General features: G+C 35.9%; 2 protein-coding genes across 2 annotated transcripts in view; both read left to right on the top strand.

Moving 5' to 3' along the window:
- Nucleotides 1-8,627: 8,627 nt before the first annotated feature.
- On the top strand, nt 8,628-35,148 carry eftud2 (elongation factor Tu GTP binding domain containing 2). The gene is made up of 28 exons (XM_056453229.1): nt 8,628-8,751; nt 10,091-10,203; nt 12,268-12,439; nt 12,527-12,605; nt 12,689-12,764; nt 12,917-12,982; nt 14,558-14,593; nt 14,677-14,767; nt 14,872-14,954; nt 15,170-15,336; nt 15,489-15,613; nt 17,052-17,115; nt 17,194-17,284; nt 18,027-18,162; nt 18,243-18,370; nt 19,921-20,114; nt 21,964-22,075; nt 22,163-22,303; nt 23,002-23,103; nt 23,208-23,290; nt 25,111-25,197; nt 26,348-26,474; nt 27,106-27,193; nt 29,142-29,260; nt 32,526-32,620; nt 32,782-32,935; nt 34,557-34,664; nt 34,759-35,148. Exons 2-28 carry the CDS (start codon nt 10,102-10,104, stop codon nt 34,852-34,854), a joined length of 2,922 nt encoding a protein of 973 aa, XP_056309204.1. The 5' UTR covers nt 8,628-8,751; nt 10,091-10,101; the 3' UTR covers nt 34,855-35,148.
- An 18,181-nt stretch (nt 35,149-53,329) lies between these two features.
- The window catches only part of gjc1 (gap junction protein gamma 1), a 66,498-nt gene continuing 52,826 nt past the window's right edge, over nt 53,330-67,001 (top strand). Inside the window, exon 1 of the mRNA XM_056450385.1 lies at nt 53,330-53,633. The gene's annotated coding sequence lies outside the window, so the exon portion shown is untranslated. The remainder of the gene's footprint in view (nt 53,634-67,001) is intronic.

Here is a 67,001-nt window from a genome sequence, read left to right as displayed (position 1 = left end):
TCCAGGGACGTTTCTGGAGTCCGCGAAATACATCCCGCCGGCACGTTTTTCTGCAGTTTTTGTTTTCGCGAATCCGCCAGAGGTCGCCATGTATGCTTTTCGAGATCTCAAATTTCCCTCGCGAGTGCTATTCGCACCTGCTGTTCTCGCGTAAACCCACCAGAGGCCGCTGTTGACTCACTTTTTGACAGACTTTCTGATTGATTGAGCAAACGATCGGCTGACCCTACCTTCCCCCTCCCCTAAGCCCAACCAATTTTATCGATTGACCCGCCCACCCACTTCCCTAAACCCAACCAACACTTTTCAAAAGCAATCCAAAAAAATAAAAGCCGTTGTCTGACTTTTTTTTTTTTTACCACATCTTCACCCTGCTACTCACTTATATTGATATTATATCTCTTATATTTTGGATTCTGTTTTTGTCTTACCTGCTTTCTGGAACAGCTCTTCACTGGACGCGAACCCCAATCTTCATGGTCAACTCCTCTCTGCATCTCAAATCCGCCGACGAACGTGGCGCGCTAACGGGACAAACTGGTTGCAGCCGGAATGCCGTCCATACGAAGGTTAGCGGTCAGCTGGTAAGCGCGAAAAGGAACAGCATCACACCGCCCCGTAGCGTTCGTTTAAAGAAATTAAATGCAGTCTTACGTACCTCCGCCTACGTAATTTGCTGTCTCCAGAAACGTCCGCAGGGCTACGTTTTCACAATGAGGATTCGTGTAAGGTGATTGGCTGGCCCATTCTACAGCTTGATTTTATTTCTCTGAAAGCATTTGAGAGTGTCCTTGGCTGTGTTTTGGATCGTTGTCTTGCTGAAAAGTCCACCCTGGTTTCACTTCATCATCCTCATAGTGTAGATGTTGGACTTGGGACAGGGTTGCTGAATAACTACTGAAAGATTTCAGCTGCTGTCTGGGCTTTCACTGTCTTTTTACATCTCCCTTTTTTCATGTGTTCAGTACTTTTTTCCTGTATCGTTTCATTTTATTATACTTAACTTCATTTGTAAACTAATTTGTTTTCTTTTCTTTCATATATGTGGTATTTCTTTTTACTACTTTATTACTACTTTTTTTTTTTTACTACTACTACTATTTTCTACAATAAAAATATATGTTCATCGGCACCAGTAGCCTAGTGGTTAAGTGCACCGACATGAGAAGCGTTTTGAAGGGGGCGGGGCATGCCAGATATTAGAGAACATTTGATTGGTCAGAAGATTTAATTAGAAACTGAAGTATGAGGTGTTAATATGTTCTAAATGCAATTTTAGGTTTTGTTTTGGAGCACACTAGCTTATAGACATCCTTAAGATTAACATACTGGCCACAGCCATATCACCCTGCAACCCAAGACCGGTTACTCTCTGTAGCTAAGCAGGGCTGACATAAAAAAACCACATAAAAACCTAGGTTGCTGTTGGAAGTGGTGTTAATGAGGCCAGCGGGGGGTGCTCAGCCTGCAGTCTCTTTGAGTCCTAATGCCCCAGTATAGTGAAGGGGACACTACTATACATTTGATGTGCTTGAACTCTTTTGATAAAAACTAAAGGCTATTGGCTGTTTTTTAAAAAGAAGAGGAGCTACTTTATGTCTTGCCCTGACTACATGTTTTAGTTCAAAATATGTCACTCATTGAACAAAAATGCACATTTCAAAGCCCTTCATAAGACCTTTTACGTTATACAGAGTTTCACTTAAAATTGTTAGTCAGTTTGATTGCAGTAAGTTAAGATGTAGAAAAGTTCATTTAATTCAACTTAAATGTTTAAAGGGATAGTTTGCATTAATTGCATTAATTATGGGGACACAACTATCTGAATGTACATTATCCCATTTATTAAATGGCATAATTAAATAATTGATTGGGAAATATTAATTTATGTTGAAAGAAACATTTCATTAGCGCACTCGATGCTTCCATGAAGAAAAACATTTCCTAATAAATAATAATCCTGCTTATTTCACAACTTGTTATAAAGTGATGTACAAAAATACTGATTTAAAACCAGAACAATATTTTTGTTATAATAATATATAACAAAATATATTTATATAATAATAATATATAATAATATATATAACGGTAATAATATATACCTTCGTATTACCCAGCCCTTATAATAACTCATTTCTTTTGTCTTTGCTATGAGTACATAATATTTACTAGTTATTTGCAAGAAACTAACATTCAGCTTAAAGTGCCATTTTAAAGGCTTAACTATGTTAATGAAATAAGACTTTTTCCTGGAGAAAAATATAATAGGAAATACTGTGAGAAGGGTGACATGGTGGCTCAGTGGTTAGCACTGTCGCCTCACAGCAAGAAGGATTCTGGTTTGATACCTGGCTGGGTCAGTTGGCATTTCTGTGTGGAGTTTGCATGTTCTCACGTGTTGGCGTGGGTTTCCTCCGGGTGCTCTGGTTTCCCCCACAGTCCAAAGACATGCGCTATAGGTGAATTAAAACTAAATTGGCCATGGTTTATATGTGTGAATGAGTGTGTATGAATGTTTCCCAGTACTGGGTTGCAGCTGGAAGGGCACCCGCTGTGTAAAACATATGCTGGATAAGTTGGCGGTTCAGTTGGCGGAACTAAACCGAAGGAAAATACATGAGAAATTTCCTTTTAAACATCACTAAAATTTCACAGGAGCTAATAATTCTTCAACTCTTCAAACAATACGAGCAATAAAAATATCTCTTCTACGTACACTTTTAAAATGTGACAAAATTTAATCAGGTTTCAACTATTTTTTTAAAGTCCTCATGAAATCAGAATAATGTTTTTAGGATGTTATAATATCAGTATGTTAATTTTAAGGATTTCCATAAGCTAGTGTGCTCCAAAACAAAAACTAAAACCTTGCAGTTTGTCATTTATGCCCTAATCTAATGGATCAACAATTTTTCAACTGTTCAAACAGAATTACATGTTATAAACAGCAAAATCTTACTACCCTGATGACGGCAAGAGTTGATGAAATGTGTAGGTGCTGTTTTATAGAATTGTAATAAAGCCTTTTAAATTTTTTCATTTACTTTTCGAGTGTCTTGGACTTCATTGTTTGGCTTTATGAATCCCTTACCCAAAAAGCACCAACACATTAACTACCTCTGAAGGTTTGATTTTAAAAACATGTTTCTTAAGGATTGAACCCATGAGCTTGATGTCACTCTGCATGTTGATCTACACCCTGTTGGTCCATACAGTATTTTTACTCCACTCTAAATTTCTCCTTTATGCCAGTGTATTTGTGCTCATGTATGCATTTTGGCAGTGTCTTGTTTGCGTTTGTGGCATTTGGCATCGAGCCCCTTTGGAAAACCGATCTCTTGCACCCAAGAGCTTGCCGAAGTCTCCTCGGCATTTTCCTCAGATAGATTTTAAATGGCACACATGAGCCCTGCAGCAAACAAGTATGGGGTCCCGTTCCAAAACATCTGCAGCAACAGATCGGGCTGGTGGAAAACGGCATCTGTTATTCCACCCGTGCACTTAGGATGATTTATTTCATCCACTGATCTATTTGTGATGATATGAGGCTTCGCATGCTATCACGTAGACACAATATGATATCGCGTGGATGATGTCATCGCATAACAATAGCATAATTAACATGCACGTTTAATTTGTAAGTGCTTATAATACATACTAAATTAGTGACCAAGGTAAAGCTTTTTTAGAACAAGTCATAGCAACATTTGTTTGATGTTCATTGAACTTATTGTTTTTTAAATACAAGCTGTTTTAAGTCAATTCCGTGAAATAACAAATTTAAAGCACTGCAAAAAATGCTGGGTTCAACACAATCTATTTATGTCATCCTAATGCTAATCGATTAAGTTATCTTAATGGTTTTTACAATTTTAAGTTGGTTGAACATGAAACTAATAGGTTGTTGCAAAAAAAATCAAGAGTTGCATTGTTTCAGTTCATTTTACATAACTAGTTTAAAAATATTTTTGAGTGACGGATAGTTAACCCAAAATAAAAAATGGTAAATAAATATATAAATGTATGTGTGTGTGTATGTGTGTGTGCGTGCGTGCGTGCGTGCGTATGTATGTATATATATATATATATGTGTGTGTGTGTATATGTATGTATATGTGTATATGTATGTATGTATGTATGTATGTATGTATGTATGTATGTATAAATGTATGTATGTATACAAGCAGTAAAAATGTGAGGGATAATTCACCCAAAAATTACATTTTAGTCATTAAACAATAATAATAAGATTCTTTCCCAAGTAGTCTTAAAATTTCATGCGTTTCTTTCTTCTGTTGAACACAAAAGAAGATATTTTGAAGAATGTTGGTTGTTGGCAACCAAATAGAAATACTTTAGGGTTAAATGGGTGCCAGCTATACCAGAATTCTTCTAAATATGTCTTCTAAAAATGTCCAACAGAAGAAAAAAACTGAAATAGGCCCTGAACAAGTCTAGAGTAAGTAAATGATGACAGAATTTAAATTTTTGGGTGAACTATTGCTTTAAAGCAGTCACAATCTTTTACAACTAAACCATTGATGCTCATTTTAAATAAATAGTTTGGACAGGCAGCAAAACACACACACACACACACACACACACACACACACACAAATATATATATATATATATATATATATATATATATATATATATATATATATATATATATATATATATATATATATATATATATATATATATATATATATATATATATATATATATAGTGAGGGATAGTTCACCCAAAAATGACATTTTAGAAATTAAAAGAAATGACAAATAATAATATTCTCCCCCATGTGGTCTTAAACTTGTATGTGTTTCTTTCAAGAGAAGATATTTTAAAGAATCTTGGCATCCAAATAAAATACTTTGGGAGTCAATAGATGCCAGCTATAACAGCATTATTCAAAATATCTTCTTTTAGTGTTCAACAGAAAAAAGAAACTGAAATAGGCTTTAAAAAAGTCAAGAGTGACCAAATGATGACAGATTTTAATTTTTTGCTGAACTATTCCTTTAAAGCAGTCACATTTTTTACAAATAAACCATTTATGCATGCTTTTAATGGCTCACAGTGTTGATGACTACATGATCACAAGTCACATTGAAGTGGGTAGGGTTAATTTCTTTCTTCTGCTTTTTGGAGACTGATGCAGCATGGTCAGTAAAACACTTTATGCTTCCCTGAGACAGACTGCTATCATTAGAAACACTTTGGGCCTCATTCATGAAACACGATCAGAACAGATTTCTGTTTAGGCTAGTCTCTCTCTCTCAACCCTGGCTGTAGAAGAAATACTGTTAAAACCGGCTACTACAGTATGCAAGATATTTACACATTTTGGTGCCTGTATATTTTACAGTGCATAGCTGTGTGTTTTATTATCTGCATTAATGTTAATATTTCAACCTCAAACATATGCTTTGTATATCCACCGAAATACAGGAGGACCCACTCTTCTCTCCCCACCACATTTCAACCCCAAAACAATATTAATTCTGAGTGTGCGTCACACAGGTGAGTGGGCTTGACAAACCACCTGTAGAAAACACACTTTAACTGACATTTGCACCAGTTTTTGCACCAGACACTTTCTTACAAAACTCGAGCACTTAATTCTCTGAGCACTAACAATTCCTTTGTATAATTAGCACCTCTTGTGTGTATTGCCTCTTCTTCTTGAATCGCTGAATGCCTTATAAGTCACTTTGGACAAAAGCGTCTGCTAAATGACTAAATGTGAAAGCAAAATATAAAATAATGTCATAATTTACGCTTAACAAGGCGAGATAGGTAAATGCACTGTTTTCATGCATGTCAATGTTGATATATTTTAGATTTTCATGCAGAGATTTTTCAGATTATTGTAAAGGACACATCCAAAATGTTTATTTTTTAGCACTTTATAAATTTGTGTTTGTACATTTCAATTAAAGTAAAAACGGCTGTGTTAGTTTTTCTTCATGTTTTGAGCCATAAATCTTCAATTCAGCAGCTCTTACAGACGCCAGAACTTCAGTTCTATTCATATCTGCTGTTCTTAAGATTGTTACAGAGAGATTTGTTCTTAAGTAATTTGCCTGATTAAATACAACATTTTATTATACAAAAATGTATGATTTTTTTCTTCTTTTCAATATCGTTTGCAATATTTATCTCCATTCTTGAACATTGAATGTCTCTGCTGTCTAAAGAGGATCAGAGAGCTCCAGGATTCCATCTAAAATATATTAGTTTGTGTTCTGAAAATGAATTAAGGTCTCTGATGATTGATACAAAATGAGGGTGAGTGATAACTGACAGAATTTTTATTTCTGGGTGAACGAATCCTTTAATGACTTTCCCAATAACTTAGTCACTTTCTGCCACCGTCAGTTCATTATTTTAAATCAGTGGTTCCCAAAGTAGGGGTCAGGAACCCTAGTGGGGGTCACAGGACAATGAGGAGGGGTCGCTTGGCTATTTCCAAAAATCCAATTCATTTTATTAACCGATTAGAATTACCATATTTTATCCATAACCTACTGGAGAACAAAATACTTATTAGTAACATTGTTAACATGTTAATAATAAACATTATAAAACAACATGCAAATAAAAGGCCATCAGCCTTTCAAAAAAAATTAATTTTGCAACCCCTGGGGTATCTGTGTTATATAAAAGACACAGTATTAGTATCATATACAGCACATTGATTTTATGACACCAGGTTAAACTTTCTGACACCTTTACAGCACTTGAGTACATTAAAATTAAATACAACTGAACATGGAGGATGGTCTCCGAGTGGCATTCTCCAAAATTAAAGGATATATCGACATTGGCCTATTGGTATGTGTGCACCAGTGTGTTTATAGATTGTTTATAGTGTTTATGTTTATAAACACTATATGTTTATAGATTTATAACCACCTCAGAGGATATTGGGGGCCACGAGTCACTGGCATTGTTTCTTGGGGGTCGCTGGCTGAAAAGTTTGGGAACCCCTGTTTTAAATGATTGTATTTTCCTCTAACTTTTTTACATTGTATTATGTGTATTTGTGTATGTAAGTTATGAAATTTCCTCTTTGCAATGTAAAGCATTCATGCTTCAATAAACTGACTGTGTAAACTAATTTTCAGTGCATCCATTTAAGATGCTCTTGTTGTCAATTTGTTTACTACTGACATCTTATTAAATAAACTGTATTACAATTTTTGGATGGTTTCGTCCAGGTGCTCCGGTTTCTCCCATAGTCCAAAGACGTGCGCTATAGATGAATTGAAACTAAATTGGCCATGGTATATGTGTGTGAATGAGTGTGTATGGATTCCCAGTACTGGTTTGCAGCTGGAAGGGCATCCTCTGTGTAAAACATATGCTGGATAAGTTGGTGGTTCATTCAGCTGTGGTGACCTCTGATAAATAAGGAACTAGGTTCCTTATTAACTAAGCTGAAGGAAAATGAATGAATGAAGAATTAATCTCCTGCATCATTAAAATAATAAAATGTTTTTCTTAGCAGTTTACTTTGCAGCAAAATGTTTTACCTCCATATTTACTTTTACACATAAAAGATGACACAGAATTTTCTCTTTAGGCTAAAGTGTGCTTTTAGTGATAATATGTTTGGACTGACAAACAAAATCATCTTTTAAAAAGCACCTTCAAAGCAACCACAGGCAATTGTGTGCGTCATAGTCGCTAAGTGTGTGTCTGTTTGCATATTGTACATAGGCCAATATACGTTTCCTCATTATCTTGTCAGTATTTTTCATACAACGTGTTGGCAGTGTGATTACAATAATTATTTTTCCATTCGGAAAGTCATAGTCAGTGTTGACCTATCCAGCCCTGCCAATGTTCAAGTGCCATATGAGATCCCGGCATCAACAAATGGAGCCTGAGTCACACATGGACATTGTAAACTATGTGGTACTGAAAATACTAGAGATGCTCATGAGTAAACCCAAAGAGGACTATAGGAACGTCTGTTTAGAAGCACATACACAGGTGTTATGGTGCCATCTTCTGTCAGTTCACTTCATTTCATGACCTGTTGTATAGGCCTAGTAGGCTACAGATAGAATGCGTCTGTTGTGGAAAGAAATTGTCTGTAAAAACGGTAATTTAAGCCTGTTTGACGAGTTTGACTCGATCTTTTTTCAGAGCTTCGGCTATATTAGGTAGCCTATAACAGAGTACGGTTTTCTAGTAGGCTAGTACATTTGCAAATGTTTTATTTAGTTAGCCTTTCAGTCACCCTAGTGTACATACTTGAAAATTGTATGATCGTATGTAGCCTATGTCAAGATAAGTTCAGATTTAGACACTTTTTTATTAAATGTGTACTGAAAAACGTCACTGGCACGGTTATTTTTAAAGATTTTTATTTATGGTAATTAAAGTTGTTAATCGTTTTGCTTAATATTTAGTTTTTGAAGCCAGTATCTTTATGAGCTACCGGATGTTTATTCACGTTTTTGTTTTTACTCCAAAATTCTAAAATTTATGAAAATTTCGAGCTTAAATTTTTTTAGTAAATACTGATTGACTGCAACATCTTTTGTGACCTGTTCAGTTTTTTTTTTTTTTCAAACAGGCAACATGTTTGGCGATTGATGATGACGTCACCAACGTACGACCTACGTTGAGCTGTGCGAGGACCTCGCGGTGCATGGTTTGGAAACAGTACGAGGAATCACTTTGAAGCAACAATAAAATCACCCCGGATTAAAATCAAGACTCACACACAGGTATAACACTGTTATAATACGCACTGCATTTAAATGCGGCAGACTGAAATAAATAAAGCGCTTATTTACATGAACCATTCATTCATACTGTGTCGTACGTTTGCTGCGCGTTCAGTTGCATTAACGACGCTAATAGAGGCAGTTCTACATCCTAAAATTTTCTATTTATTGCGATTTTCAGTATGTTATGAAGTCATTTAGTTAACTTTAATGTTTGCAGTGTTAATTGGGCTCTTAAAGATACATTTTCGACACTACAGCATTTTATTGAGGTAAAGTTTTTGTTCGTTGACAACTTGTGACACGTTCCCTATGCTGTTTACTACACTACTTTGAATATTCGGTCTGAAATTGCTTGCAAGTGTGACTTCAAAGCAATGTTGTACTATGATAGTCGTTTGAATATTTTGAATTTCCATGGAATACATTTCTGAAATTATATAATTAAGGAGAAAGCCTGAATGTGCGAATATTAAACCTACTTTACCTGAATCAGTAAACGTGTGCAGTGATACTAAAAGCTATAAAATAACACAAATAGAATAATAATGAAGATGTCGGTAGCCATTGCTGGATTTTTAAACGAGTTAATCTGAGTTCCGAATTGTTGGCATGCACAAATGTACGTTATAGAGGTAAAGTTGCTTTTAAATTCAGATATTCACACATTCTGCTTAATAATATAATTTTAGTAAAGTTTTCTTTGTAAATTCTAAATAGGGAAATCAAATTAGAAGTCAATGATTATCAAAGTACAACATTGTTCACAGTGAATTAGATAGTGTTAATGTTGTTTTGAAGTCATCCATGCATGCTAATTCCAATCGAATATTCAAAGTAACATAGTAAACAATATAATACTTCTAAATGAATGAATGTGCAAATATAAAACCAACTTTACCTCTATCAGAAACTGCTCGACGGTTTTAGTTTGCATGTTTGACTTCATCTGCATTTGTTGACAGTAAAACTCTCTTAAGTCTCTCCTCATGATGCTCATGTCATGTGGTGCATTTGTACTACTTTAACATAGAAGTAAAGTTTGTTTTATGTTCGCACATTGGTTCATTTAAAAGTCCCTATATTGTTTACCATGTTACTTTGAATATTCGATCGGAATAATCATGTATCACTACTAAACAACATTAATACTATCTAATTCACTGTGAACAATGTTGTACTTTGATAGTCATTTGCTGCTATTATGATTTCCCTGTTTAGAATTTGCAAAGAATTCTTTTCTGAAATTATATTATTAAGGACAATGGCTGAATATCCGAATAGAAAACCAACTTTACCTCTTTATGTATGTCAATGTCATTCTGTTTTGTCCCATCAGAGCTCGTCGTCATGGAGACAGATCTTTATGACGAATTTGGAAATTATATTGGACCAGAGCTGGACTCTGATGAAGATGACGAGCTAGATGCAGAGGACCGGGAGGCTGATGAGGTGATTGTATAACCTGTAATCACATTCAAACTGCCAGAGATGTTGGTTGTTGTAGTATTTGTGTCATATAAGTGCAGTTTCGTTACATAAATATACCATTATATGTATTCATTTAAATGAGGACAGAAGTAGCAGGTCAAATCCCCAGGGCTCTGATTTATCAAATTTGCATAGTGACCATACACCAGAATACGTTGTAATTTATTAATTAATGATTATCTCTTATATATATATATATATATATATATATATATATATATATATATATATATATAATTTCATTTATAAATGGCACCTTTCTGCACACCCAAAGTCGCCTTACAACAAGCATCAACAGACATACCAAAGCAAATTAATAAATCAATTAATAAAAATGAAACCATGCCAGTCAAAATTTTAAATGCATGAGAGGGGTTGAAGTACAAACACATCGAGGTGTAAAATAACATGGTAAAGGATAGTCATAGGAAAGCCTGCTTAAAAGATGGGTCTTAAGATGAGATTTAAAAGTGTGAGGACTATCGCTGCTCCTTGGGTCCAGGGGGAGCGAGTTCCATAGGCGAGGAGACATAGAGCTGAAGGTCTGGCTCCCATTGTGCTTAATTGAATGCGAGGTGGCACCAGAGAAAAAGAGTTGGCTGATCTAGAGTGCGAGAAGGGGTTTAAATATGGAGATTGTGAAGTGCCTTGAAAGTGAGAAGTAATATTTTAAAGTCAATACATTACTTTACCGGATGCCAGTTTAGCTGATAAAGAAGGGGTGTGACATGCTCATGTGATGAAGTCCTAGAGATGACATGAGCTGCATGGTTCTGAACCTGTTGAAGGTTATGGAAAAGCTTAGAAGGAAGCCCAGGGTTGTTGTTGTTTGTTTTTACATTTTGTTTTTGTTTTACAGTTTCTCCAGCAGAATAGATATCCAAAGACGCCATTTTAAATTGCAATGAAATCTGTGTTTTTGAAACTAATGAAGACAGCAGAAGTCAATAATTCATTTGAATTATTTCGCCTGACCTTTTTACAGCTCCAAAATACTTGAAAAGTTTCTCAAAATAAAATATATTGTGTTCAAAGGGGAAAAACTTTTGTTTTTTTACTTAGACATTTAATAAAAACATATTTTAGAGCAGTAATCACAATACCATGAAACCGTGTGATTTTTATCCAAGGTTATCATACCATCATTAACTTTTTCCGGCCCATGCCTAGTCAAAGCATAAGGACGAAAAGAACTAGAGGGTATGGTGAACAGGTAGAGTTGAGTGTCATCAGCATAGCAGTGAAATTGTATATTGTATTTTCTAAAAATATGACCAAGAGGGGAAAAGTATATGATAAACTATAGTGGGCCCAGTATGGAGACTTGAGGGACATCAGTAGTGACAATCTGCGATCATGACTTAAAAATCCTTATTTATTCTTATGATGGCTCATGTGCTTGTTTATACTGGTCAAATTAAGTCAATATCTAAATTAAACATGTTTACTTGGAGTTAGCCTACAGCTGCGCACACTCTCCTCTCAAGTTTATACTTTATAATCACAACTTTTGAGTGGCAAGTAGCTTACGCATATTTCTGCCTGTTTTGTGCATATGCCTGGTTTATAAATGAGACCCCAGAAAAGCAATTCAATAGACTTCAGCATTCATTTAGTTGTTGAAGCGTAAACCGCAATGTAAAGCCGTTTACATGCCCATCAGGATCAGCAGGTGAGCGCAGAAATGCCATTGGAAATACTGAAGTAAAATAAATGTTCATATTTTAAAGACATTTTCAAAAAACATAATTTAATGCAGTGCTTCTTGTACATTCTGAGACCCACTTTATAGCGTATATCATTTAGGCTGTGAAGATCGTTGATTTTTAAAGAAAACAGACCTTAAGCGTGTCAATTTTGTAACAGCATACAGTTCACCGGAAGCGTTTGACCCAGGTTACTGACAAATTAAAAGTCTTTCTGCATACACCCTATTGGTTCTTTTTCAATTGTTCAGGTGAAGGGGTGCAGAGTCAGTGTTGTTTTGTAGGCACAAATCAGCTCCTTCAATTTTTCCTAAAACAGGCGGATGAGGAGGATGACGATGATGACCAGGCTGAGGCTGATGAGGATGGAGGAGGCGGTGGTATGGAGGTGGTTCTGCATGAGGATAAAAAGTATTATCCCACTGCTGAAGAAGTGTATGGTCCTGAGGTGGAGACTATTGTTCAAGAGGAAGATACACAGCCGCTAACAGGTAACAGACATGCTGGTGGAATAGCAGTTTATTTATTGCTTACACACTCCATGGAAAATCAGTGCATCTGATTTATTTGTTCCTCAGAGCCCATCATAAAACCTGTGAGGATGAAGCAGTTTACTCTGATGGAGCAGGAGCTTCCAGCAACCGTCTATGACATGGAGTGAGTTTATGATTGTGTTTTTTTCCCTCTCTTTTCCTGTTTGTTTGAATTGCATAATCTTACATGCATATATCTGTTCACAGATTCCTTGCTGATCTTATGGACAGCTCAGAACTGATCAGAAATGTCACGCTGTGTGGACACTTACACCACGGCAAGGTAAAAGACTTCATCATGCTGATTCAGTTTTTTTAGATGTTGTCTAATAAATTAAGGTGCATCATTTGATGGTTTTCAGTTGTAAAGTTGTATGTATTGAGTTCGGTAGTTATTTTGAAAGCAAATTAAAATGCTTTAGTGTGTCCCCACAGACATGTTTTGTGGACTGTCTCATTGAACAAACTCATCCTGAAATCCGCAAACGAGATGATGAAGATGTAAGTAAATAGATATCACTATTTGCACTTTGTTTCAGTATATGTTCACTTTTCTGTGTAAAGAAAAAATATATCCAGACTTTATATATATATATATATATATATATATATATATATATATATATATAGATAGATAGATAGATAGATAGATAGATAGATAGATAGATAGATAGATAGATAGATAGATAGATAGATAGATAGATAGATAGATAGATAGATAGATAGAGATAGATAGATAGATAGAGATAGATAGATAGATAGATAGATAGATAGATAGATAGATAGATAGATAGATAGATAGATAGATAGATAGATATATATATATATATATATATATATATATATATATATATATATATATATAGATATATATATATATAGATAGATAGATAGATAGATAGATAGTTAAAGTCAGAATTATTAGCCCCTCTGAATTATTAGCCCCCTGTTTATTTTTTTTTTTTCCCCAATTTCTGTTTAACGGAGAGAAGATTATTTCAACACATTTAACGTATTATAATACAATATTAACGTAATCGTTTTAATAACTCATTTCTAATAACTGATTTGTTTTATCTTTGCCATGATGACAGTAAATAATATTTGACTAGATATTTTTCAAGACACTTCTATACAGCTTAAAGTGACATTTAAAGGCTTAACTAGTTTAATTAGCTTAGGGTAGGCAGGTTAGGGTAATTATTAATTATTACTTAAGTTATTGTATAATGATGGTTTGTTCTGTAGACTATCGAAGAAAATTTAGCTTAAAGGGGCTAATAATTGGGGCTAAAAAATAAGAATTGCTTTTATTCTAGTCAAAATAAAACAAATAAGACTTTCTCCAGTAGAAAAAATATTATCAGACATACTGTGAAAATTTCCTTGCTCTGTTTAACATAATTTAGAAAATATTTAAAACAAAAAAAAACAAAGGGTGGCTGATAATTCTGACTTCTGACTTTAACTATATATATATATATAAATGATATATATATATATATATATATATATATAAATGGTTGTCTGTGTGTCTGTGTAAAATGCAGATTTTTATTTTGCGTATTTTTGCATTTATAAAATGTGTACATGTATTTACATTGTTTAACAGTTCAATATATTTTCAATGCAGCAAAAAAAAACACATTTTCTTGATTTTGCAACTAAACATTAAGCATGATGTTTACTTTGAACAATGATGGAGGTATACTTGACTCCACTTCTGAAGTCAAGTATATAAAACAAAAACAACTCCTAATAACAGTAATATCGTAGTAGTTTATGTATAGTGGTGTGAAAAAATGTTTGCCCCTTGCTGATTTTTTATAATTTTGCTTGTTTGTCACACTTTATTATTTCACATCATTAAACAAATGTAAATATTAGAGAAACACGAGTAAACACTTCATGTGCATTCTTGCAAGTGTAGTTTCATATGAATACAAAAAAATAAACCAACAAATTAAAAAAAAAAAAGATATTACACATTTATGGCAACATTTTACACTGTGCTTGTTCAGCTTTACAGTCATATAGTGATGTATTTAAATATTGGTTTTTAATTTTTCCCCGCAGTTACGATACACGGATATCCTTTTCACGGAGCAAGAGGTAAGATTTAAGCTGAAATATGTTATAAATCAAATGTGTCTATTTCAGTGATGTTATTTATAGTTTTTTTTGCTTCCTAATAGAGAGGGGTTGGCATCAAGAGTACTCCTGTAACCATGGTTCTTCCGGACTCAAGGGGCAAATCCTACCTTTTCAATATCATGGACACGCCAGGTACCTTCCTGCCCTATGAAATCACTTACAGATGCACACTAAATACATTTGCGCGCCGCCATGGAAAAACAGGTGATTTATCTCTCATTCTTCTCATTCTTCAGGTCATGTGAATTTCTCCGATGAAGTGACATCTGCAGTTAGACTATCTGACGGGATTGTGCTTTTCATCGATGCTGCTGAGGGGGTGAGTTCACACACGCATAAATATTGCTTATGTGCTCTTTCGTACACATACATATTGCTTTTTGCTTCAAGACTGTATTTACTATGTTGTTGTCATTAAAATATACTGTTGAAGAAATCTTTCACTTAGAAACATTTTGTATATTAAACTATCTGTGGTATGCCAGCATAATCTTTCTTTAGCATGCCTTTAACAGTTTGTTTTGATGTGTTTAGGTGATGCTGAACACTGAGCGACTGATCAAGCATGCAGTGCAGGAGAGATTGGCCATCACTATCTGTATTAATAAAATAGATCGTCTGATCGTGGAGCTCAAACTGCCCCCTACTGATGCCTACTACAAACTGCGCCACATTGTGGATGAGGTCAACGGCTTGCTGAGGTACCTCACAGTACTTGAAATTATTCGTTTTGGTTGATCGAGCATGCTGGTGGTACTATTTGTGTTTCACCTGCTTACGTTGAAGCATTTGCTGTTGTTTTTAGCAAGCAGTTTTGTCTGAGACTTAATGTGTTTGTTTTTCTTTTTGGCAGCACATATTCTACAGATGAGTCTCTGATTGTGTCGCCTCTGTTAGGGAACGTCTGTTTCGCTTCTTCGCAGTATTGCATCTGCTTTACTCTCGGCTCCTTCGCCAAAATCTACTCAGACACCTACGGTGAGATTTATTTATTTTTTTAGATGTAATGATCACAAATTTATCATTTCACCGCCTTCTGAGTGACCCGAAGGTCCGTTCTGAATGAATGGTGAAAATATAAAGGGATATCAGAGCTCATTTTCAGCTAAGTTAAGGGAAACGGCACTAGTTAGCTAACGTTTTCTTTCCAAAACACACGTTTTAGATGCCATTTATCAAACTCAAGTTAATGAACTGATTCTTTCACTATATTAGACTTGTCACGTTACTGAATTAAAAGAAAATTTGTCAATTTCCCGCTAACATTTAAAGCACTGTTGATGGCTTTCTTAAAAAAGCGCTGATTGGCCATTGTGTTCACGTGCTCAACAGATATGCTTGTGATTGGCCGAGAAGGTCATCAGTTCACCCTCCGCTGTTTACTGAGCACAAACACAGCCGAGCCATCTGCTTGATGACTCTACTGATCCTTACTGATGTTTCGCTTTCGCTCCAGTCTCCGTGTATCTGTGTTTGCACTGGGTGAAGAGCGGTAAACTGAGTGCAAACACAAGATACATGGAGACTGGATCGCGAAGCAGCCGTGAAGATCAGTCGAGTCATCCGCGCTCAGCGGCGCTTCAATTTTAACTTAGCGGGAATTAGACTGTTTTAAAACTTCAGTACCGGGACAACACGAGGGTGTGCTACAGAGGACTGCAGTGTTTATCGCTCGCCAAGTTACATAGGCTGAAGCAGGGAAGCGTCCCCTCTGTTTACCTGCTGCCATGAACTGAAGCCTAGGAGGACACTTGAACATATTACTCTTACAGAGCTTGTGATGTTGTTTGATGCTAAATTGCTTTTAATTGTTTAAATTAAACGTACTGACTGATATTAAAGTGATGTTTACACCATATCTGTATTTTGAAATCTCGGCAACAGCTGGAGGTTTGTAGTCCACAGCATGTCACTGCAATGTTTACAGTGCTGGTCCTATACTTCCGCGTTTCTTCCCACCACAGCCTCGCTTTGGTTCTTTAAAATGGCGGCCGCGTGAAATAAGCGTATGGTGTTTTACAGTACGTTGCTGTCCATATTCAGTATGCTTTACCCTGTGCAGTGACTATGGCTGAAAAAAGAGTGAAACCAGCATAGCCTATTTGTTGTTGTTTTTTACCCCAGCTTAAATGTTTCGACATTTTGTCAGTTGAAAGTGCCATTTTCTTCAGTGGCCAAAAATTCAGTGCATCCCTAATAAGTAATAAATCCCTATTAAGTAATATTCATGACACATTTATTTCATTTCAGTTAAGAGATTATTAACATATTGAGTAAAATATAGTACATGTATTGTCTTACCATGCAGTGGTTAAAACAACACAATAATTGTAGTGCCAATTTTCAATATAAATATATGTGGTGTTGCTCTTCTAGTTTAGCTACATCCTTAATGAACCTTGTTTTATGTTTTCAGGTGACATTAGCTACATGGAGTTTGCAAAAAGACTGTGGGGAGACATTTACTTCAATCCCAAAACGTGAGAATTTCAAGCTGAATCTATTTCTCAGACAGTGTGAATTTATTTATGTAACTGGTTGCATTCTGTGTCTGCCAGGAGAAAGTTCACAAAGAAAGCCCCCAACAGCAACTCCCAGCGCAGCTTTGTTGAGTTTGTGCTGGAGCCACTGTACAAGATCCTTTCACAGGTCAGATTTACTCTCTGGCTACTTGTACATGACATTAGCGTACTCAAAATGAAAGAGATTGTGTTTGTTTCAGGGATCTTTGTCAAAACAATTCCTGTTTATTCAGATAAAAAAACAAAAATGCAGTATTATGCATGCCAGGCCTGTAGACATTATTGTGTAGCTTGTTGTTGTTTTGTTATCAAGTACATTCACATACCTATAGACTGAATACCTAAAGGGATAGATCACCCAACAAGGTTTGAGTTTCTTTTTTTGTTGAACACAAAAGAAAATATTTTGAAGAATGCTGGTAGCTGGCACCCATCGACTTCCATAGTATTTATTTTCTCCCTTCAATGGAAGTCCATGGTGCCAGAAACCAGCATTCTTCAAAATATCTTCTTTTGTGTTCAACAGAAGAACAAAACTCCACAAAAAAACCCACATGAGTCAGAATACATTAGGTAATTTTCATCCAGTTGTTTGTTAACTATCCCTTTTAATTCACATTCACGTGACATTTCTGTTTTCATAAAATCACATTCTTGTAGTTTACACAGACACAAAAGCAGTAACATTTTTAAAAACTTGCACATTGAAACCTTTAAACATTAAAATCTTCAAATATTTGAGACAAAAAAAAATACTTTTTCAATTGAAAGCCCTTGTTTAATTTATGCATTCTGCTTATATTTAAATGAGACATATATAGTCACCCACGCATGTTCAGGTTGTGTAACTGGTGTGTGTATGTCTGTAGGTGGTGGGTGATGTGGATACATCTCTGCCGCGAGTCCTTGATGAACTTGGCATTCATCTGACCAAAGAGGAGTTAAAGCTTAACATCAAACCTCTGCTGCGCCTCGTCTGTAACCGCTTTTTTGGGGAGTTTACAGGTGAGTGAGCTGTTCTTTTATAAATATTGCAGATATTTAGGGTATGTTTAGTTTAATAATATTTCCTGCTGATTCCACAGGCTTAGTGGACATGTGTGTGCAACACATACCATCTCCTCAGGGGGGCGCCAGAGCTAAAATAGAGCACACCTACACGGGTGGACTGGACTCAGACCTCGGAGAGACCATGTCTGAGTGTGACCCTGATGTAAGTGCGGCATTCAGAGATTTTCTGTTCTTCTTTCAGCTAATTTCTTTACAAAAAAAAGATAAGATTTTTTTAAAAATGGCTATATTGACACCCCTAACTCAGGGTGTCCGTGGGGTCTTAAAAAGTCTTAAATTTCAAATATTGTCTTGTAGGTCTTAACTCATTTTAAACGGGTCTTTATTTTCCAATGTACACTTAAAGCCACCCAATCGGGCCAACCCCCATCCAATCACCAGCAATCCATCTCAATAAACCTATTAACAAAACTCTATAACTAATATTATAATAGCTAATGCAATAGCTTTATAACCAATATGGTTTAATAATCTTCCTAATCATAATTCCTTACAATTTGTTTTAAAGTTGTTAGTGTATTTATAGGTCATATAGTGTGAGAACGCTGACTTGGACAGACTGTTGTGCATACATTTAGTTTATCATAGTTTTTAAAAGTAATTTTGAAAGAAATGCATGTAAACAACTAGGGTTAGCTTTGTTTGCCTTTTTTAAAGTTTGTGGCTCAGGAATTATTAATTAGAATTTTTATGATTGGGGAAAAAAATAGAAAAATTATGAAAATTAATTATAAAAATTATAGAGAAATTATGGACTGGATTTGTCTATTTTTAAATTGTGCTTTGAATTTACTGATAGGATTTGTGTATTTTTTTTATTGTTTTTTAATTTGTGAATTGGATTTGTGTATTTTTGAATCGTGTTTTGAATTTATGAATTGGATTTGTGTATTTTTGAATCATGTTTTGAATTTCTGAATTCGATTTGTGTATTTTTGAATCGTGTTTTGAATTTATGAATTGGATTTGTGTATTTTTGAATCGTGTTTTGAATTTATGAATTGGATTTGTGTATTTTTGAATCGTGTTTTGAATTTATGAATTGGATTTGCATATTTTTAATCGTGTTTTAAATTTACATATTGGATTTGTGAATTTTTGAAGCGTGTTTTGAACTTGCGAATTGAATTTGCACAATTTTGAATCGTGTTTTGAATTCACTAATTGAATTTGTGCGTTTTTGAATCGTGTTTTGAATTTACGAATTGGATTTGCGTATTTTTGGATCATGTTTTGAACTTGAATTGTATTTTGTAAATGTGAATTGTGTTGTGGATGTGTGAATTGTATTTTGTAAATGTATTATTTTTGAGACTGGCTCCATAATTGGATACACCTCTGCAATTTCTTTAGGTTAATTATAAATAAATAACTGTTTGCAAATGATTATTTGAATTATCAAATAAATAACTGATTATGCATCCGCTGCTTAAAGCACATGCCAGAGTAGTCAATGGTGGTTCATTCCACTGTGACGACCCCTGGATAAATAAAGGACTAAGCCAATGGAAAATGATGAATGAATAATCGATTCTTTGAATGCTGTTCAAATGCTTTGTGTTTGGGAGCAATAGTGTGTGAAACTGTCGTGGAAATTCAGAAAGACTTGTGTTAAATGATTTTATTTTCTCTCTGGGTGAATTAGCCAATCACTGAATTTTGCCATGTAAAATGTTTACTTTCTTGTCGTAGGGTCCACTGATGTGCCACACCACTAAGATGTACAGCACAGATGACGGCGTTCAGTTCCACGCATTTGGCCGGGTCCTGAGTGGTACTCTGCAGGCGGGTCAGCCCGTAAAGGTTCTGGGAGAAAACTACAGTCTGGAGGATGAGGAGGATTCACAGATCTGCACTGTGGGACGCCTGTGGATTTCTGTCGCTAGGTGAAACTCACACTTGTTCAGTCTGTTTTCTTGCAGCATATTTGATTCCATTTACTGAATGAAGGAAGTAGTCATAATTCTACATTTCTAGCTAATATATTATTTTATAGCTTGGCATATGTAGATTTAAAGCCATTTTTAAAGTATGCAATGAAGTACATAATATTAAGTACATAGACATTTGAGTCTAGAAATGGCTTCCATGACTTTCGAGAGAATTGAATAAGGAGCATTAAACTGAGAACAGTTTTTCATTGTTTTTATTGTTTTACTTATTATCTTAGTAATTTTGGCAAATTTAAAATGAACACGTGCAAGTATCCATCAAAAAACTATTTTGCACTAATGAATTTGCACAAAATTGCCTATTCAAAGTACTGTGAACTATTTTGTGATTAAAAAAAAAAAAGTTGTCAGTACACATTAGTGGTGTAACGGATCACAAATCTCACGGTTCGGATCACATTATGGTTTTTGGTCACGGATCGGACCATTTTTTGGATCAGCCAAAAAGGGAGGAGACAAATGCTATTTGCTTTCCATTTATTACAAAAACAGTACTGCAAGACAGTTTTGGTTCACACAGAACTAAGAACCTGTAATTTTATTACGAAATGATCAGTAAAAAATTATTGTTTAAATTATTAAAGAGTAAATAGTAAAATATTCAGTACTGTGAATAATTCACGGTTACTACTACTGTTGCTGAGAACGTTTCGTTGCTAGATGGTTCATTTTTGAAGAATAATTCAGTGGAATATTTTTGATGGCAGGTTTTCGCCACCTATAATGTAATTGCTGCCTGCAACTTTCAATTTTGAGCGTCAAGTTAAATGCATATAATGGTGATTTTAATCTTTACCATAAACATCAGTGGTTATATCCAAACTATAAACTGTGATCCTAGTACTTCTGTGTTATTTGACTGTTTGTAAGTTCATAAAGAACTCAAAAGACTAAATCTCTTTCTAGATTTTTGTGTTTTTCAAACACAGATTGTAGAGATTTGAAGGATTAATAAACGTGCAAATCACCATCAGTTATAATTTATATTGCGTGGGTGTTGAGAACCCGATCTTTTAATGAATAATCGTGCAGCGTACACTGAATGCAGGCTAAACAAGTAGTGAGAAAAACATCTTTAATGAAACCCACAAAGTCTATCGTGCATAAAAAGGAAAATCATTTTAAACCACATTAACATATAGCAATACAAATAGGAAAGCAGTTGTTTTCAATCATCAAGCCCTTCAATTCCACTCAAGAGGTCTCCATGAACTCTGACCTGGTTTGGTGTCTTTTGAAAATAGAGTTACAAAGAGACCGGCAAATGCTCTGAACATTCTTATATTAAGCAATTTGTTAACTTTATTCATTAGTCAGAATCATTTTAGGATTAAATACTGATTTAAATAATCATATTAATAAAGTAATGAGAAAAATGCTAAACGTTGATCTTTGCTTGAGACGGATTGGAAGACAGAAATCTGAATCCATCAGTAGAGTATACTGTGATAAATGATCCAGCATTTAAATCCAGCCATTAAAACTTGTATATTCATATTTAAGTTATTAAATATTCATCCTTGATACCTAAATTTAGACCATTTGAACTAAAACTCTTATATACATCAACTTTTTATATGCAGTATAAAAATACATTTTCAAAATGCAATGAATCTGATTAGTGCTGTCTGTTTTCACTATAAATGCTGTCTGACTGATTTCTAAAACTTTGTGTTTCTTGCTATTTCTATGTGATTGTTTGTGAAATTTACTCAATTTCTAAGTCCTTCATACCAATTTTCTTGTAGTTTTTGTAAATGTTACGTTTGCTGTGTTGTTCAAGGTATCAGATTGAAGTGAATCGTGTCCCTGCTGGTAACTGGGTGTTAATTGAGGGGTGTGACCAGCCGATCGTTAAAACGGCCACAATCACCGAGCCCCGTGGAAATGAAGAGGTGGGAAACAGAAACATGAATCGAAACATGCCAGTCTTCATTAAGGAATCTTTTAAAACTCACTGTGCTTTGTGTTGTTGCGAGCAGGCACAGATCTTCAGGCCACTCAAGTTTAACACAGCATCAGTAATAAAAATCGCTGTTGAGCCGGTTAATCCTTCAGAATTGCCCAAGATGTTGGATGGACTCCGAAAAGTCAACAAAAGCTATCCTTCACTTACAACAAAGGTAACACGCTCTTTTGCTGCCAGTATTGCTTAAAAGCTGTCTTTCTGTTATTGCCAAACCAAATGCTGTGTATGTTTGTATTAGCTGTTACTTTAAACAACAAAATGTTTATGTATATGTACGTCTATAGTGGTCCCTTGTTAATTGCGGTTACGTTCTAAAAATATCCTGCAGTATTTTTTTGTGCAATGGTTGGCATCTTCTTCTGCCTTTTGGGTGCTACCGCAGGTGCCTTTGACGGTGCAGAACGTTTCTGGGACATTATGGGGTGTAAGAAAACTTGTAAACAGACACAGTACAGCACTTCAGAGTCGCACTGCTAGTAATCGAAGATTTATGTCAATTTGGCAAGCTGAATGCATTCTGTATTGTACTGGAGACACGGCACTTAGGAGATTAATTGACAGTGATCTACAGCCAATCAGAACGCAGTACACCATGCACTGTAAAAAAAAAAAAAAGCATGTCAAATTGCTTGAAAAATATTCGCGAGGCCGCGAAAGGTGAACCGCAATACAGCGATGGACCACTGTATTAGTATTTGCCCATTTTTAGGGAGTATTTAAAATGCTCTTATGCAGGAAATTTCAGATGTAAGTCTGACAATAAAGTATTGTATTAGTACTTTGTTGATGTATTTAAATGCATAATTCAATGCAGTCTTTTTTTCTTTTTGTTTGTTATGAATGTGTGTTTAGGTGGAAGAGTCAGGGGAACATGTCATTCTTGGCACAGGTGAGCTGTATCTGGACTGTGTGATGCACGACCTGCGAAAAATGTACTCTGAGATTGATATCAAGGTGCTTTTTTTGCTTTAATACAGTTTAAAGGTCATCTTTCTTGCATGTATTTCTTTTTCCTTTTGTGAATTTGTTTTTTCTCTCTCTTTGTTTTCTCACTGTAGGTTGCTGATCCTGTGGTGACCTTTTGTGAGACTGTTGTGGAAACTTCCTCTTTAAAGTGCTTTGCCGAAACGCCCAATAAAAAGTGAGAAAAAAGCTTCCTTTATCTCAGCACTCCAATTTAGTATTGACTGGAAAGAAAACTTTAAAAAAAAAAAAAAAGGTCATTTGTGTAAATTCTTTTGAATTGATATTTTTACGTCACCTGAAAGCTGTATTAACAATTGTTAGGATAGAGCACAGGTGTCAAAGCCTGTTCCTCGAGGGCCGCAGCTGTGCACAGTTTAGTTTCAACCCTGCTTCAACACACTTGCATGTAGATTTCAAACAAGCCTGAAGGACTCAATTAGTTTGATCAGGTGTGTTTAATTAGGGTTGGAACTAAACTGTGCAGAGCTGCGGCCCTCCAGGAACTGAGTTTGACACCTGTGGGATAGAGCAATATTTGTCTGGAATGCAATGGTTTAAAAATAAATCTAATACTGAGAGGTTTGCAGATAACTTTGTGTATATTGTTTCGAATTAAATTAAAATTCCTTTATCAAAAAGAGATTTAACCAAAACGTAACAAGATGACAGGGATTAAAAATATAATCCCTTGTGCCACCGCGCTCTCTCTCCCTAAAATATAAACCAAAAACACAACCACTGAGAATTAACAAGAAAATATTATTTATTTACAGAAAATGAGCAAAAATAACATCGGGAGAGGTTCAGCCAAAATAAATGATAATAAACCAAGCTAACTAAATTAAAGTAAACTTCCCTGGAAAGAAGATAATAAAATAAAATACAGAAAACTTACCTCCCTACTAACAACACAGGAGAAAACGAAAATAATAAATAGAAGGCACCAAACCTCCCTACCATGCTCCAAGCCAGACAGGGAGACAGAAAACCACGTTTCTCCGGTTAGAATATACAACTTCACATCGGCATCTCACAAAATGCCATATAAGAGACATCAGCAACAAACACTCAATTATCACTTGAGCAATAATATCTCCACAGAGAATTAACAAGCGGGGAATCGAGAGAGAGCTGGGAGCTGCTGAATCCATGCTTTCTGAGGTTTTAAATACAACCGCCACCAATCCAACCACCAATCACGATCCGGCGTAATCCGCTGCACCTGCGAATAATTCGAAATGAGAGAGCGAGAGCAAGAGAGAAAAAGAGAAAACACACACTACACTAAAACAACTACTCGTAACAATATAAATATTTAGCAATCTCAATTTGAGTTTTGATTTGTTTACAGTTGGAAATTTACAAAATATCTTCTTGGAACTGGATTTTTATTTAATATTGAAATGATTTTTGGCATAAAAGACAATTGTAAGAAACAAATTGACCCATACATTGAATATTTGCCTATTGCCAAAAATAAACATAATACTGGTTGTCATCTAGGGTCACATTTCAAGCTTTAAATCAACTGAACCAATTGCTTTACAAAATTATTCACTGTTTCAAAGCACTAAAAACACCACACGCTTTTACAAGTTACATACTTTGAAAGTAGAATATGTCAAATAGAATTAATTAATCATAAAAATAAGATCAATACGAAGTCTCTTTATAATAATCTTTATAGTTTTATGGCTTGTTTTTTTTGTTTAATGGCGATATTCTGCAAACAGCACAAGTGACTATAATTATTGTAAGTCCCTGTAACTCCAAATATCTCAATATAAATCTATAAAACTAATCCAAAAACAAGTTTTCCACAGCCCTTGGTTCAAATAATTGGCGCCACTCAATTGAAAGCCATTTAAATTTGGAACAGTCCTCGTTTGCTGAAATCATGTAACAGTTTAATGTGTGTCATAAATTACTTTTTTAAACAAACAGTTAGCAGAAGTTTCAGAGCTTCATAAAGCAGTGTTTGTGTGTGTTTGGCAGAAATAAAATCACCATGATTGCCGAGCCGTTGGAGAAGGGTCTCGCTGAAGACATTGAGAACGAGGTGGTGCAGATCACATGGAACAGGTAAAACAACAGAGCTGCAGAGAAACCTATAGCAGGGTTCATACGGTCATAGAAGACCTAAATGTCATGGAAATTTGAGATGGCATTTTCCAGGCCTTGGAAAAACAGAAAAACCCAAAACGTTTTGGAAAAGGATGGAAATTAGTTTAACAAATATCTTGATACCTGAATATAGGTTAGTTCTCTTCACTTTTTTCTGTTCTTGGCCAACCACTCTCATTATAAGTGCTGCAAAAGCATTATCTAAATCAATTTTACATAGATATAAAAATAAATTTAAACAAAAAAGATTGTTGAATGTACATTGTTTTTCTTATTATTTACCACATATACATAGACATTGCATGAAACATTAGGTCATGAAAACTTGAAAGTCCTGGAAAAGTCATCGAATTTTATTAGTGAAAATGTGATTGAACCCTGGCATAGGTTATTTTGTATAACATCTCTGTCTTATCTGAGTAAATAAAAGAGAGTTGGAAATATATTTTAATTATCTATCAGCTTTTTGTGTGTTTGTCTTGTTTTCCATAGGGGTTTTTAAGGTATAGTTTACCCAGAAATGAAAATTCTGCCATTATTTACTCACCCTTAACTTATTTGAGTTTCTTTCTTCTGTTGAACACAAAAGAAGATATTTTGAAAAGTGCTGGCACCCGTAGTCTTCCATAGTAATGTTTTATTTCCTAATATCTATGTAAATAGGTCCCAGCAACCGGCATTCTTCAAAATATCTTCTTTTGTGTTCAACAGAAAGAAAGGAAGAAACTCATTAAGGTTTAAAACCACATGAGGGAGAGTGATGAGATTATTTTCATTTTTGGGTGACCTATAAGGGTCAGAAAGACCAACACTCAACTGTTTAACTGTTGGGGTTATTAATGATACATTTTAAATATTTTTAAATAGACATCACTATACCATAGTAGGCAAAACAAATACTATGGAAGTCAATGGTTACCGGTTTTCAGCTTTCTTCAGAATATCATCTTTAGTGTTCATCAGAAGAAAGTCGAACCAGTTTAGTACAAGTAAAGCATAAGTAAATTGGGTGAACTATCCCGATAACGAACCTGACCTACTATTTTAACCATCATCTGCTAATTAACCTGAAACCATTTGAAAAATACCACCCTATCTGTGTCTGTAGGAAAAAGTTGGGAGAGTTTTTCCAGACTAAGTATGATTGGGATTTGCTGGCGGCTCGTTCCATTTGGGCTTTTGGACCAGACACGACTGGACCCAACATCTTAGTAGATGACACTTTGCCATCTGAGGTACACAACTGAACACTAATCATTGTAAATAATTAATTGCAATCATTGTTTAAATATAGTTCAGGAATTAATATGAAATGCGTTATACAGTTGAAGTCAAAATTATTCACCCTCTCGTGAGTTTTTTCTTTCAAATATTTCTCAAATGATGTTTAACAGAGCAAGGAAATTTTCACAGTATTTCCTATAGTATTTTTACCTCTGGAGAAAGTCTTGTTTGTTTTATTTTGGCTAGAATAAAACCATTTTGACTGTAAGGTCAATATTATTATCCCCCTTAAGCATTTTTATTTGATTGTCTACAGAACATCATGACTTCAACTGTATAAATAAACCTGAACTGTAATTGTTTAGGAAACTAATATAATTCAGAATAGAACTGACTTGATCTCTCCTCTAACTGTATTGACACGAATATGAAAATAGCGCCTTTAGCCTTATTTGTTTTGGCATAGATCTGTTGCTGTGTTAATTATTGTGTGGGTGGGGTATTGACATGTTGTATGTGACAGTTTGCGTGGTTTTGAGAGAGGTCAAGCATTGGACAACTAGACTTGTCAACCGTTAAATGACTCAGTAAATTATCTGTTTTCTTTCTTTGTGTGTGTGTGTGTGTGTGTGTGTTTTGTAGGTGGATAAAGCTCTCCTCGGCTCAGTGAAGGATAGTATTGTACAGGGTTTCCAGTGGGGAACACGCGAGGGTCCTCTGTGTGACGAACGTAAGTATTATATGAGAGATGTCTGTGGTTATGTGGCAACAGTCTAAAATTTGACCATTGGCTATTTATATGCACATGGCATGTTTGCATTGGTGTTAAAGGATCATGAATCCCCCCACTTTCAGTTCAAGTCTACCTCAGAATTTAAAAAAAAAAAAAAATTGCTCCGAGATGGGCGTGGAGCTCTACAAGCAGAGGGAGGAGTGGGCGTGGCCAGCAGAGCAGGGGAAAAGAGGGGAGCGAACAACTGTTGTCAGTTGGCTCACAAAATGAGACACAAACCATGAGGAGAGCCATGATTTTATAGCTTGCAAAGTTAAATTGCAAAGAAATAAATTGCAAGTTATTTAATTTCCTGCTACATTTGTTATTCGTAATTTCATATACACATAACTGCAATTTGTTACAGCATTATAAAGATAATTGTGTTTATATTAACACTATAAATGAGGAGGACTTCTCTCTTTCTTAATCCCCGGGTCTGAATACAGGCAGTGTGGACTGCAGACACTGTGCAGCAGGTCTCTTGCCCTATCTATTCCAACCATTAACCCTGCTGGTAAGCTGGAGCATTTTAAACATAGGCGAACACAGCAGCACAGATAAAGGCGATGTATCTGAATGGTGACAAACTCAACTGATAAAAGACAAAGTCTGCCATTCTCCAATTCTCATACAGCTCTTTTGACAAAAATGCTTGCTTCAAACCAACAGCTTTGCTGTATCGGGCCTGACAGAATCGTGGGGAAAAACATGCAACAAACCCGGTGGATCATGGAAACAAACACATACGGCCCTTCATGAACTGCTAAATTCTGTGTGCTGTGTGAGGTCTCACCCAGTCATTGGTTTTCACAGCTTGGCAGGTCTGCCTTGCCTTCAGAAAGCACGTGCTGTCAAGAATAATTAAGAAGCAGGGTCTTCTCAAAGGATAAGAAAACTCCACTATGAATAATAATGAAAAACCGACTTGCATCACTCCACTAGCAGCTACGCCACCAATTTTGATCCTGCCCCAATAATGATTTTAAACCCGGAAGATGAAATTAGTTGACAAAAGCTCAAAGTATCCAGTTTTCCCCACAATTATAGCTGACAGGTGCTAACGTTGTCTTAACTAATACACAAATCGGTTTAAAGCCACACTTTATCATTTGTTTAAAAATAAAGTAAGTTTAAATTTACTGATGTATACCAAAATAAGTCTAAAGGTAATGTGATCATAAATTAATAACCACAGTGTGTCATTATTGAGTCTTTAAAATGTAAAAAAAAAAAAAAGTTTTAGCAACCATTTTGTGGTTCATCAGGTGTTTTTTTTTTTTTTTTTTGTGTGTATTTTACATTTCAGACCCCAAAATACTCGCAGCAAAGGTTTTGTTTTAAGTATTTGATTATCTGTCAAAATTAAAAGTTAAAAAATGTAAATAAAAATAAAAAATACTATTGCAACCATATACGTATAACCCAAAAAAGACATGAATTAGCCATCTGATCATAACACCGTGTACTAATGTTTGCACTCGCCACTCCACTAACATTTATTTAACTAAAATGTAAGTAATTTTGCCTATTTAAACTTGAAAATACTGTCAGTTTTCCTTAGTTACAACCACACACTCAATTTCTACTGTAATTCAGCTGTCTGGTGTTTGTTTTTACTGATGGATGTCTGACCTCTACAGACTGAACAGAAGTAAAGGCTGACCAGTGGCAGTTTGTAGATTGTTTTTTAAGTTCATTTTATAACAGAAAGCTCACTTTGGTTTCAAACTCCTGAGTTTAACTCCTAAGCATACTTCGATTCCTGCTTTTTTGTAAAATGACATCACAGCAGTTTAATATTCAATTTCGTTGAAAATTATGGCATTTATGTCGGCTACAGTTTAATTTTTAATTTCTTACTGTGTAATATCTAATCTTCCTGTTTGTCATTCTCTGCATGCAGCAATCCGCAATGTGAAGTTCAAGATCTTGGATGCTGTGATTGCGCAGGAGCCGCTGCACAGAGGAGGAGGACAGGTCATCCCTACAGCTCGCAGAGTCGTCTACTCCGCTTTCCTCATGGTGATCTGTTTTGACACCTCTCTTTCTTGACTACTCATAGCGGTGTTTCCATCCACTTATTTTCATCTGCATTTTAGAAATTTGCACCAAAGCTATAGTTCACCCAAAAAATTAAATTGCTTAATTTATTCTCCCTCATGTAGTTTTAAACCTTTAAGAGATTCTGTCTTCAGTTGAACACAAAAGAAGATATTTTAAAGAATGCTGGTTGCTGAAACCCATCCACTTCAATAGTATCAAAACAAAATTACCATAGGAGTCAATTGATGCCAGCTATACCAGCGTTTTTGAAAGATATTTTCTTTTGTGTTCATCAAAAAAAAGAAACCCAAATGGGCTTTGAACATGTGAAGGGTGAGTGAACGATTGCAGAATCTTCATTTTTGGGTGAACTATCCCTTTGGAAACTGCTAAATGGATGCATACGTTTGAAAAATACACAAATAAACTGCATTACTGTGCAGGAAAAACATATTATCTTATTAGAAAACTATGAACACAATTACAGAACAAATGTTTTGATTCGAATCAAAAGTCATGTTTTTTGCCGTAATATATGATTAATTATATTATAATTAATAAATCTGTGCCAAAGGTCCATCCTCAGTGTGATTTTAGAAGTTACATCTTACATCTGTTTTACACAATAATTTTCACAAACATCAGGCACTGCCTGCAAACGCAAGATAACATGACAGAGATCTGAAGCACAATGTATTTGCTTTGGAGGAAAAATACATAAAGAAGTTTCTCAGCTTGCAGAAATTAATATTTTTTTCTTGCATACAGTACTGAGCAAAAGTCTTAAGCACGATAAAAGCTTTGTTGGCCTAAGACTTTGGCACAATATATAATCAATCTAGTCTGTTAATAAAAACAAACTGAAATTATTGGAAATATTTACAAAAGAAAAGCTAAAGTCTATGTTTAACATGGCTTTTCTTGCCACCAAGCATAGTTTGAACTATTTTGTTCTAATTGTCATGACATTTTCTGAAATAATGTGCTGTGCAATATCAGGCATCTTTTAGCACTTTCCAGTGTTCTTCTTTAGGTTTAGAGTGTCATATCTTCTTTTTCTGCCTGGGTGATTTCATACAGCCTCTATAATATTCAGGTCTGGACCCTGTGGAGGCCATTTCATGACTTTGTGTTTCATTAGCTGTTTTTTTTTTCTCCAAATAGAGTTTCACTGCAATTAGCGGATCATTTTCATGCTAAAAATGAAAACTATTCACACTGAAGTTCTTTCCAGAAGGAATGGCAAGATGGATTAAAACGTGTCTGACAATTTTGACAATATTGCTATTAACAATGGTTGAAATCCAGCACAAACCAGGACAAACAGCCTCTCTCCAACATTGTCTTAAATAGGGTTGTCACCATACTGGAATTCGGTACCAATCGATACTGAAATTTTAAAAGCGTCCTGCTGCCATTTGAATGCTGTTGAGCATGTTCTTAAACACCGCTGATTTGCCATTGTGTTCACATGCTCAACAGAATTGACTGTGATTGTCCGTGAAGGTCATCAGTTCACCAAACTCAAAGCTGTTTACTGAGTGTAACCACAGATACAGGGACACTGGAGCATTTTAAAGCTGTGATTCATCAGTGGATTACTCGCATGTCAGCTTATAGACAAACCAGCTGATCACGTCTTTGAAACGCTCCAGTGTCCCTGTATCTGTGGTTACACTCAGTAAACAGCAGTGAGTTCGGTGAACTGCTGACCTTCATGGCCAGTCACTCTGATTTCTGTTGAGCATGTGAACACAATGGCAAATCAGCGCTGTTTACGAATATGCTCAACAGTGGACAAATGTTCATGGGAAATGAATGTTTTTAAAAATTCAGCACCCATTGGGATTGAATTCAAGTATCGTGACAACCCTAGTCTTAAACAATTAAACCAAAATGATTTAAACTCTAACCTAACTCTTATCTAGGGCTGTGCGATTTTGGGGAAAATATTTAATTGCAAATTTTTTATTTTATTTTTTGACAGATATTGCGATTTTATTTATTTACTATTATTTATTTATTTATCTTATTATTTTTTTTTTTTTGCGATTTTTAATTTTGTAGTCAAGCTTTAGCTCAATAATCTGTATCATAGTTTCTTACTGCTGAAATGCAGTGAGTGTTAGTAAAAAAAAAAAAGAACCGAAACGATATTATCTTATATGTTTATTCAAATTAGTTTTTCATTCATTTAAGTCTAGAGCAAACCGTAAACTCAAATAAAATGACCTTACCTTTCTGTAAACAAGTTGAACTCAAATTAGGGAGATAGTGTCGCTTATTATACAAACAAAAAATAATAATAAAAATACAGAACACTCAGCAAACTAACATGGCTTTCTGTAGCTTATATTGTCTAAAACAAAATAATGATCGAACGAAATAGTTTGAACGAAAGTGTGCGTGCTCAATTAGCTAGTAAGATTGTCACACACACACACCAGGCACGCATTTATTCTGGGTGGGGGAAATTAAATAATACATATTTCATATCGCAGCCTCTTGCGATTAGCTAATCACAATGTTTAAAATAGCGATTGTGATTCGATTTCGATTAATCGCACAACCCTATTCCTATCCTAACAAATACCATACATCAACTGAAAATTTTTCATCCTGTATAAATCTTTAAAATAAAAAAATAAATAAAAAACCACTTGACTAGTTTTGTGGGAGAGGGTCACATATATATACTTTCCTTCCTAATCTTAGCTGCCTCTCTGGCTATACCACTAACTGTACTCTCTCTCACAAAAAAAAAAAAAAAAAATTACTAATGCTTAGCTTCTTAGACTTTACACACCTGAAACTTGTCTATAGCACTTGTTAACTGCTTCCTTGTCCTCATTTGTAAGTCGCTTTGGATAAAAGCATCTGCTAAATGACTAAATGTAAATGTAAATATATTCATTATATCATCAGTAAAACAACAGATTTAATGAAAGCCTAAAACTTTTGCACAGTACTGCATATTGCAGTTTTCCAGGAAGTGACCATTTTATTCTCTTGAACGCATGGAAACTGTGTTTTAATCTCAAATGTTTTAAACCTATTTCAAGTTTTACACATGAGTTCACGACTGGATAGAAAAGTAGCTGTTTCCATTAGTCTTATTGCAGTTTTTCATTCAATGACGTGATCCATTAAGTCGCTTCAGTAGATGAAGTTGATTATCGTAATTGGTTTCTCACTCACTCATCCTCTGCATCTTCTCACTCTCTGATTGGTTGGTTTCCTGTAGGCCACGCCCAGGCTAATGGAGCCCTATTACTTTGTGGAGGTTCAAGCACCTGCTGACTGTGTTTCTGCAGTATACACAGTGTTGGCACGCAGAAGGTAAAACACACACACTGAATAAGGACATTGCTGACTCCTCGTCTATGAACAAACACACACTCGCATTAAGCAGATTGTTGCTCAAGGCAGCAAATGTCAGCAAGTGTCTAATAAAGTGAAGAAGGGGCCTGTGACTGATCCCTCGTCTCTGTGTCCCGTAGAGGTCATGTGACGCAGGACGCTCCAATCCCTGGCTCTCCTCTCTACACCATCAAGGCTTTCATTCCTGCTATTGACTCGTTCGGCTTTGAAACAGATCTGCGCACACACACACAGGGCCAGGCCTTCGCGCTCAGTGTGTTTCACCACTGGCAGGTACAAACGCATTCAGTTCTGTTTTTTTACCACCTCTTTCCCGTGTGTGTGTGTGAGTGTGATTGTGAGAGGGATTGTGTGAAAGTGTACCTCCAGAACATGTCAGCAAATGGAAAGGATATTTTATTTAAAATAGGCTTCTTTAATGAAACTGAAGCAAGATATTTTGTATAAAAGCATTTTATGGCAAATAAGCACAACAATGTGTGGAAAATGATTTATATTTTACTGTAAAATATTATTAATGTAATAATTATTTTCTATTATTAAGTTTTATAAATACGTTTTTTAATGAAAATTTTTAAAATACAATAATTTTTTAAATACTGTAGTAAAAAAAATAATTAAATTAAGTTCAATAGTATAAATAAATGTAATCATTTTAATAATAAATTTTATAATACATATAGATACAGTGGTCTCTCGTCATAATGCGATTCACCTTTCGCGGTCTTGCAGTTTCACTGATTTGTTTTTTGTGGAATTTGACGCGGTGTTCGTGCCGTGTCGTTTCTTCAGTACAGTACAAAATGTGTTCAGCTTGCCAAATTAAAATAAATCTTTGATCGCTAGCAGTGGGACTCTGAAGAAACCCCATAATGTCTACGAAATTTCTGCACCGTCAAAGAAAACCCAAAAGGCAGAGGGAGATGCTAACCATCGCACAAAAAGTTGGACTTCTAGATATGATAAAGGATGTTAGAAAGTGTTTAAACGAGACAAAGTGTGAAAATGTTAATGCCTGTCTGAGAAAATAGTGTAGTGAGGGGTTTAAAACATCTATAATAATTGTAAAAAATAAAGCTGGCTACTTCGCTGGCTATTTTTAGAATGTAACTCCCGTGATTAATAAGGGACCACTGTATTGTTGAATTGAAAAGAAATAGACTACAGCATGTTTTACTCTGACAAAATTAGATTCACGTTTATCGAGTCTCCATTAAATATTTAAAATATTTAAGCTTTTTTTATAGTTATTTTTAATATAGCAATACTTTGAGAAATATGTAATCAAATTTTATTCGTTAACATTTTTTTAAGTAAATACGGGGAGAACAAGCAAACTCCACACAGAAATGCCAACTGATTCAGCCTGTACTCGAACTAGTGACCTTCTTGCTGTGAGCCAACAATGCTAACCACTGAGCCACCATGCTGCCGTAGTTAACTCGGTGTTAAAAATCAACTATTGAACCTCAATAAAAGTCAACTAATAGTTCTCAAAAATAATTGTAACATTTACAATTTTATGCTTTATTAAAAATCAAACGTCTATCAATGCACTGTGAACTAATCTGAATATAAAGGTTTGTGTCAATCAAAAGGTTAAACACTAAAATTATAATTAATTCATGCTAGAAAATGCATTAAATTAAAACAAAACAAATAATTGAATGCAAATCACTTTTATAAATAATGTGATTAATAAATATACAAAAGAATGAAATGGGACGTGTGTGTGTATTTGTGTGAGTGCATGTTTGATGTTGAGTTGCAGAGGATTGAGTCAGCAGCAGCAGCTTTTCTTGGATACCCTTGCCTTTAACTGTGTGTGTTTGTCACATGGCATTATATTGTCGCTCCTGTCCTGAGTAATTCTCGCCTCTGCCCCTCACTCCAGATTGTCCCCGGTGATCCTCTGGATAAGAGCATTGTGATTCGTCCTCTAGAGCCCCAACCGGCCCCTCATCTGGCCAGAGAGTTTATGATCAAGACCCGCAGGCGCAAAGTAAGACCCGTTTGACATCTCTCCGCTGTCAATCAGCGTGTTTAGCTGGAATATGCATCGTACATAATCATCATCTTTCCATCTCGTCCTCCAGGGCCTGAGCGAGGATGTCAGTATCAGCAAGTTCTTCGATGACCCCATGTTGTTGGAGCTCGCCAAACAGGACGTGATGCTCAACTACCCAATGTGAAGAGACAAATGAACTTAACTCATCCCATCATTCCCTTTCAGCTCCATCAGGCTCGCCGCTACTACCAGTCAGTCCAGTTCTGTAAGGTGGAAAATGCTTTTTTTATATATGGAAAGTGTTTGACGTTCAATCAAGTCTCTCTTTACAGTCTCATTCTGTGTTTATTTTTATATTTGACAGCATTTTTGTAGTATACTAAGAGGTGAAGAACGGGCAAGTCTTTTTTTTGGAAATCTCCTTACAGTCTAGTGTCATTTGTGTAAGTGTGATTAAAAAGAAAGGATTTGGCCTGTGGATCTGCGTTTGAGTTCATTTTGGATGTATTTTTTATGATGAGCATGAAAGTGATGGCCATTGTACTTCTCAGACTCTTTGATGTGACGGGAAAGGTGGTTTTGATAGGCAGGATGAAAGTTTTTTACAACTTTCCAAGAGAATATTCAACAGCGGGGAAACTTTGGAGAACGTTCGCTGAATACTGAATAAGACTGAAGCACATACAAAGGGCAGGAGGTGTACATGTGCATGGAAAAATGGATCTATTTGTGTCTGGATTGGATGCGGAATTAAGGTAGGTTGACATCATGAGTGAAGGCCATTTAACAAACAGATGTCTGACATTTACTTAAATGTCACAGATGTCTTGTTGAGATTTCACATGTGAGTGCTTAGGAAAGATGGTATTTCATGCTGAATGAATATCGGTTTGCTTCTGCCTTTAAAATCTCAGTTATAGCCTAAACCAGTCAAGGTATAAAGGTGAAACATATTACGCTTATACATGTCCTAAAGTCTTCAAAAGGTTTTGCTTACACAGTTTCTTCAAATCAAATCTTCAAATCAAAACCAACACAACACTCAAGTAACCTACCAGCTGTCTGACATCCCAGACCAAACATCACATTAGTCCTTAATAATCCTGAGAAACACTGTAAACTCTCTGTACCCCAATATATTAATTCACACTCCCTTCATAACCAAACCATTTCAACATCCAGCTTATGGCACGGGTCCCTGGACACCTGTGTATTTCATTGTGGTACAGGAGTTGTAGATCAGGGATCGTCCCACACAGTGAGGGTCACGAAACACCAAAACTTTTTTTGAGATGTTGATATATGTCATATCTGTGTCCCACTTTGCTGAAATTACTGCTAGGACACATATTTTAGCTATCAAAAATTGACAATTGGTTGTTTTTTGCGTTGTTTAGAGCAAATTCGTTCTTCCGGTTTGAAAATAAATTTTGAAGCTACGTCACGGCCATGAGATTGTGTAGATTCCAGCATGGAGATCGCCTGTCTATACCGGCCGATTCAAAGTGATGTCATTGAGTTTTCAGCACATCTGTTTATTAATTCATGAGAAAGACTTGGTTTTATCCAATCAGCGCACTCTATTGTAAACGAGTCGATGCAACTTCATTAATATGCATGATATAGCTTTGAAGACTCTTTTTACCTGTTACAGTATTCAGAGAGACGCCACGTTGTGTTGCCAACTGTAATTAAAACAAGTGGAAGAAGAAGAATTGTTTGGAGACATGGGTCGTCAGTGTTGTGTTTATAAATGTAAACATTATGTTTACATTTCTCCGCAATGAGAGCACAACTTGCGTGTGGACCCAAACAGTTGGATTATAGTGGTCTGCTATCACGCAACAAAAATATGTTTGTAAGGAACATTTTTTTACCCATGAGCTTTTTAATCTGTAAATGGTGAAATCCGAATTTGCCACTCGTTTGCCCCCCCAAAAAAGACACTGTTCTAGTTTGTGATGATTGTTCTGTCTCTACGGATTTGGTAAGTGTGTGATCAGTGTTCGTTGTTTGTTTATTTAGATGGCAATGTTAGTATCGTCAGCAGTACTCTTTCAGTTTTTAAAGACATACCTTAGTCAAAATGATTTAGTTACTAAGTTTACAGTAATATCACTACAATATTATGGACTGAAAATCCTCCACTTCCACACAGCTCTCAAATCAGCTGTAAATACTGCTCTACGAATCACTGTCTATCTCCGTTTCATCTGTGTTTGTGCTGCCGCTGTGAAAATCAGCTGTTGTGCACATAAACTCCCCTTTTTATGCAAACTCTTCCCTCTTTGGCCACACGACACTCCCACCTAAACAGAGCTGGACTCACCCACTTTCTTGACTTTTTTCAAACTAGAGGTGTGAAAACACCCTGCTGAGACAGGGGGGTTTCATAGCTCTTTAAATGCGAGTTAATTGGCAGAAAAACAATCTTAAATTAGGATAAATTATGATTAATAATAATGACATATTACATGTAGTTCACAAATTAGTATCTTTATTTATTTGAGATGCTCAATAAGAAAATTAAGTCTTAAATTAAGCTGAAAAATGTTCATTTATTTTAAAGCATTTAAAGCCATTAAAGCATTTAAAGCCATTGCTCATTTGAATTGAGAAAATGTTTGTTTATGGCCACTTTCTAGTCATATCACGCTTTAAAGTGAATTTTATATAAAATCATAGTGTACACAATAGTCTCTGGACTTGCTGCATTACAAATACTAAAAGTTTACCAATTAATAAAATATGAATCACTTTCTGGCCATCTGGTATCAGGCATATATATATATATATATATATATATATATATATATATATATATATATATAACGATCGTGATTTTCGAAAGTATTACAACGCTTTGTAAACGTTTATTATTACCATTTGATGAGTCTCCACATTCAGTTTGACAGAGCGCTTGTACCCGAAAGCCGCTTCGCGTGACGTCACACGTAACAAACAGATTGCTTTATGTTAAATCCACTTAAAAGATGTAAGGTAACCCAATCGATTGGTGGAGTCACTCTGCTTTACACCACCGCATCCCATGCTTTGCATTGTACCTGGTGATATAAGGCTTGAAAGAAGCTGCTCGGCCATGGAAAACCATTTCATGATGCTCTCTACATTGTTCTTGAGCTAAACTGAAGGCCACAGTGTTTGCATCGATGTAGCATAGATTTTGTGGCTGTACTACAATAATTGCTACCTTACTGTGAAAGGTAAGTTTATGGGGTTGGGGTATAGGGATAGACGTTAATAACGATGCAATGCAATGGATAATATTTAAATAATCAAGTGCTTGATTTTTATACACCTATGGCTATGGAAGTGATTGGAACACGGAAGTTAGTGATTTAGAAGGTGTTCTAAAACTGATGTCAGTATGGTGTATTTGTTATTGTTTAATGATAATCCTACTGAATTTAGATATTTCATGGGAAAACAACCTGTGTGGTTTTAGTTTCTCACATACTGGAACAGCAAACAACAAAAACTTGATCAGATTTATTATTCTTATTTTGCATCTTAATTAAACATCCTGATTTAATGATTGAACTGAACTTAAACACTACAAACTGAACTACACTGTTCCAATTTACTATGACCTTTTATGTGAAGCTGCTTTGACACAATCTACATTGTATAAGCGCTATACAAATAAAGGTGAATTGAATTGATTCAATACTTAATAGATGTTCGACTTGGGTTGCCAGGTTGTCACAACAAATATACGCCACATCACAAAATATGCACTATACACTGTTTCTTTCACTAATAATTTTTTACTGTTAATTTCTACTTGCAATAACTTGCAAATTGCATAACTTTTCATTCAGAAACGAGATATAGAAACTTGGGACTTTATTTTTCACATGCTTTTTATTAGAATTTCATCTTTAAATCCTGAGAAAAAATTTAGAACTTACTTTTAAATGACTTTTTGTTATTTAAACTGATGAAAATTGACATTTGCTGAAAGAACTATGGCAATACTTTAAGTTAGAACGACAACTAACACAAATTATAAGGAGGAAGCTTGGAAGTAAAATAAGGTAAACAATTAAGAAAAACATTTTGTGATGATTTCTGACGTGCAAGTTTGTGTGTGTCAGTGAGAATCATAATTGTTATTCAGAGACAGGCTGTTTTTATTAATGTGTCTGTGGGTGAAATGCTGAAGAATAATCAGTTTGGACTCTGGCTGCTTGTGAAGCTTGCCTGCATGAATGATGTTTGCGTGTGTGATGTGAATATGTGCGATGTTTCTGGCAGCATGACTGACAGTCTTTCTAAGTGGAGATCTCGTACACAGTACCACTTGCATAATAAAATGTATATCTGTCAACACTTACAGCTTTACATGTTGGAGAAATGTGTCTCCAAGTCTGTATAAATCTCGCCATGCAGAAATACATCATGTTCCCGTAAGATTTTGTCAGTCTGGGGAGAGAATAGAGTCTTGTTAGTGAACCTGTTAACAGAAAAGGAGCTCTCATGAGAAAACAAATACTAGTAGTCACTTTCTAACAGGATGATTTGATATTTTGTGTGTGGAAGTCTTCTCTTGGTGGGTCTTTTTTTGTTTAGCAGTGATTCTTAAAATGTGCTCAAAGGTTGTTGTTTTTTGGCCATATTTCCCATTTGCTGCCATCAGACCAGATGCCTTAAGTTCCACAGTCACACACTGCGCACACACACACACAGACACACAATCTGCCCCAGAGTCAGAAAACCACCATAATACAATTATGAGTCAGAAAACTTGTAATACACACTTCATTGTTTATTTTGGTATTTTCTAAACTATAGTTTTTATTGGTTATATTGTTATTGATCGTGACAACGGTCTTTGTGTGTGTGTATAGATAGATAGATAGATAGATAGACACACACAGTTGTCAACATTTAAAGTGGATCAAAAAATTGCATTAGACAAGAATGTGTTTTGAATAAATAATAATTGATAAACAATTATTAATTCAATTTATGCATTTTGGATGGTTGTGTGTGTTGTGGTGTAGGGTTGGACTCTAGAAGAATGCTGATTAATTGACAGAGTACTGATCATGTGAGTATATTTACAGTTGTGTAATATTACTGACCTTGTCTATTTAAATTTTTTACTTACTCAAAAATAATAACTTTAAAAACCTCAACCTGTCTGGGGACTACAGGTAAAAATGAGCATTTTTGCTAGAACTTGATCATGCATCTTGCCTAATTGGGTTTAAATGAATTTATTGTGTATTGTCCTTGTACAAAAATATAAATTTAACTAATTTCTTGTAGTGTGGTGTGAGGAAGAAGCAATAATAGATACAAGTAATATATAGACAACAATAATAATATTAATCGTCCTAAGGCAAATATTGGCTTTATAGACCTTGACCTTGATACGCTTTTGCATTGAAGCATGTTTTATTATGCAGCCGCCGTTATCTCTGGCAACTTGCCTTCTATCTCTAGGCGTTTTTTTCTTCCATCCATTTAAATATAATTTGGCTGCTGTGCCTTGTGCATTTATTGGTCTCACCTTCATTCTACCTCGACGAATCAGAAATGCCCTCATTTGAGCATGTTGTCCAGCTGGTATAGTTTCGGTCTAGTGCTTAAGCAAGGCTTCGGTTCAAAAGTTCATGCAAGAATGTGTGTAGCCATTAGACCTTTAGAGTATTTTTGTACAGTCAACAAAAAAATACAACTGTCACTAGTTACTCAACAATAGCATTTCAAACTTTTGTTAGGACAATAGTGATGGACTGCTTCACTTATTTCGTGTATTTTTTATGGCCGACATTCATCATTTAATTAACCTAATTATTGAAATAAGGTGTCCTCCCACAATTTAAAGGTTTTAGTTCATAAATTCATAGTATTGATTGTTGCACAATATTGGGGTTGCCAAATTCTGAGTTTCATGCAAAATGAGCCTACTTTTAACCACTTGATGCAGGTTGTTTTTTCTCTCATGGGTTAAAGTTTTGGTAAAAAGGTGAAATATTTTACTCTATCACGTTTATATGCTATCATAAGATAAAATAATTTTTATGATAACAAAACCTTTATACCTACTACGGATATTTTTTGGTCAAGAAACTCTATTGCATACAGTGATGTGGCATATATTTGTTGTGACAACCTGGCAACCCAAATTGAACCTCTATTACTGTAAGTATTGAAGTTTTAAATCAAGATATGTTTCATTGAGATGCAAAATAAGACAGTTAAATCCTGTTACTGACAATGTAGACAAAATTAAGTTTACAATAAGAACAAATGTCTGTCAAATGGTTTAAAGCTCATTTTTCTGAGCCCATTGGCAAATATTTGTTTTTGATTAATAATGAAACTCCTTATATTTGGATAAGTTTTATGTGAAAACAGCTTTTTGTGATTTTATTTCTCAAGAAAGCCTATCTTTATTTAAGAATCTTTAGATATTTGCACTGGAGGTTTTTTTGGCCAAATAAAAAAAATCAGAGATTGCTATTAAGTGCTATTTTAAAACGTTTTGCTAATAAGAAAAAACAATATGATAAAACAGTCATGACAATGTATGCTGGTACATTAACTCATTTTACTAAGTTAAACAGGTTTCAGCTTAATTTTTTAAGTTAAACTTATTTAACTTGAAGTTTTAAGTCCGTTTAATAGATGTCCATTAAAAGAGTTGTAAAGTTAAATTAATTCAACCTGAAAATTGAAGCAAGCAAGCATTTGGTTTACTGCATACAACTCTGCATTAATTGGCTTCTCATCTCAACGAATGAGAAATGATCTTGTTTGAGCATGTTGTTGTCCAGCTGGTATAGTTTCGGTCTAGTGCTAGGCAGGGCTTTGGTTCAAAAGTTCATGCATGACTGTTTGTAGCCATTAGACTTTTAGAGAACCTTTGGAGTGTTGAATCAAATTGAAATTCTGACATTTGTTTTCTCAAGATTGGTGTTTTAAACCTGTTTTAATGCACTGGTGATGCCGATTAATAGTAGTTTAAAAAAGAAAAGAAATATATGATCCTGGAACCAGGGGTGTAGCAACCGGGGGGGACAGGGAGATACATCCCCCTCACTTTTAGAGACAGACTATTTAGAAACAGGTGATTAATAATTATATGAATGCAAACTTTTGGATCTCATTTAGCTTTCCCCCACTTTTAAAATGTCCACTACACCCCTGCCTGGAACACAACACCATGTTGCTTATGTTGCATAGGTATTTGGTAATTTTAAATGGGTCAAAATAAATCTTTTTATGCCAAAAATCATTAGAATATCAAGTAAAGATCATGTTTCATAAAGATATTTTTTCAATTTCCCACTGTAGACATATTAAAACTCAATTTATGATCAGTATTGTGCATAGCTAAGAACTTAATTTGGACAAGAAGATTTGTGCAGTATTTTGATTTTTAAACTGTTCGATTCCAGATTTGTATGTACCCCTATATGACTATAGTTTTGTGGTCGAGGGTCACACTACACTCATCGGACACTTTATTAGGTACACCTTACTAATACCAGATTGGAACCCCCTTTGCTCTAAGATCTGCCTTAATCCTTCGTGGCATAGGTAGGCTGTGGCGTTGACACGATGCTCAATTGGTACTAATGGGCCCAAAGTGTGGCAAGAAAATATCCCCCACACCATCACCAGCAGCCTGAACTGTTGATACAAGGCAAGATGGATCCATGCTTTCATGTTGTTAATGCCAAATTCTGACCATACCATCCAAATGTCACAGCAGAAATTGAGACTCAACAGACCAGGTAACGTTTTTACAATCTTCTATTGTCTAACGTCAGATGGTCTTGACCATGCCTACATGCCTAAATGCATTGAGTTGCTGTCATGTGATTGGCTGATTAGAAATATGTGGTAATGAACAGTTGTACCTAATAAAGTGGCCGGTGAGAGTGTAATATATAGGTAAATATATTACCATTCCGCCTAATTCTACTTTAATGCTTATGAAAACATAGAGGTTCTGTACAAGCAAGATATTACATACGATTTGTGATTGAATGAACTAAACATTTAAGTCATACCTTTTAAATATCTACTCCCTTTCCATCTATTTCTTTATATGTTCTCTTCTACATTCAGACTTAAAGGGATAGCTCATCCAAAGATGAAAATATACTCTCCCTTAAGTGGATCCGTACTCCTATGGCTTTCCTTTTTCTGTTGAACACAAAAGAAGATATTTTGAAAAATGTCAGTAACCTGTAACCATTGACTTCCATAGGAAAAAACACATACTATGAAAGCCAATGGTTACAGGTTTGAATTTTTTTTAACAACGAAGAAAGAAACAAGTTTGTAAATAGTGAAGAGTGTGTAAATTCTGATTTTAAATGATCCCTTTAACCTCTTCATGACCCTCAGTCATAGGAACCTCATATAACCTGATCATGACACCACATGAGGGCAGCGTTTCTCGCAGCAATAAAAGAGACAAACAAAAGAAAATGAGCTTTGTTTGGAATGCAACATACTGCGTACTGCATGCGGCATTGGACGCATATACTCTACACTGGTTACTCCTTTATATATGCCTAATTATATGCAACAGTCCCATGGTTCCCAGAATAGATGGTTGTCAATCAATATGCACTATGCAACATTAAACAACTCACCCAGGCTTCAATTTAAATGTTGCATGGTTTATTCAGGTCCTAGATAGCACATCTACGACTGCAATATGAATTTTAATCAATTTGAATCATCTGGAAAAGCATCTACCAAACAAAACATCTTTAAAGAGTCAGTTTTACATACACTGACAAAAAAAAACCTTCACTTGGATTTACATTTTTGTAAGTTAAGTGGTTGCAAACAATTTCTAAGGGCTGAATTTAAACAAATTAAGATGAACAATACAACATTACATTTTTTTGTTTAAATTCAGCCCATATGAATTGTTTTCAGCCAGATACCTTAAAAAAATGAGAAAAATATTAAATATACATTCCAAATCTCTATTACATCTGACAATAAAAGCATAAATATGGAAGATTAACACATAAACAATATATTATTACAGTTTAAATACGCATCATTATCCAATATGTATGTTATAAATATGTATACAACACTTCTGTCAGGTTCTCGAATCTGATAGCCATGCAATATTTCCATAACAGCACTCATACTGCCTCTTCACCCTTGTGTATTACTCCACCCACATAGAGTGACAGCAGATCAATAAACTCACTACAGTTTGACAAATATTGCAGCTGTTGGACAACATAATGTACTTTTTATGTGAGAATGTAGTTGTTTAGATTGCATCTATGCAGTTTATTTACAAGGATAGTGCCTATTTGAAATATTCATTATTTTGGAGATTCTCCGCATTTGAGGCCATCAGCCTGTCATACTGAGCAGAGCAAGGACACTTGACGTACAGCCACAAGATTACGTTGGAGACCGCATAATGAACCCTTAAGAGAAAAAAAACTACAGCTGATCAAATCATTATTAAACTGGTTACTGACATTCTAAGTCGATCTTTTTTTTGTATGTTCTAGTGCTGTGTTTATATCATAGTGATCTGCTAGTGTACTGAGTGTGAGACGGGACTCACATATCAGGAGTGTATGTATTTTGTGTTGGCCACTCTTTGTATAATCCTGAGTTACTTTTTGGTTGCCCATCTGTTTGTTTCTAATGAGTCTCCTGCTTTCGTTACTACAGACTAGTTCAGTAAAAAGAAAGAAAGAAATGCTCGCATCTGTTTAGCATTTTTCCTTATTGCAAACAACAGTAATCTGGTAGTGTTGGCGTTGCTTTGGCTTTTTCGGGGTTAATTATTGTGATCTGGTTGCAACAGAGAAATACTGGGAAATCTCTGTAGACTGATGGCCTTTCAACCTAATATTCCTAAAATGTGAGCAATATTACCTGTTTTGTCATCACTTTAGACATTACGCTAGAGAATCATTCAAACACTAGCTAAAGTGACGTTGGTGAATGAGCAGCAGTTTCTGCTGTTCTGACGGTCAGCTGCAGATGTGAACAAATGGCAGAAGAAAGTAGTTCCTCTTACAAAAGGGTTTTGAGACTCTCTGTGTTAGATTTTCTTTTTTGTATACATGATTATGCCGTCAAACTGTTCTATTAACCCAATATCACATGAGTAGCAGTGTGATATGGCTGTATATCATCACTCGGCCAACACATGCCTCCCACCAGTGCTGATATACAGCCATATCACACTGCTACTCGTGTGATATTGCTCATGTATATTTCTTTATATAAATGGCAACTTTTTGGGGTAAACTGCTGTATGAAGTGGTCTAAAATGAGGGTAGGTCATTTACCCCTTTAAAGGGGTAGGTCATATTAAAAATGAAAACGTACAGTTTATTTAACTTCAGGCCATTGATGATGCTGGTGACTTTTTTTCTTTAGCTGAACGTTAAAGGTCCCATGGAATTAAAATAAAGTTTTTAAATGTTAGTATTAGTATTGTTCGTTTTCAAAACTGTGACAAAATTCGCGTTTATAAGATATAAAACTGATATAAACATGTAAAGCTTGTAGTTTGTCACTTCCACCTAAATGGATCAACGGTTTTATTTACTTCAACCCACAGTTTCACATCACATCATAACCAATCAAATGCTCTCTACTATCTGACATGCCCCGCCCCCTTTAAGACACTTCTCATTTGCTTTTCATTCGATGCGCTTAAACTTAACCACTCTCACTGGCAGAGCGGTGATAAAAACAGAACACCGTTGGCTGTTTTTAAAAAAGGAGAGGGGCTATACTATGTCCCACCCTCTCTTCGTGTTTCGGTTGAGATTACATCAAACATAGAATAAAAATGCACATTTCAAAGCACTTCACGGGCCTTAAAAAAGATTTTTAGCTGAATCGCAAACGCAGTGCAACTCAATAGTCGTACAAATGAGCAACTACATTGAAAAGTTACAAGTTTTTTGTGAGTTTGCAGTGGAATCAGAGGTCAGACAGAAATGCAGGAAGAGATTAAGCTAGAGTTGTGTCTTCTACAGTAGAGGAAGAGAGTCTTGCTGATCCTGACAATGCCAGGCTAGATCAATCTCAGGGGATATTGAGGGCTAAGCCTCGGTTTGCTCACTTGTCAAAGAAACTGCCATTAATCCAAAGCTTTTCAAAAACCTCTCGAGGCGTCAACAGACGGACAAGTCAGATCAGCCTTTCTTCATTAGTTACAGCCCATGTAAAAGATATTAAAGGGATGGCTCACCTAAATAAATAAAAATTCTGTCATCATTTACTCATCCTCCAATTGTTGCAAACCTGTCTGAGTTTTTTTGTTCTGTTGAACGCAAAAGAAGATACTTTGAACAATGTTGAAAACCTGTATCCATTGACTTCCATAGTATTTGTTTTTTTCCTACTATGGATATCAATTGTTGCCAGTTACTAACATTCTTTAATATATCTTAAATTGTGTAAATATTAAGTAAATAGTCCGCAAATATTTATTTTCAGTTTTTCTTTTTGTCATACCTTTAATGTTGATCCTACAAAAACTGAAAACAAAATGTTTTGGATTGAGTTGGTGTGTATAATGATGACCTACGGAGAAAAGATCAATCAGGGGTGCGTTTACCAAACAACGACATAACACAAGGCCGAACTATCATAGTACGATGCATCATTTGGGAAACTAACAATGTCAATCGATATAAAGCTGATATTATATATATGACGACAAGCCAACCAGCCTTCTCATGGATGCACTCGAGAAAGACAATGATAATAATGACCGAAATGTAAACAGCGGCCTCTGGTGGATTTACGAGAAATGGCACGGATGAGAAAACATGTGCCAGAAATGTATTTGAGATTGTCAAAAATGTACACGGTGCCCTCTAGTGGATTTGTTAAAACAAAAATCTGCAAGACAACATACTCTAGCACTGTAAAAAGTGATTAGTTGACTTTACTTAAAAAAGTAGAGAAATTCGTTGTCTTATAATTATCAAGTAAACAAACTGTTATTGATTATAATAATTAAGTAAGGTCAATGGGTTTACTGACATTTTAACTAAAAGTAACGGCTTTACTCACTTTTTTAAAGTAAAGTAACTACTCACTTTTTACAGTGAGGGTATATATTTGTCGATTCTCAAAAATGTAGTCCTGGGCACATATTTCTAATCAGCCTGGGTTGGTTAAAATATGATGTAAGAATGGGTTTTAACCACAGCGGTTTGAACTGTAGTTCTGCCGAATGACAAAAAAATTATCAGTATTGATGGTAAAAAAGTACATTCTAGTCAAACCATTCTTCTGCAATCTTATGCCAAAAATGGAAATAAGGGCAGTATTAATAGCTTAAAATGTGGGAGAGCGTTGATATTTTGTGATTGTATTGTATTGCAATATGGAGCAATTAAATGTTGATGTTAAATCAAAAATAATTCACAAATACTTGAAAATTAAATGATTTACTGACAATAATTCTCTTTGGTTACAACTGAATTAGTTACAAAATAACTGTATAAAATGATAAAATATGAAATGATAAAACATATGATATAAATTGTACCCAGCTTAAATTAAAATAAAGTTACCAGAAGTAGAAGAAGAGACAGGGGGAGGGAGAGACAAAGAGATTAAGTAGGCCTCAAAGAGGCAGAGAAGATAGACTCCAGAGGAGGAGAGGAGCAGAGCAAGCGAGTGCAGACCAGGGGGAAAAGGCAGACCAGGAAAAAAACAGAGCAGCGTTTACCACCTCTTTTGTATCTTTCTTGACCCTGTGACTAAAGCCCAAATGCTGAGAAATTAGGTGCGTGCGACTTCATGCAGCGCTGCGCAGATCGATCGAAGTCTGTCCTAAAGCGGTGCATGCTGGTTAGAAGTTTTGTCTGGATTGATGCTGCACCGACGCCACAGGACTGTAACATGTGGCCAGGCCCGGATTGGCTAATCGGGAGGACCGTGAGAATTCCCAGTGGGCCGGTCCTTTTTTTGGCCACGACGGCCGGTGTCCCTAGCTGCTTGCACTCTCAGCAGTCACACTTTTTTCATTTATTTATTTTACCACAGCCTCACTCTTTTTATCCATTGTTTTACCGCAGCTCCGTTCTTTTTATTTGTTTTCTCTCAGCCCCGTGAGAAAATAAAACGTTATTGGTTGTCGCAGATGTAAATGGAGAGGGTTGGGGAGTCGCAGAAGTGAAAGTGAACAGCGGACGGTAGAGGGCGGTAGTTGAGGAGAGGGATCGATAAAATTAGGTGCCGGATCAGATTTCAGGGGTACCGGATCCAGCGTGTTCCGACACAAATTAAGCCCTGAATTAATGGATATTACACCTGCTCAATGAAAATCAGATGATTCACTACATTAATAAATCTGACATAACTTGATCAGAAATCTAAAAAGGGGAGAAAAAGATTAAGCCATTAATAGAAAGTAATACTGTGGTTAAAAGGATGTAAGAATGTAAAACATTGCAATATTTGTTTTATTCTTTATTCCACACATACTGTAATAACGGTGCCATTGTGGTCCAGTGGTCAGCATGTTGCGTTGTAACGCTGCCGACCAGGATTCGAATCTTACCTGAGTAGTGTTTTTTCTTTTTTTTTTTTTGTTTTAAGTGTTAAGACATATAATACCGTTTGGGTTACTTATATAGGTGTACATATTTTACTTTTATTTTTTGTGTGACCACTCCAACTCAGCCCCTGCCTGGTTCTTTGATTAAAAAGACCTTGTAAACAAATGCATATGATAATTTTCATCCTTACAATGACATGATGATAACGTACATTCTTGACTGCCTGTTCATTTTAGAGTTTAGTTTAAAATTGTACTTTTTGTTTTTACATCGCTAAACAGTATGACTCTTGTTTATGTCAGTGAGATTGTATCAGCCTGCCAGACGCCTATCAGGATTTTTATGTTTCTACAAATCAAGACTTAAATGTACACTGTAAAATTAGTTACTTTAAAAAAAAGGGAGTAAACCTGTTTCCTTAAAAGCAACAAGCTGATTTTACTTTTTTTTAAAAGTTAGTAAACCCATTGACAAGTTTTATAATTATGCACATAGTTTGTTTACTTAAAAATCACAAGGCAACGGGTTTACACATTTTTTTAAGTGAAGTCAACTAATCGCTTTTTACAGTGTCTGGGAGATCATGACTTTGAAACGCCACTGTCAATAAGACAAGCACATTCCATGTACACTCACCAGCCACTTTATTAGGTACACCTGTCCAACTTCTTGTTAATGCAAATTTCTAATCAGCCATGGCAGCAACTTAATGCATTTAGGCATGTAGACATGGTCAAGCTGATCTGCTGCAGTTCAAAGAGAGCATCAGAATGGGGAGGAAAGGGGATTTAAGTGACTTTGAATGTGGCATGGTTGCTGGTGCCAGATGGACTGGTCTGAGTATTTCAGAAACTGCAGAACTACTGGAATTTTCATGCACAACCATCTCAAGGGTTTACAGAGACAGTCAGAAAAAGACAAAATATTCAGTTCTGTGTGCGCAAATGCCTTGTGGATGTTAGAGGTCAGAGGAGAATGACCACACTGGTTCAAGCTGAAATAACCACTCGTTACAATCGAGGTCTGCGAAGAGCGTCTCTGAACATGCAGCGTCACTGATTTGATCCAAGACCAGCGACGAGATGATCCCAAGGTTTCCATATCCTGGATCCAGGCCGTATCCTGAGCAGCTGCTGTGGTGGTCATGGAGGAGTGGAGAACACGAGACTGATTCCTGTGACGCTCCAGGGACAGACGAGTCTTCGCTGAGGTTCAGCTTCCGGCTGAGACTGCAGCTCTGCACAAGACGTTTGGCCAGCGGAGAAATTGAAATGGTCGTGCCCAACTGAGCCTGGTTTCTCTTGAGGGTTTATTTTTCTTCACTTTCGCCAATTGGTGAAGTTTTTTCCTCGCCGCTGTCGCCACTAGCTTACATGGTTCGGGATCTGTAGAGCTGCGCATCGATGGATTTGCTCTTCAGTGTTTGGACTCACAGTAGTGATTATTAAACCACACTGAACTGAGCTCAACTGAACTGAACTTAAACTCTGAAAATTGAACTGACACTGTTTCTATTTACTATGAAATTTTATGTGAAGCTGCTTTGACACAATCTACATTGTAAAAGCGCTATAGAAATAGAAGTGAATTGAATTGAATTGAACTGAACGCACAACACATCAAACCTTAAGGTGGATGGGCTACAGCAGCAGAAGACCACACCGGGTGCCATTCCTCTCAGCCAAGAATAGGAAACTAAGACTACAATTCGCACAGGCTCACCAAAATTGGAAAATAGAAGATTGGAAAAACGTTGCCTGGTCTGATGAGTCTCGATTTCTGTTGCGACATTCGGATGGTAGGGTCAGAATTTGGCGCCAACAACATGAAAGCATGAATCTATCCTGCCTTGTATCAATGGTTTTGGCTGGTGGTGGTGGTGTAATGGTGTGGGGGAAAGTTTCTTAGCACCTAATAATGTACCTAATAAATTGGCCGGTGAGTGTAGTCTTTATTACTAAAATAAAGAGGTTTATTTGTGTTATTATTAAAGGCGTTCGGCATATAGAAGATCCGGCTGTTTCTTAGCATGTTCGTTGTTGTCTGTTTCTCTTTCTGCTTATTTGATGGAAGCACATTGGTCAATGAAAGTTGTCCAAAACTATCATCCAAAAAGATTTGCATAAGTTAGAAGAAGTTTTACATCTTACGTCTGTCATTTTGAGTTCACATAATGCTAAAATCCAATGAGTGCTGTCTGATCATTTGTTCAATCAAAGCGGGTGAGTGATTAATGCGGTGATTTGATGTGACAATGTCGCCATCTTTGATCCGACGTCTCACTGTTTAGCCTATCCACCTACTACTTTTCTCCTTTCCCACAAGTCAGAGCGAGAGAGATTTGTATCAAGCAGGGCGCCAGGGATTTTCTGGCAGACTCTGCGAGATGATGTGACAAAGAGGAGTATTGGAGCACTCCGTGTCACTTCGGGCTGTTTCTTTGAGCGCCATATGCCGAAAACCCTGCTGTATAGCAAAACCACCCAGAGTACACAAACTTTGGAAGCCCTATTTCACCCAGTCACAGCTCTGGGAACAGTTTGAGCGGATCCCTGCCATGCTTGCAACAATAATTATTTCATGCCCCTGGACTCTGACCAAACTAAGCCCTTGCCATCTCATTTGACAAGTGAGAAAGAGAGAGACAGAACGCAAAGACAGAGGAAAAAAAGAGAGAGAGATGCCTCTGGTTAGGAGGAAACCCCATTTTCAATGTCACTGTGTGTATAAGATGTCAGCCCGTGCACCTGAACCAGTCCGCCTGTCAAAGTTGCTGTCAGAGTGGCTGAATGTCAGAGTGTAAAGCAGATGGAGAGGTTACAATGGCTGCTTCAGACTTTAGACTGACGGGAAACGGTTTCGGGGTAAGAACCATCAACTCACATTCTGGCTGAGGGTGTTGGGCTGGGCAGGTATTAGGAGTCTTGCTTTGCTAATTAAGTTCAAGACTTCACTCAGCGTTGATAATGAGAGACTTAGAGCAAGCTAGCAGGTTTTGCAAACAAACTTTAAAAGGGAACAAAATGTTCTATCTCGCTTTATGTATCCTCTGATGTCACTATAAAACAAGTTAGCTGTTACATGTAGCCTATTAAGACATTCATACAGAACTAATTGAATCTTTCTTTTCACATTATTTCTTTAAAAATACTTTTTAGTTTCCTTAAAAACATATTAATTTATTAAATTACTACAAGTACAATGCTCAGCATAACTGAGTACACCCCATTTTGAATATGAATATTTTTATTCATTTCTAAGTGGATATAGGCAATGTATTTTGGTGCATTTAAGCAAAACAGATTTATTAAACAGATACATTTATTAATAAAATATTTTAGTCACCAAACATATTTAGAAATGGAATTAAATTCAAATAAATTCAAGCAAAATATTGAAAACAAAAAATTACAACCTACAAAATTTCAACTAAATTTGTCCATTTTTTTTGCTCCTCTTGATTTTCCCTCAGTTTAAAATTTTTGAATTTAATATTTTTCTATAACTGATAAATTTGGCTGTACTAGTTTTTAGTTATTTTGTTATAGAAGCTTCAGATTTGGCTTCAGATCTAACTAATCTGATGTATATGCACAAATATAATATTGTATAGCTTCATATTAAAAATATGAATTTAAAAGCTAGATTTGTGGGGGTGTACTCATATGCTGAGCACTTTAAATGTATTTTTTTAATCAAGTTCGACATCTTGCTTTATATATTCTCTGATGTCACGATAAAACAAATTATTAAACATAGACTATTAAGAAATTTCCACAGAATGAATTAAATCTTTCTTCTTGCATGATTTGCTTAAAGAATACGTCAATTTCCTACAATGAAAATCAATCGTTTAATAAACTGCTACAAGTACATAACCTATATAAGAATCATTACATAATTTCTTTAAAAAAATAACTCAATTTCTTAAAAAAGATGAATCATTTAATAAGCACTTAAATATATATTTAGAAAGCAATAGTTTTTCCTGAGGAAATCATGCTTGAAAGCAACATGTCACTATAATACAAATGTATTAAGAAATTGTTTTTTAAAAATATTAAATCTCTCATTACTTTAAAAATACTTCAATAAAAAAGATAAATAATTTAATAAATTGCTCAATGTGATTTTGGAGCACAGTCATGAGGAAATCATTATGTCACTATCAAACAAATAATTAAACGTATTAATAAATGATTATAAAAATATTTTAACCTTTTTTTGAGTTAACTGAATTAATAAATTGCTAAATGTAAATTTTAACATAATAGTTTTTCATGTTTTCACGAGGAAATCATGCTTGGCAGCATTATATCACTATAAAACAAATGAGTAAATAACAAGAAAATTGTTACGAAAATAACGAAACCTTTATTCTGAGTTGTTTTCATTTTTTATCCTTTAATTTCTTTTAAACAGCTCAATGATTTTATAAATTGCTAAAAATAAACACAATAGCTTTTCACGTGGAAATCATGCTTGGCAGCGTTGTCACTAAAACAAATGATTAAATGTATTAATAAATTATTACAAAAATAATTAAACCCTGAGTTAATTTCATTTCTAAAAAATCCTTCAATTTCTTCGAAAGATAAAATATTGATGAATTAATAAATTGCTAAATGTAATTTTTGAACACAATAGCTTTTCATGAGGAAGTCCTGCTTGGGAGCGGGCGCGCGCCACGTATCGTGCCTGCGCATAAGTCAATCATCCTTTGCCTTTTGTGAACGTCAGAATCTGCCCTCGTCAGTGCTCATCCATCCGTCAGGGCTTCCCTTCAGTGTTAATAATACGCTCCAGCATCCCTCATACAAGGTCGTTGCCTTTTGACTTTCCGCGTGATAATAAACAATGGGAAAAGTCGCGTGGCTGCGCAGTGGAGGCAGTCATTGTGTTCCAGCCTCCCCGCGAGGACGCGGACGAGACTCGGACAGCGCTTGAAATCAAATCGCAGTCTTTTTATTGCTGACAGACAGTAGGATGGGAAGCTCGCACGTGTTCACTTTGGGCGCGCGATTGAAAATGACACTGCGAGCGCGCGAGAGATTTTCGCCAGGTAAAAACGGGCACGAGCGCGAAAATGAATCCAGCGGCGAACGGCTATCAGTGGTGATTTCTGCTGCACAATGACTGGATTATTCCGGCGTGACTTATGAACTGAACGACAGGTTGGAAACGAGCGTTAACCATAATCGCAAGACGTCATACAACAGCGTTTGTCTCCCAGCAACATGTCAAAAACGGACAGTTTCAGGTCTCGTGAAGTCTTCATCGGCGAGCAGACCGAGGCGGAGGCGAGTCCGACAACCAGAGGCTAAAACATCGGAACCTTCCGTCTATTGACCGGGCATCCTTCTCCTTAAAGTAATCATCACAGACTCGCAGAGCGGTGAGAGTCATCTTTAAGTCATTTGTGTCTTTTACTACGAGATATTTAGTGTGAAGAAACAGCATGTAAGAGCGCGCGCGCGTGCGTTACCACATTTTGGCGAGGTTAGAGAATGATTGTAAACCAATTAAAAACTTAATAATTGAAACCACGTTAAATGGCATGGATTTATGTGAATCACAACACAGTAATTCAGTGTTTACTACTGTAAAAGATTACCGCGCTCTGGAGCGCACTTTATATCCACAGGTTTGGTTTCGGCGTTTTTGCTGACAGAAACAAAACGGCTCTACAGACTTCACATTTATTCCTCACATTGCTTTTACTTAGTGTCAAAACACCCACAGCTGAAACTGAGGAGTATTTTAGTTTTTAGTGTTTGTTTAGTGAAGTAACCTATCTAAAAAAATAATCAAATTTTCACAGGTGATTGAACTAGTTTCTTGCTCTTTCTTTTATTTAACATTTTAATTAATTATTTTTCATCAAGTTTTATGAATTGATTGCATTTAAGCAGCTAGTTAAACACTTTTGAATAGTATTTCTCTTTCTAAATAGCCTTTTGTTCCTCTTTCTTTCTTTTTTGTGTTTGTTTCTATAATAGAGTACTGTAAATGTGACCATGGACTACACAACCAGTTATAAATGTCAGCTTCTTTAAATTGAAATGTTTACATCTTCTGAAAGTTTATTAAATAAGATTTCCATTTATTTATGGTTTGTTAGGACAGGACAATATTTGGCCAACATACAACAATTTGAAAAGCTGGAGTCTGAGGGTGTAAAACAATCTAAGAAGTCACATTTAAATTTGTGCAAATACAATGCTTATCAATGCACAATAATAATTAAAAGTGTGTATTAATATATTTACAGCTGGAAATGTACAAATCTTCATGGCACATGATCTATATTTACTATAGTAATGATTTTTACATTAACTATAAATCATTTTGACCTGTATAACATATTTTTGGCTATTACCAAAACTATGCAACATTATATAATAAGCATAACAAATTCTCAAATCAAAAAGTTGTGCTTGGAATCAGAGGACATTTGTTCAAATTGCCCGCAGTAAAGTCCCTATTTTGTCAAATATCAGATCATGTCCATAAAATCATTGTCTTGAAGAGGATTATGCTTGTCGTTTTGTTGCGAAAGGCAATTGAGTGTATTTTTTTCTTCATTCTTTACGTGAGCAGAGTAATTCATTGTTTGTTCGTGGTCAGTCTGTTTAATGTCTGCTAAGAGGACACCATGTTTTCCAGTGAAATGTACTCAGTACAGTACTGCTCTTCGGCTCACTGCTCCACAGTAACAAGCCTTCCAGGTATTTGTCACAGTTGTGCAACAAAAACATCTGATTAAAGCAATTAGCTGATATTAGAGCATGAAAAGGTTTTCATTAGCAGAGGTGAGGTGGTGGCACGTAAAAAGCAGGAAATACCTCTTGTGGGGTTTTCTACTTTACTCTTAATCTATTGTTGCTTTGTAGGCAGTTTGTGTATCTGGATTTATGGATTTACTGGCAAAGTAAAGGTGTCAGCGAGGACTTTATATATATATATATATATATATATATATATATATATATATATATATATATATATATATATATATATACTTCATAATTTGTGGATGTTTGTTTTATTGCCTTCTTCACTATTTTATGTCACCTTAATGTGGGGTTTTTAATATTTTAGATGCTACAGACCCCAACATATGATCATTGTTTAGCGAGGTACCTCCATCCTAAAATTTAAACAACATCTGAGTTTTGTGCATGAAGACCCAATTTATACAGTAAAAAAATCTGTTTAAAAGTAATATTATCAATGTATCAAAAGTATTATTTGGAAAAATAAATTAATACATATTTTACTTCTCATTAAATTACTGCATCTGCTAATTTGTTTGCTTTAATTAATTAGCTAAACACTTTGGATTACTGATTTAATTATTACAAATCTAATTTTATTAGATAATTAACAATTTTTTGTGTGAATTATTTTAGAAGTATTATAATTATTCTATCTCTATCTGTCTGTCTATCTGTCTGTCTATCTATCTATCTATCTATCTATCTATCTATCTATCTATCTATCTATCTATCTATCTATCTATCTATCTATCTATCTATCTATCTATCTATAATATTTATTTGTTTTTTATGTAGTTCTTTTATTGGTATTTCTGAATTTGAAAAACCCTGGCTTTTATTTATTTATTGTTACTGTTTTAAAATATATTTAATGAGTACATTATTTATCCAGACTCAATTAAAATCATTTAGAAAATTATTTAAAACTGATCATCTAAAAGTGTGCAATTAGCAAACCATTTAATATTCATTACTATGTGGAAGTAAGTTCAAAATAATACATTAAATATTAATAAAATAATACATAAATTATTGCTCAAGTTTGAATTCCTGTCAATTAAACATATTTTATATGATCAAAAGAACGCATCTATTCTAGTATTAATATTTATGCATAGTAGGGCTGCATAATATATCGTTTCAGCATCGGTATCACAATGTGTTTGTCCGCAATAGTCACATTGCAGGATCTGCAGTGTTGACTTGGGATTATAGTTGATCAACAGTTGAGATCGAATACATGAGATTTGTGGAGTCAGTATAAACCATAACATAGTCAAACTTTATCAATTGCATGTATTTTAAAGGCTTTTCAAGAGAGTTTAAAGCATCGTGGTATAGAAATGTTCAACATTTGTAACTTTAATGAAGAAATGTTACTAAATTTCTAACTAAACAGTGTTATTTTACATTTCATAATTCAGCTTCTGTACCTGAAAACGGTTTGACTTTCCGGAAACTGTTTCTTTGTCTTTTTTCTTTGCTTTAATTATTCTTGCTTGTATTTAATTTGTTATTTTTTATACACAATTTACAACCTTCTTTCCATATATTGCTTCTTTGATGTTTTTAGTTTTGTTGTTGTTGCGTTTTTTTCTGCAGCAGCATCTTTGGTTTCTTTTTTCTCTCTTCGTTTTAAGCAGGAGGATCTGTGTGTGCTTCAACCTATGTGACATATTACATGCAAACACACAGAAGACATTCAGGCTTTGCTGCAGATAGAAATATAGTAAAGAAAGGATTGGAAATTGTGCTTTGCCGGGGTAAAAGAGCGATGAGGAGCACATTCTATCTGGCATGCAATTACACACACGCTCATGCACTCGAAAGTCCAGGAGCCTGATCTGAGGAACCTGGCCTGTGTGCAGTTTTCTAATGTGAACATATACACACACACACACACATAAAGAGATGAAACAGACTGCTTCGTTCCGGCTGGTCAAGGCCAGTTTTGACCACCCAGATTGAGGCAGCTTCAGATAAGTGGGGAGTTTCTGAAGCCTCTCAGTAAGTCTGTTACAAAGTCTGTCTTCCATTTGGACATTAAAATAAATGATGGCAATCGCCAAAAATATATTTTTTGTGGATCTTTAGCACCATAGTACAGTTATCAGGCCATATGACATTTTGGACATATTTGGTCACCACAGTTTGGAAAACCTGACCCACTTCATATGTTTTTTTCTGATCATATAGCTATGCGATTGTGAAAAAAGGAGGTGTAAATGTGCTCCAAAATGGGTTTCAGACAGATATAAATCCAGTCACTCAAACCACTACAGGAGGGTACGAGATACGAGACTGGACAAGTATGTGCATCTGGATGTTGAAGTGTAAATTTTACTCCCTAAAATGTAAAAACATGAAAGTGAGAGCATGTTATAGGCTTTATGATATAGCCAGGTATATGCAAAATACCACAGATGGCAGTTATGGATTTTTTCTTTTTGATTCTGTTTTTGACCAATCATTAACCATTAAATGATCAAATTAGAATGTTAAATTAATATAAAATGGCAGCATTTACAACAGAGGCTCATCACACACCTGTAGTAGCCAATGTCTGTTAAAGCAGAGGAAAAATATAGGATTTAGTTAATTTACAAAGACACAATGTTTTGTTTTTGGGAGAATAGGTTATACACAAATGTGTAAATCATTTACAGTTTTGAATACAGTTTTTTACGTATCTACAGTATAGGACAAAAATAGATATTTTATTTAGCTTCTAATGACAGCAATCACATAGGGTGCCTTTACTGGAGCCAAGGGCAGGGCGATGCAGGAAAAAATGATCATGATATAATGTTTAATATAATTTGTTATTGATAATTATTATTAAATATTATATTATTAATAATTAATATTATAATTATTATTAAGCATATTTTAACAATCTTTTTAGCATTATTAGGATTTTTTTATTTATTTAACCACTTTAATTTAATTTACCAACATTGCTTAGGCAAATAGTTTTAATTGTCAAACAAAAATATTTACATAAAATAGCTCATCTCTTGATAATAAAATAAACGTGTTAAAGAGACTCAAAAGTAAAAAATAAAATGTTACAAAGTGTGTGCAATGGTAAAGCATAAACGCTGAACAATCAAAACAAACTTTAAAGTAGATCAACATTTGTAAGGTGTGAGTAATGGTACACTTCAAACTCCGTAAACAAAACCAATTATGATAATCAAATCTGAGCTTTCAAGTAAAGAAACTAACCATCATTATTCAAATACATTTTGCAACATTACAAATTGTGAAGTTGAATGACTATATATTACACCTATGCTAAAAAAATCTTTCAGATGGGGTGCTATTGACTGGGATGCACAAGAAAAGAAACCAAAAAGCCACTCTGGTGACATCCTTACATCCTTTTTTTATTCACAATTTCTTCACTGATGCTAGTCATGGCACTCATTTACGTGTGTGTTGTTATTTTGAGGTGGTGAAACCCAACCGCAGTCTGTTCACAGGTTGTGTCTAAGAGCACATGGTTTCCTTCACCATTTTCAATCTGCTTTGTGCTCGCGCTCCCCTGGGGTCTTACCTAAGTAGGCGATCATCAGCCGTTTTCTCAGAGGATGACAAATGAACAAGCCATTGCTCAGGCTCTGATACTAGTTTGTATTTATGAAGAGAATTAAAAAGCACTGCAGTGTTCGGGTGCTTTGTGTTTATCTGAGTCTGTCATTGTTACCAAAATGTGTATATTGCATGCAACGTGTGAAACAGATTGGTTGGTTCTACTTGCATGAATCGCGCTGCACATGTGGCATTCTGGAAAGTTGAGATGTTTTCAATTAGGTACACCTGGAAAATTCTTGCGCGTCACGTGCACGCCGATAGCTCTAAGCTTATTGCCATTCCTTCCAAGGCACGCGGTCAGCAGCCACATTTTCATAAAGCTATAGCACTTCACTGAAACTTCCTAACAAACTTTTTTATTGTTATTGACAAGGGTGTTCGGTCAATAAATACCGATTACCGTTTTATCAGCCCAGCCCTACTGGAGCCTTAATAAAAAAAGCCATTTGTGTGCCGATTAGATTTATAGCTTAAGTTTCTGTAAAGATGCAAGTAATTAATAAGCATCAGATACATCATATTTTAAGTCAATATAACCTAGATAAATTTGCATATAGCTCGGGGTTTAAAGATCAGAATGATATTTGTTTAGCGGAGATGGATTTATGTGGCGAAATGTAAATGTATGCATTTTCACTAATCGGATATCATTCATTCATTTTCTTTTCGGCTTAGTCCCTTTATTAATCCAGGGTTGCCAAAGCGTAATGAACCGCCAACTTATCCAGCATATGTTTTTTTTCGCAGCGGATGCCCTTCCAGCTGCAACCCATCACTGGGAAACATCCATACACACTCATTCACTAAATTGTCCTACACTACGGACAATTTAGCTTACCCAATTCACCTTTACCACATGTCTTTGGACTGTGGGGGAAACCGGAGCACCCGGAGGAAACCCACACGAGCACAGGGTGAATGAACATGCAAACTCCACATAGAAATGCCAACTTATCCAGCCGAGGCTCGAACCAGCGACCTTCTTGCTGTGAGGCGATCATGCTACCCACTGTGCCACCGTGATGCCCCAAATCAAACATCAGATCAGAGAAAACAGAGAAACATGGCCAGGTGTAAACAGCTCCATAGACAATGATGTATTTTGTGGGATTTTGCATGTGCACTTGTTTGTTTTCTACAAAGAAGAGCTGTCTACATCACTGTGGTGATTCATAATGACTCCATCATTGTGTGATGCACACACACACATACACATCATAGACGCAGCATGTTTTTTTGTGTGTGTGTGTGTGTGTGTGGAGAAGGAGGGGGGGTTATAGATCCTCAGTGACATTCCCAGTGGGAAGGAGTCTGATGTGATTCTTTTCTTCCACTCAGCTCAGTGCAGAAGCGAACCTTTGCCATGCAAACACACACAGACACACACACACACACACACACACGTGAGTGTGCATTCGCAGCTTCTGTGGCTGAATGAGTAAATCTGCAGTCAGTATTAATGCTGTGTGACAGCGAGGGATGACTGCAAAGACAGGACACACCGAGACAACAGAGGCCACATAAAACACACACACAAACACAAGCCGTGCTGATTTACAGCGTTCCCTCCCATGGTCTGCCCAGCATCATCTTTTGCAAAACTTTCTCTTTCTCATGCTCAAGTCTCTGTGGTGACACATAACCTGTGTCAGAGACAAGTACATGGGCTCTGTTGACCCAGCCAGGTCTGGGTCCTGTCAAACAGAGACAGAGCAAAACAGAGGAAGAAATAACATACTTGAGAAATCCATTAGGTTGCAGACTCACGTCTCTGTTTCTTCGTCTCTGGATCTGTTGCTCAGATGAAATGAATGTAGAGCAGAAGTACAGGTCTCACGTCCAATTGGAGGCACAACAAACTGGATTTAACACAATACTGATGGCTGTGGAGACAATTTGATGTTATCCCAAAGCCTTCTGCCAGGATCTGCACTCCTGGTCGCAAGAAATTTAAACACACTCCATCTGAAGTGTTCGCAGCACAGCTGAATGTACTGTACTGTGGCCAGAACAAAATTGTTATGTTGAGTTTGCCATCTGAAGCGAATGTAATGGGGGAAAAGATTGTGAAACAGTACAGTGAGGGCTCAACGATGAGAAAGAAAGATGGCCCTGAACTATTATTTGCCCTGTTGGTAGACCTGTCACGATATCTATTTTCTGTTGTGCGATGTATTGCCCCAAAATACATTACGATAAACAATATTATTGTCATTTTAAGACCATTTGTATGCCACTCGTTATAAACTGCCAGAATGGCAATAAAATATCACAATGGAAGTACACTCTTCCAAAGAACACATCATATTTTATTCTTAAGAATTTTTCATTTAATTAGTCATTTTAACAATTTAATAATGAGGCATTGCAATCAAAATGTGAAAGTGCACATCCTAAACAAATAAATTATAATAAATATAAACAAAAAAGTGCAAGGTAAAAAGTAACAGAGGCTGTGATATCTGCTACCAGATCTATTTTCAGTTGTCAGACACCCACATGAAAATATACTATATTATGATTATACTATACTATGATTAATAGTAAATACTGTAGTGTTGTTAACCATACTGACACTAACACCTCCAATAGAGATAGAGGTGTTGCACAGTCAGCTAAAATGTGGCTTGAATTGGTTATGTATGGACGATATATATTGCATCACCAAAAATGATTGAGGTCATGTCCATGTGTTGTGCGAGAAGTCTATATATTGATCGTTGTGACAGGCCTACCTGTTTGGTCAGAGCTTTCTTACATTTCTTAATTATTTACATGCATGTGTTATTTGAAAAGTGCATAGAATTTGGTAAACAAAACTAAAAAATTATTTAAAAATGGTTTTAAAAAATACACACTAAATACTCATATAATGTATTAAGATAAATGTATATGCGTTAAACTTGCTAAACATACACATTTTTCTGTTTGGCCAGTGAAAACATTGGCAGATTATGAAAACATCTACAGATCTATTTAATAAAAAGTGATCTAGTCTGGTTTGAGTTGGCCCGTAAAAAAAGCTTTACTGTTCTGCACTGACAAAGGCAATAAATAATTAACCGTTTACTTTTTTGCTCACTTTGCTGTTTATTATTTTGTCAATTTTTTTGCTTTATTGGAATACTTTATTTTTATGGATGCACTGATAAGGATTTTTGGGCCGATACAGATAACCGATAAATCTTTAGATTTGGAGGCAGATAACTGATATACAGTGCATCCAGAAAGTATTCATAGCGCTTCACTTTTCCAAATCTTTTATGTTACAGCCTTATTCCAAAATGGATTAAATTAATTTATTTCCTCATAATTCTCCACACAATACCCCATAATGACAAAGTGATAAATTATTTTTTTTAAATGGTTGAAAATTTATAAAAAATAAAAAACCTGAAAAATCACATGTACAGAAGTATTTACAGCCTTTGCCGTGAAGCTCTAATTTAAGCTCAAGTACAATCTCTGTTTCCACTGATCGTTCTTGAGATGTTTCAGCAGCTTAATTGGAGTTCATCTGTGGTAAATTCAGTTGTTTGGACATGATTTGAAAAGGCGTACATCTGTCTATATAATGTCCCAGGGTTGACACTGCATGTTAAAGCACAAACCAAGCATGAAGACAAAGGAATTGTCTGTAGACCTCAGAGACAGGATTGTCTCGAGGCACAAGGCTGGGGAAGGTTACAGAAAAATTTCAGCTGCCCGGAAAGATCCAATGAGCACAGTGGCCTCCATCATCCGTAAGTGGAAGATGTTTGGAACCACAAGGACTCTTCCTAGAGCTGGCCGACCATCTAAGCTGAGTGATCGAGGGAGAAGGGCCTCAGGAAGGTGATCATTAATCGGATTGTCATTCTGTCTGCGCTCCAGCGTTCTTCTGTGGAGAGAGGAGAACCTTACAGAAGGACAACCATCTGTGCAGCAATCCACCAATCAGACCTGTATGGTAGAGGGGCCAGACGGAAGGCACTCCCTGCCAAAAGGCATCTGAAGGACTCTCAGACCATAAGAAACAAATTCTCTGTTCTGATGAGACTAAAATGAACTCTTTGAAGTGAATGCCAGGCATTACGTTTGGGATGTTTTTCAGCAGCAGGAACTGGAAGACTAGTCAGGATAGAGGGAAAGATGAATGCAGCAATGTACAGAGACATCCTGAATGAAAACCTGCTTTAGAGTGCTCCTGACCTCAGACTGGGGCGACGGTTCATCTTCCAGCAGAACAATGACCCAAAGCACACCGCCAAAATATCAATGGAGTGGCTTCACAACAACTCTGTGAATGTCCTTGAGTGGCTCAGCCGGAGCCCAAACCTAAATCCTATTGAACATCTCCCGCGAGATCTGAAAATGGCTGCACACCGTCGCTTCCCATCCAACCTGATAGAGTTTGAGAGGTACTGCAAAGAGGAATGGGGGGAAGACAGGTGTACCAAGCTTGTGGCATCATATTCAAAAAGTCTTGAGGCTCTAATTGCTGTCAAAGGTGCATTAACAAAGTATTGAGCAAAGGCTGTGAATACTTATGTACATGTAATTTTTAAGGTTTTTTATGGAATAAGGCTGTAACATAAAAAATGTGAAAAAAGTGAAGCGCTATGAATTCTTTCTGGATGCACTGTATGTATAAACAAATGGATGTTAAAGGAACTTCACAGAACTGTGGATGAAATTTTATGGGTGACAAGAAAATGAACCTCCTCAAAGTTCAAGAGAGTCAGCTGTTTTTGCACTTTCTCTTGCTCTTTCTAGTTTTCTTTTTCCCTCTGTGTGATCTGTTTCTCCTTTTGGTTCTCCTCTAACTCTCCCTCAGTGATCCTGCCATGAGCGCAGTGACAGACCTCTTAGTTACATCATCAACACGAAACATGAGTCCTCCAACACAGGTCAAAAAGTATTAGACAGAATTTATATGTGTGTGTGTGTGTGTGTGTGTATGTGAGAGATGTCCTTGTTTCCTGTCTTTTCCCCAAGTCATGTTCAAAGGGGGTATCATTCACCCATGGCTGGGTTTCCATGGCCACAAGGACCAAGCCAATCAGAGCGCAGGGCCACCATGTGCTCCAGACAAGGAAAAAGCCCTTTGGCGACACATATGCTAGCATGCTAACGCTAAGCATCTCCTCCTACTTCATTTCGATCCCCATAACCCTTAAATCTTTTCAAGTTTTAAATAGCGTGATGCATTTATAATGTTCTCCCTTATGCTGTCACTTTTTTCCCTCCTCGCTTTCTTCCCTAGGCAAGACATGAATAATGAGGGAAAAGGAAAGATGGGCAGCAGTAAAGGAAAGGGGAAGTGCCCTACAGACAAACAAGCCTTAACGATAAGTGTAAAAATAGAAAGGAGGTGAGATGCATACCGTGGAGTTTTTTCTTACAAACTTTGCTGATTTATATTGTCTGATGGAGTGTTTATTCTGTTAGAGCGCAGAAGGTCTACAAAAGAAACAGGGTAGAAGAAAATATTTACTGGTGGATTTATAGCCACGCAGACGGCAATTCCTGTAACTGTTTCTTTCACCACGCCAACAAACTGAATTTTCCTACGGGTTAATGCGCTCTAAACTGTAATAGAATTGCATTGTTTGCTTTTGGGAATGACTGTGTCCATGGAAATGCAGTTCTATTGTTCCCGTCTAATCTCAGTGTTTTGTTCAGACACGGCTTTTATATATTATGTGGACACATCTGCAGGTATGGGATTGTGTGGAGGAACGCAACGCTCTCTCTCTTTCTCACACACACAGACACTCATTCTCGCACATACCTTGATCAAAGGCTTTAAGCTCCGATTTTGGAGAAATCCCCTCAATGGCAAGTTTCCATGGAGACTAAAATATTTCCCCAATTCCCATCCTAAGCTGCGTCTCACTTCACAGTTACCATTATGTGTTCCCTCTTTTCCTCCTTTCACTGCAAAAATGATTTTCCTACTCTGTTTTTTATGCCTCAGTTTTTGTAGTACAAATAGATCCTTAAAGGGGTCAAGAACTTGTGCGATTTGGGGAAAATATCTAATTTCGATTATTATTATTATTATATTTTTGACAGATATTGCAATTTCGATTTGATTAGTGATTTAATTTTGTAGTCAAGCTTCACTTCAATAATGTATAGCGTAGCCTTGTACTGCTAAAATGCAGGGAGTGTTAGTTAAAAAAGAAACAGAAAAATATCAACTTACTTAAACATTTATTCAAATTTGTTTTTAAATATTCAGAAATGAAACACTCATTTTTCTCTAGAGAGAACAAAAACTAATAATTATAAAAATACAGAACACTCAGCAAACTTACATGGCTGAAACAACTCTGAAATTGTACTTTGCTGTTGGTTGCTTCTAGATTGAGTGTCACTGGCAATACTTTCAGTTGACTTTTTAGCAAGACGCTCCTCAAATAGCTGCCTGTGGTTCTTTTTTAGGTGCTGGTTGTTGTATTTAATTTTTACAAATTACCAGTTTTTGTTCGGTGTTTGTAATTTTTTTGAAACCAAAATATTTCCATATTACTGATTTCCGTTTTTTCTTTGATATTAACTTGTCTATTAATGCTTCTGAAGTGCCAAATGACACCACTCGCCTGCTCTTTCCTGGTTGTTTTTTCTTGAGGGCGTTCCGCATAGTTCAGTTGCGCAATTCTGATTGGGCAGACCAAAAAGGCAGTCAACCATTTGCTCTGGATGAGGGAGATTAAATAATTCATATATACTTCATATTGCAGCCTCTTGCAATTAGCTAATCGTGTAATGTGAAGTAGACAGCACAGTTTGGAATCAAATGCAGGGTTTTTTAAGTCCTGGCCATAAACAGGCGAAAGGTCAAAATTCAGGCAGCATACAGGAATAAACAATAAAACAAGGCAAGGAAAACGTGTCGTAAAGTTCACAATACTGCTTGCAAAACTCAGCACTGATGTGTGAGAGTGCTCTCTTTATAGTCTGGGTAATGAATGAATGAATGATGAGCTTCAGCTGTGTCTGTCTGAGTGCGTGTGTAATCAACGGAATGAGGAACCGGTGTGAGTGAGCGCTGCATGACAGGATTTATCCACATAACGGCGAATATTTAGTTCTTTATTGAACTGTGTGTTTACCTGCGATCTGCAGCCGCTAGCTCACTGGTGAGCATAACAAATCGCAACATTTTAAATTGCGATTCGCTTTTGATTAATCGCACAGACTTATTAGCAAGATTTAATACAATGAAATTCATACTCACTGCTATGAATGTTTGGTTATTGCTGTGTTTTGCGTATTAAAATAATGGATGGACTGTTGTTATGTACTCTGGAAAAAAAAAGGCGGCGCAGTGGGTCGCGCTGTCGCCTCACAGCAAGAAGGTAACTGGTTCGAATCCCAGCTGGATCAGTTGGCATTTCTGTGTGGAGTTTGCATGTTCTCAGTGTTGGCGTGGGTTTCCTCTGGGTGCTCTGGTTTCCCCCATTAGTCCAAAGACATGCGCTATAGGTGAATTGGGTAGGCTAAATTGGTCATAGTGTGTGTGTGCGTGTGCGCATGCGTGTGTGTGTGTGTGTGTGTGTGTGTAAATGCAAAACTGTATGGGTGTTTCCCAGTGCTGGGTTGCAGCTAGAAGGGCATCCGCTGCGTAAAACCTATGCTGGTTAAGTTGGCGGTTCATTCCGCTGTGGCGACCGCTTAATAATAAAGGGACTAAGCCAAAATGAATAAATAATAAATAACTAATGAATGAAACACTGGAAAAACTACAATATGCACTCCATCAGGTTTTAATTTAAGCCTTTAATCTTTTGTTTTTAATATTTTAGGGGCTATGATTCTGTATCTTTCTCTGTATTTTCAGAAATATTATTACTTATTTTGATTTAAAGAGCTCATATTATAAATGAAATAGGGTCATATGTAGGTTGTAAGGGTCTCCAACAACAGTCTAATATGCATGCAAGGTTAAAAAACACTTTGATGGTCTTATAATCTGCATTTATTTTTACCTAATTATCCCAGCGACTCCCATATGAATCGTTCAGTGATTTATTTGTTCCCAACCCCCTCCTCAGCGCGAAGCTAATCTGCGCTGATTGGACCGATGACAGCCTGCTGCGATTGGTCGACAGTGACAGGCTTCAGCGCGAGACAGAGTGAAATGCCCAGCTGCTAATCTACAATATAAAAGTAGTCACAGTGCATACACGCTTCATAGTGTAAGGCTTTTTTCACACACACACACACACACACACGCACACACGCACACACACACACAACCCTCTTTAGAAGAACTGGGGAGATCGACGCGAGTCTCCTAGCCACTTTACCTTCTCTCTCTCTCTCTCTCTCTCTCTCTCTCTCTCTCTCTCTCTCTCTCTCTCTCTCTCTCTCTCTCTCTCTCTCTCTCTCACACACAC

This window comes from Danio aesculapii, chromosome 3 (genome assembly GCF_903798145.1).
Source record: "Danio aesculapii chromosome 3, fDanAes4.1, whole genome shotgun sequence".
NCBI classification, from domain to species: domain Eukaryota; kingdom Metazoa; phylum Chordata; class Actinopteri; order Cypriniformes; family Danionidae; genus Danio; species Danio aesculapii.
This window is presented reverse-complemented; position numbering and strand designations above follow the sequence as displayed.

Excerpts from the sequence above, each read along its gene's own strand:
- eftud2 (XM_056453229.1), top strand. The coding sequence starts at position 10,102 with ATGGAGACAGATCTTTATGACGAATTTGGAAATTATATTGGACCAGAG. Across the intron at positions 17,116-17,193 it reads ATTTACTTCAATCCCAAAAC|GAGAAAGTTCACAAAGAAAG; the intron begins GTGAGAATTTCA and ends TGTGTCTGCCAG. Across the intron at positions 23,104-23,207 it reads ACTCTGAGATTGATATCAAG|GTTGCTGATCCTGTGGTGAC; the intron begins GTGCTTTTTTTG and ends TTCTCACTGTAG.